General features: G+C 39.6%; 1 protein-coding gene across 1 annotated transcript; it reads right to left on the bottom strand.

Moving 5' to 3' along the window:
- Positions 1 to 37,908: 37,908 nt before the first annotated feature.
- FAM171B (family with sequence similarity 171 member B) lies at positions 37,909 to 70,894 on the bottom strand (the record flags this gene model as incomplete). The annotated part of the gene is made up of 8 exons (XM_084265098.1): positions 37,909 to 39,244; positions 39,507 to 39,630; positions 40,450 to 40,566; positions 43,834 to 44,001; positions 45,978 to 46,136; positions 46,419 to 46,511; positions 47,190 to 47,423; positions 70,717 to 70,894. The coding sequence occupies 8 exons, from the start codon at positions 70,892 to 70,894 to the stop codon at positions 37,909 to 37,911; spliced, it is 2,409 nt and encodes an 802-aa protein (XP_084121224.1).
- Between the last annotated feature and the right edge of the window lie 1,195 nt (positions 70,895 to 72,089).

Raw genomic sequence — 72,089 nt, 5'->3', positions numbered from 1 at the left:
TACCTTGCAAACATGCTACTGCAATTAACATTCACTAAAAATACCGCAGCACTCAGGTGCAAAATTATTGGGAGTGAAGAGAGATACCATAGAGTAGAGAAAACTGGGATAGAGATATAAAAAAAAATACACTGTTAATTTGAGTGGGATAATGGTAGCTATTTAAATATGTTTCTACAAAACAAATCAAAACTCCACAGCACTAAACAAGATAGACATGGGTTCTCTATAAAAGCATTAAGATTACCCACATTAACAGGAGATAAATGATGACACAGAGGAAACTGACATTATAATGTCAAAGGAAACATCACTCACCATACCCTTTGGTTAGCCACTCATTGTTCTTTTAGTGCACTATGCAGAAAATTCACAGGTAAAGCTGTGTTTCATTTACTTTCTGCCTCAGACTCTGAAGAAGGTGTTATTTCATCCCAGGCTTATATTTTACGTAGAGGCAAAACATTCATCTTTGTTTTCCAAAACTTCATAATGCAATATTAAGACTGTAGGATTGTGAACAGATCAATACAGCTCTGCTGGGACTGGTTACACAGTGTAAATATACAGAAATATACCAGAACCTCCTTGCACTTCAACATGCACAACTCTAGTGTAGACAGCTCTAATAAGGAAAGCAGCCCATCCAGATTGACACACTTCAGTGATTCTAAACCATGATTATTCTGTTGCACTATCATCGTATAAAGAAACTTTTTACAAAACTTTTGCAAGACAAAAAATACTTCTTGCCAGCAGGGAAACTGTAGAGTCAGAACTCCTCATTGCTTTTAGAAAGATGACAATTATGAATAACATGATGGGAACTTTCAGAACATACTGCCTCGATCGAGTTCTGCATGAGTAATTATAATAATGTTTTATAACATCATTAATTTTGTCTGCAGAACATGTCTCAGATTTCTGAAATACAAGATTTATTCCCCAGAGGACATTAGCCATCAGCATAAGTTCTTGTTAAATTACTATGACTCTGCTGAGAACATCTGAGTAGTAAAGAAACATTTGTTTTCTGGACTCGAAAGTTGAGGTCACAGAAGGTACTGCCTGCAAGCTGGCTATTTTCCTGCTGTGGCAATTGTTGTTTTGAAAGATTTTACAAATGTGTACAAGCTGTTAGGTGTAGGAAGGCTTACGTCAAGGAAGCATTAAAATTCTTTTTCCATCCAGTGGGAAGCCAGCTCACTTCTTTCTCTTTATTGCTACTTGAATGAGAATCTATCTATTTCTTATATCTCCAGATTTCAAGTTGATGGTTTTTTTAACGTAATTATCATAAAGGAAGGAATTAGCAATTTCTCTGCAGAAACCAACTGGTTGAGAATAGCTTTTCTGCTACAGAAAACAAGATTAGTCGTAAGAAAGGGCTACTTTCAAAGGGCAGAAGTAGGAAAAAATAGGCATAATTTGTTACAGATTTTGTTACAGTTTTTCTGATCTGTTTGTTACAGATCACGCAGACAGTAGATTCTGAAACCACCACAGAAGTTCATCTACGCAATGGCCCACCAAGCATTTAATAATAAAAGTGAGAATAAAAAGAAAATTTAAAAGGAAGGACAGATAAGCAGATAAGACTCATACAGGAAAACAGATGCAGAACCAAAGGAGATGATGAACTAATTACTTGAACTGACAATGGGGCATCCATGGGGAGTCACCAAAAATATGAGATTGTTGTCACTAACAATATAACCCTAAGATAGGTTTTAAGCAAGACAAATATATAAGGAAGCCCTCAGTTTTCTGAAACAAAGCTTCTTCTGTTTACTTTGTGTGGGTCTGTCTTTACCACACAAGAAGTGTGGTCAGGCTGACTAAAAGGCATTCAGAACACTTGTGAAATTAAACTGCTTTTTAATGTGGAGTCATGAAGTTTTTTGTAAATTGTACCATTTTCAGCTAAACCAGCTCTGAATGAATAATTTTACTGGAGTTAACAAACACCACATTATAAACCAAGAAACTTTTTCTTATTTTTCATAAGGCACTGATCCTGACTTGAGTGCAAAACAAGAAGATAGACAACGTGGAAAAACTTGTGACTTGCAGAAATAAAATACATCTATATTGTCTATCTGCTATAGACAATGTGCACAGATTTCACACATGTATTTGAACCACTGTATTGCCCAGCTTTCAGATCACAGTCTCTACAAGTATGCAATTTCTTTATAAAATAGTTGCCATACAACACAAACTGAAAGGCTACACCAAGAGACTCAAGTAATACTCATTGGATGTAGACCTAGCATTTTCCTTAAGATAACATAAGGCTGCAAACTCCCTTCCCAGATAATGTGAGCCCCAGCCTAATGGCTCAAGCTGAACAGGAGCCTCAGAATGTTTATTTCTCAGTATTAGCCCCCAGTCATAATTTCCTTCAAATAAAAGACATGGAAATATTTTTTTCAGTGTTCTTTTCTATTTTTCTCATTTGTTACCTAAATTTTGCTGGAAAAGTGCACATTAACTTTTTAACATTAAAAATTTTAAACAAAACCATCCTTTGCAGCAATTCCATTGATAATCTACACTTTTATAGATATTGTCCAGGCTGTATGACTCTCAGCAGAATAATTTAAGAAAAAATAACTGAGATTTTCAAAAAGAGTAAAACCTTATATGCTGCTCACCATTTAGCCTTGAAGACAGAGTCACTGAGACTTGTATGTAAAATTTGATCTTATTAAAAATAAGAGAGTGATATCTTTTCTGCTTATTATTTTTGGAAGCTTCATTTTTAGAAAATTAACTGAAGTTTTATCTGTAAGGCAGCTCAAAAAATCTCAGCAAGGACATCAAGAAACAATGAAAGAAAACAATCATAAGTTTAAGAGATTTAAATTTGTAAAATAAAAGTCAGCAGTGGATCAGGTATGCTGCCTCTGATACAAAGCAACCAGACATTATAACATTTCAAGCAACCCTGGAGTTTCTTAGATAAAATATTTTCCTGATTTCCATTGAGTTCACTGGAGTTACAGAAAAAAAAAAAAGCATCAACAGCCCTTTTGGTCAAGTATGACAAAGTTTTCATAAATCCAGATCAGTAGTCCACTAAGGCTGCATGACAATGAAGTGGCAGCCAGGAGGTACCATGGATAACATCAGTAACCTCAAAATCTATGAACTTTCAGGCAGCAAACCACACTCTATTCGAAGGAAAAAGATGTGAAGGTTGACCTCAAAGACTTGATCACTTCAACTCATAGTGTACTTTGCAATCCCATCTGGTTAGCCACTGACTAGGCTCTACAATGTAATAGTTGCTCCCCTCAGCACAGAATCATAGAGTACAAGGGATGCCTGGAAATCATCTGGTTCAACCTGCTGTTGAAAATTTAGGTTATTGAGGGCTTTGTGCTGCAAAGTATTACATGAGAGACTGTTCACCAGTTCTCTGGGGTAGCCTGTTCAGATGTACAGCTGTTCTCATGATAAGCAATGAAAAAAGAGTCTCTTTCACATCTATAAATACTTCCAGTATTCAAAATTCATTAGATTCTTCTAAGCATTCTCTTCTATACGTTGGACAAGCCAACTTCCTTCAAGCTTTCTTCCCTTTTCAAGTTCTAGAACCCTCTAATAAATCTTAGTAGCTCCCTGCTAGATCCTTCACAGTTTTCTAATACCTTTTCAAGGGGGAAACCAATTAAATAGAAAGGTGATCATAACCGGAATTTCTAGTAACCTCTTTGGCTAACCAATTGCTGGAAATCTAATGTCAGCCTAGCAACACAGAGAAATTGCTTCATATAGCACAGTTAAAAGCATGCATAAATGTGTCCTTGGAACATGTAATCCTTCCAATTTCAGTACATCCTGAAGCAGACGGAAGGTCTCCTGATGAGATTTTTCCTTCCTCTGCACTGGAGTCCCTCACATCAAAATAGAGATGCTTCTTTCCTGTCACTCATTGTTCCAATCCTGTAGGGTTAGGAGATCATTTTGCCTAACAGGGCACCACTTAAATATATCCTTTTAGGAGACAGGTCTACAGCATCTTCACAAGGGTTAGACTGGGTGGGGTTTGATCAGATACGGTCAATTTTAAAGAAACATTTCCCCTTCAGAACAGCACTATGGCATATAAAAGGAACATATTTCAAGATACTGCAGCTCTTGTAGGCATCTGATTATTAAAACTAAAACTTGTGGAAGTTTTATTTTGCTGATATTCACACAAACATTTACTACAAGGCATATACTTTGACGGGGAAGCCATGGCTTGCACATACATATGAATTTAAATAAACATAAAAACTGGAACTGTAAATCTAATAAAAACCCTATGCATAACAGAGACACCTTTTTAAGTACTTGTTCAGTCTTCAACTTGCATATTTGTGCTTAAACCTGCATTACACTATTTCATAACCATCTGCTTCCTATAAATAGATTTCCTTTTCAATTATTTAACATTAAATGGAAGGTAGATTCTATTAATTCATTGGTTTACATTTTTCTGAAGTGACTGCTTCAAAGAACAGTTGTCTTAGCTGAGAAACAGGTCAAACAGAGCTTAAACATCTACTGCAAGAGATTGATTTTTTTTTAATGACTTTACTGAAGCTGCTCTGAATAGTTGATCAAATTCATAACACTATTAAATCCCGTTTTTAAAAGTTTCTTTTTGCTGGAGTTTGATGCAGAATCGTGACTTATGGATTACTGAAAAGACTTCCCACATTCCAAGAAATCTACTATTTCTGTGGTGTTATGTTTTAATGTAGAAGTGGTTTGAAAGTGCTGAAGTCTTATATAAAAACTTCTCAGGACAAAAAGTCCCTTGAAGAAGAAATGTATTCTTGTCATGATACAATGCTTACCTGCCATCTAAGGAATCTGCACAGGATTTAATGTTTAAAATACTGACATCTAATTTTTGAAACCGTAAAATATACTGACAGCCACATTTGAGAAGCAGGATGCTATTATAGAAATCACAGGCATTATCAGAATGAGAAAAAAGTTTAAAATATTCCGATTCCCTTACCTGCTAGGCATAACCTTCAATGCAATACTAGAGAGAAGCCAGTGGAGAATTTACAGGTGTAAAAGCAAAATGCAGATGGCTGTGATTTAGGGCAAAAATAATTCTGATCTGCTTTCACAAGCAGTAGAAATTTATATAGCTAAACAATACTACACATTCATATGAGTGACATTTCAAATTGGCTGTTGAGAGTTAAATACATAACGCTGGTATCCTTGGTGATGGCTTTGCATGTCTACCTTGGATTTTAAAACACAAGGGTGCCTTCACAAAAGCAGCAGGGGGGAGATGGGGGGATACTACCTGGCATTAGTGCTACCAAAAGAAATAATTTCAATGCCCAACACAAATGCATTGAAATAATTATGGCCGTAGAGCAAGCAGAGAGCAGTACTTGAGCAAGACTGTAACCTTTTCTAGCTGTCATTATTTCACACACAGTTGCAAGTATTTTGTTTGGATCAGCTGAGAGTCAGTTCTCAGTGTATCGTTTCTGCCCCTCAGTCATTTCAGAAGTGCTCATAGTACTCCTGGGAGAGTCCATAAGGCCTATATCCTTCTCTCAGTCACAGTATTAAATCGTATAATGCCTTGGTGAAAATGAAAGTAAAATGACAGCCCCGCACTGTAATGAAAACATAGTCACAAAGAAACCAGCATTCTGGATACACGGCCAAAGAGGAGTAGAAGGAGAAAATACTGACAGAGGGACCCAGCTGAACCAGTCAGTCATGTAGGACCAGAGTCTTGAAACTATAAAGCATGGTATGTACCCAGCGGCTACCAAAGAATTCTGAAGACTCAGACAATTCAAAGAGTGGCATACACAGCTTGCTGAACTGCTCTCCAAATGCACCACTCCTTCCAGAATTCTCAAAAGAAAAAAAAAAAAAATTAAAAAATGGCCCCAGAATATCCCTCTATTGTGGCTCTAGCTTACTTTGCAAAATACATTTTACTGAACAATGGTTCTAAACAATGGAGGATCAACAGTGCCATTTCAACTGTAATTTAGAAAAAATGTATCCAAGAAACAGAATCCAAAGGTAAGCATGATGATCTGTAACGATGATTTTGCAAAATATTACTTGGTAAAAATGTCATAAGGTTGCTTAATAAACTGCAGGCCAAAAACCACCACAAAGATTTCCAGTATAAACATCAGTCACAATCTCTTAGCTTCAAATTTAAAAAAAATTTTTTTAAACACTCCAGATGTGCATATGTCTGCAGGGAAGAAAAGGGGGTGCAAACACAATCTATGCCCATTTTTTGATCCTGGAATATCACAATAAAAATGAACATTAAGAAAACAGTGCATGCGTCTGGATTATTTCAAACTGTAATTAACCAAGCTTGAATTTTATGGGGGTATATTTTCAAATCCCTTTGAAAAATAAGCCAAAGGCTTTAGTGGATACTGCTAAAAGCAACCAACAGCTAATGAGAACAAAATTTTTGTTCCATTCACAAAGCTCATCAATCTTATAAATTAGAATTGAGGAATAAATTATTCCTTATGTACTGATTTAGAGAAACTACAGTTGTTACTTACAGTAAACTTTACATGATAAGCATTATTTTAACTCAAATTATTATTAGCTTCCTGGAAATGTCACAAAGTTTACATTTTCACTGTGGTTTAAGAGAAGGTACACTAAGGAGGCTGAACACAAAATAGATACAATATTAAGTTAATTAACTGTTACAGTCTCCTTTAAGATATTAGAGATGTGGTTTTAATAGGACATATTAGGCAATTCAAGGCAAACTTTGGGATACTTAGTGATACTAATGTTTGTACTTTGTATTGGGAGAGAAAAATGGAAATAAATTAGTCAATACAATTATATAATTATTTCACAGAGCTGATCTAATTATTTACAGGTATGGCTCATTAATTGAAGGTCTTAAATATTAGTAGCTAGTATATATTGTCAGTAACAAAACCAAACCACCAGAAGCAATGCCTTATGAATAGAGCTCACAATGAGCTACATTCCCCAAACTCACATTGTACTATACTTATTTCAGGGGCAGAAAGTCTCCACTGGTGCTAGTAATACAACACACAAAACACTGGATAGACACTTTCCACACTTTCCCAAAGCAATTCTTTTCAGAAGGCAGCACTTTCTAACACCATTACTGCCTCCTGGCACACCTAGCTGTAGTTAAAAGCAAAAGGCAAGTGGCCTGAAGTATTTGTGCTCCAAGGGGCACAACGGGGAGTCCCACACAGTGCATGAACAATGAACTCAAGGTTCTGGATAGCCTTCAAGGTAAACCCTGAGTACAGTCCTAAACCAGCAACAGCAAGCAGCTTTGCAGGGAAAGGAACAGAGAGTCAACTTGGCCTGTGTATAGGTCACAGCACAAAACCATGTATAATCACCTTTCATCCCAAAATTCATTATGCAATCCAACACAAGTTGGTCTGCTGATGCTGTTGTTTCCTCCGTCTTACACACTCTTTTCTTGAAACACCATACTTTAGTAAGTTAGGTGGGTTGTGTTTTTTTCAATCCTTTTGAATTACCAGCCAAGACAAATCACTCATTACTTTCAAAGAGATGTTTGAGACTATGCAGGATGTGCATTGAAAAACTACCTTCAAGATTTCTACCTCAGTATGCCGAGGACCAACAGAAAACACACTAATTTAGGGAGAACACAAGAGAGGGCAAGTGTGGCATCAACAGATCTATGTTGTGACAGATACAAGTGGCTTTCCAGCAGCAGGACTTGTATCTGCTGAAGGTAACATGCTAGCTACAAAACCTAAGTGTGTGTGAAATATCATAGTCATTATATACAACAGCCTTCATGTATGGAAGCATATTCTTTACCCCATTGTTGCAGTTTTGCGAGGCTGTGCTACTGAGACGGTTTTGGTAAGTTACAGTTTTCTTCCAACCTGAGTGTAAACTTCGGACAATTCAAGGCCAAAGTCACGTCTGGAGATAATCAGCGCCTCTGAGAATCACATATAGAAGAAAACAACCTGGAAGCAGCTGCATTTTGCCACCAGAGAAGGGAGCGAGAAGATGTAATGAGCTGTGCAGACACCAAGGTCGGGAAAGGGCGGGGGAGGAAGCGGCCCAGGTGCCGGAGAGAAAGATGCCCCTGCAGCCTGTGGAGAAACCCATGGAAAAGGCCGAGACCCCACCTGCAGCCTGTGGAGGGGCTCCATGGCTGGATGGAGCAGGTGGAGACATAGAGAAGATGCTGTGACCCTACATTGGAACAAGCCCCTGCCAGCACTTGCAGCCATGAGGAGAATCAGAGATACAGAGATGAGAGAAAGATTTGCATTGTAACAGGTTTGCTGGGGGGAGGCTTGGAATCCCATGGAGGACTGGGACTGAGAGACATTGTGATAAAGAGATAAAGCCCTGTGGGAAAGGATTCACGTTGGAGAAGTTATTGGACTGTCTCCAGTGGGTGACACCCTAGGGTGCAGCAGGGGGACAGTGTGGAATGAATGCCCCCCTCCACCCCCAGCCGAGAAGGAAACCAACTTTCAAGGGACTGACCGAAGCCCCCATCTCCCAGTCCCTGCCCTCCTGTGCTGCGATCGGGAGGAAGAAGGGAGTGAAATCATGACTAGAGTGAAGTCTGCTAAGAAGGGAGCAGGGGGGGGAGGTTAGAGGTGTTTTTAAAATCTGGAAAAGGAAAACAGCTCATAAAGAAGTAACCAAGAACCCCATTTTTTTTCCCAGTCCCTGCCCCCCTGTACTGCGAGCAGGGGGAAGAAGGGAGCAAAATCATGGCTAAAGAGAAGTCTGCTTAGAATGGAGGGGTGGGGAAAAGGTGCTACCAACAACCCCATTTTCCCCAATACCTGCCCCCCCTGTGCTGCGAACAGGGGGGAAGAAGGGAGAAAAATTCTGACTAGAGTCTGCTAAGAAGGGACTGGTGGTGGGAAAGTGTCTTAAGATCTGGTTGTGTTTGCTTTAAGATCTGGTCATGCTTCCGACTCTGGTTTTCACTGTACTTTGTAGTGTAGTGTAATAAATTAGGTAGTTTTCTTTCCTTCACTCTGTGTTGAGTCTGTTTTTCCCATGTCATTCAATGACAGGATGATCTCTCACTGTCCTTATTTTGACTTCTGAGCCTCTTAATATATATTTTCTCCCCTGTCCAACTAAGAAGGGGAGTAATAGACTGACTTTGGTGGGCATCTGGCCTCCAGCCAGGGCTAAACCACCACACCCATTTAAAAAAATAAACTGAAAACCTTTGACTGCCTTGTAGAATTAGCTAGTTTTGGGTAAAATTCATGTGAGCCAGTGGAAAAGAATTCCATCATAGATATCACAAATCAACTAGCTGAACCACTGTTTAACTGATTGTGAGGCAGCTTTTAAACTGCTGTAGTAGCCCTTGAACAAGAATAACAAGTGGATGCTTGCATTTTCTTTTTTGTCTTACCACACGATGTTGGTGAGTTCTTAAGACACTTGCATTCCATTCTGTCGACTGCTCCTTCTGTTACTGTTCCAGTGAAAAAAACCATCAGAATGAAGAGTTGCTACAGATTCCTGTATCTAATATTATAATTCAAATGTGGTACTATGAAGAAAGGGCTTAATGAAAAAAATCTGTTTAGAACTTTATGCTCTGCAGTTCTGTCTAAAAATGAATTTTAGAAGATGCATGTGTAGAATTGATAAAAAAAATGGCAGTTCAGAAATTATGTTCACGTTGGCAATCAATAGTCTGTTCTTAAATAAACTTTAAAAGTTCCTTGAACCTCTTAGAAAGTATAATGCAATAACTTTACATGAAAAACATTCAGAATCACGTGGTCCAACTGGCTTCAATCAAGATTTCTGACTTTTCCCCAGGGAACATCAGGAACAGCTGCTTGAGCAATGAAAGCTCTTCCAAAAGTCAGAAGCCTCCTCTTGCATCTGCTATAGCCTAATGCAAACACTTGCTGCCAGCTGTAGCTGCTGGGGGACAGGACAGTCACTGTACTGGTGTGAGAGAGAGATGCCGAGTCCTCCTTCAGAAAAATATGTGCAAGGAAGTAAAACATGCCCTGGGGAGATGGAAGCAACACCTAGATTTGCCGTTCACTGTGTGAAATTCAAGCACCTTCATCAAAATAGTTACAAGGCTAGAACATATGAATGTTTAGTCTGAAAAAACTTCTGAAGCATCTCTCATGACTACATCCCAGATTCCAGTTTTGCATCATATATTGCGCCAGCCATCACAGTCTTCTTATAGAAAAGTGAACAATACTAGTGAGGGGAAAACCTTAAAAAAAAATTTCTAATACTCTTTATTCCATGCTTCCGTAAGAGAAATGAAATGGAATCTAATAATAATTAGTTCATGTGGGTCTCCTCTCATATATAATTAATTGAAAATGTACAGCAAGTTTTGTGTCTTAAGAGAAACTGTTCTTGATCTCTGCTTTAGTTTGCATTATAGGTAAAATAGAGACATAACACCCATAAATTGCAACTGTACTGACTAGAATATAGAATCATAGAATCATAAAATGGTCTGGGTTGGAAGGGACCCCAAGGGTCATAGAGTTCCAACCCCCTGCCACAGGCAGGGCCACCAACCACCAGGCCTGGATCTACACAAGGTTGCCCAGGGCCCCATCCAACCTGGCCTTGAATACCTCCAGGGATAGGGCATCCACCACCTCTCTGGGCAGCCTGTTCCAGCACCTCACCACTCTCTCTGTAAAAAAATTCCCCCTAATATCTAATTTAAAACTTCCCTCCTTTAGCTTTAATCTATCCCCCTTGTCCTGCCATTGTCTACCCTTTTAAAAAGTTGATTCCCCTCCTGTTTGTATGCTCCCTATAATATATATAATTAATATTAACTTACCTTGGACCCAAAAATCAGTATACTAAATTAGTGTAATTACGAACAGTATCTGAGGATTTTCTTATACTGTGATGGCATAAATGGATATAATGTACAAAAACTGTATACAAATATGTGATCCATGTCACAACGAAACAGCCAGAGAGCTGAATGAGTGCATGCAGAAAGCATTCAAGTAACCAAAGCTGTCAGACAATATAAGCAGAACAACCTCCTTGCAACCTAAGAAGGATGACCAGCAAAACCAAAACAAGAGAAGAACCACAGTGCCAGCCTTTTTGGGAGGAAGTGCACAATAGCATAAGAACATCACACATCAAGGAAAATCAGAGGAGCAATCACTTTGGACCATAGACTTTAGAATTACTCCTAACTATATAGCATCAGCTCTGTAGTATTGTATGCTCTATGCTAATGTGTTACAAACCAACAACTTTTATGATTAATAAAGCATAAAAATCAATCATTATCAAGAAGTGTGTTGCTGATTATTTTAGTAAGGTTAATCTTCTAAATACTAAGTACAGCAGTCTGTAATTCCCTGTTCCTCATCCACATATATTCACATGCAACAGCACTATAATAAAGATACATTAGGCAAGATTATAGAATACACTGACCCATCTTTGGTAAATCACTTAAGTTCACATCACGCTGTAAATAACATAAATAGTCCCACTAAATGTGACAGAATTACTTATTTTAACAGTTTAGGAGGTTCTGCTTATTGTGAGAAGTTTTGATGTCAGATTTTTAATTCTAACATTTTAATGTTTTTAATAATAATTTTTAAAAAAATCACTAAGACCACAGAAACACAACACTGACATAGTAAAATTCCACCATGGACCCACTCTTCCATCAGTAAAAATGAAGTAACTACCCAGCACAGAAAGCAGCTATAGGAACTATGAATTTTTTTATCCTGGATATCTCATGCTACCATGATCTTCGATGGCTCAGAAGTCTCAGAACTATAGAAGATTTATTCAAAATACCAAGATAAGTATTAAGGAACCAATTAAAAAAAGACTTAAGTAAGTTTCCACCCAATCCCTTAAGAACATTTTTTTTTCACTTTAGATTATCTCCTATGACTTAATTTTTCTAAGTGTCTTGTTCTAACCAGGGCCAGCATTATCATAGAATCATACAATCATCATAGAATCATAGGGGTTGGAAGGGACCTCGAGAGATCATCAGGTCCAACCCCCTGCCAAAGCAGCTCCCCAGCTCATATTGCACAGATAGGCGTCCATACGGGTCTGGAATGTCTCCTGAGAAGGAGACTCCACCACCTCCCTGAGCAGCCTATTCCAGTGCTCTGCCGCCCTCACTGTGAAAAAGTTCTTCCGCATGTTGGTGCGGAACTTCCTGTGCTCCAACTTGCAGCCATTGCCCCTTGTCCTGTCTCCACAGACCACTGAAAAGGGCCAGCCATTTCCCCCTGCATCCCATACTTAAGATATTTATAAACATTAATAAGGTCCCCCCTTAGTCTTCTTTTCTCCAGGCTGACCAGGCCCAGCTCACTCAGCCTTTCCTCATAGGGGAGATGCTCCAGGCCCTTAATCATCTTTGTAGCCCTTCTCTGGACTCTCTCCAGGAGATCCCTGTCTTTTTTATACCAGGGAGCCCAGAACTGGACACAATACTCCAGGTGGGGCCTGACCAGGGCATAGTAGAGGGGGAGGATCACCTCCTTCGACCTGCTGGCCACACTCCTCCGGATGCACTCCAGGATCCCATTGGCTCTCTTAGCCTACAGGGCACACTGCTGGCTCATGGCCAACCTGTCATCAACCAGGAACTCCAGGTCCTTCTCCACAGGGCTCTTCTCCAGCAGGTCATCCCCCAGGCTGTACTGATACTTCCCAGGTGCAAGACTACACTTGCTTTTCTTGAACCTCATCTGGTTTCTCCCTGCCCAGCTGTCCAGCCTGTCCAAGTCTCACTGGATGGCACCGCAGTGTTCCTGCGTGTCAGCCACTCCTCCCAGCTTGTATCATCGGCGTACTTGCTGAGGGTGGATGCTATTCCCTCATCAAGGTTGTCAATGAAGATATTAAACAGGACTGGACCCAACACCGAGCCCTGGGGAACACTGCTAGTAACAGGTCTCCAATCAGATTCTGCTCCACTGATCACCACTCTCTAAGCTTGCTCCGACAGCCAATTCTTAACCCATCTCACTGTCCACTCATCTATCCCGTGCTCTCTCAGCTTTGCTATCAGGATGTCATGGGAGACAGTATCCAGAGCCTTGCTGAAGTCAAGGTCAATGACATCCACTGCTCTCCCTCCATCTACCCAGCCGGTGATGAGATCATAGAAGGCTATGAGATTGGTCAAGCACAATCTCCCCTTGGTGAATCCATGCTGACTACTCCTCATGACCTTCTTCTCTTCCAATTGTTTGGAGATGGCATCCAGAACAAGCTGTTCCATCACCTTTCCAGAGACAGAAGTGAGGCTGACTGGCCTGTAGTTTCTGGGATCCTCCTTCCTGCCCTTTTTAAAGACTGGAGTGACATTGGCTATCCTGCAGTCTTCAAGCACTTCTGTTCTCCAAGACCTGTTGAAGATGATAGAGAGCGGCTCAGCAATCACTTCTGCCAGCTCTCTCAGGACACGTGGATGCATCCCATCCTGGCCCATGGATTTGTGTGCATTAATCCCTTTGAGACATTCCTGGACCACCCCCACCTCAACCAGAGGGAAGCTCTTCATTTCCCAAACTCTATTACTTTCTTCCAGTGTCTGTGGGTCCCGAGGGGCCTTGGAAGTGAAGACCAAAGCAAAGAAGGCATTCAGTATCTCCACCTTCTCATCATCCCCCGTTACCAGGACACCCGCCTCATTTAGCAAGGGACCCACATTATCCCTGGTCATCCTCTCACTATTCACATATCTAAATACCCCCTTTTCATTATCCTTTATGTCCCTTGCCAGTTTCAATTCCAAGTGGGCTTTAGACTTCCTAGTCGCATCCCTACATGTCCTGACAACATTCTTATATTCTTCCCAGGTGCTCAGACCCTTTTTCCACAATTCATAGACCTTCTGCTTCCCTTTGAGTTCGCTCATTAGCTTCCTGCTCATTCACACAAGTCTTTTGCCTCTCTTTCCCGATTTCTTTCTCAAAGGGATGCACCAGTCCTGGGCTTGGAAGAAGTGCTGTTTAAACGCTACCCAGCTCTCACAGGCTCCCTTACCTTCCAACAGTGTAGCCCACGGGACAGCTCCTATTAGGTTGTGGAAGAGATCAAAGTTTGCTCTTCTTAAATTCAGGGTAGCTATCCTACTTTTTGGCTTGCTTCTTCCACTCAGGTTCTTGAACTCTACCATGGTCACTTTGTCCCAAGCTCTCCCCGACCTTCACTTTCCCAACAAGTCACTATGAACTGATTTGACAACCAAGTAGGCCATAAGCTGGCAAGAGGAGAAGTTATGGTAGTACCAGAGAGCAAAACACCAAGCCTTACCCAATCCAGTCTTCACAGGTCACAGTCCTCTGTAGAATTAGGAAGTTATGTAAGGAGACTGGAGACTACAGCCAGCTGCATGTATTTTTTTTCTCAGTTGGGAGGCCAGCTCCCTAGGTAAGCTTGAATAGCAGCAGTATCAGAAAGAGCTGGGGGACAGGAGCTGAACAATGCAGCCTGAAACATTTCTCAGTCTACAGTAACTGCAAAATATCAAAATGATAATAGTGTGATTTTTTGCAAGGAAGTCAAAACAGTAGTTGTGTTCTAAGAATTCAGGGCAGAGAAAATTGAAGATGTTATTTTGATTTCTATTTCTCTCTGCTTTGCTTTTTTTGGAAATTCTCCCAGGACATTTCGGGTTGGTCTCTTTACACTTCCTCAATTGGTCTATGGGGATTTCTACAATCCAAGCTACAAATGAAGACGTGTATTTTGTGATCACAACTAACACAGGGCACTATTAATAAAGGAAAATCTGATGTGCTTATATTAGTCAGAATCACATATTACAGAGGCAGGCATAATTCGAGGGGGTTGAAAAACTGTATTCAATGTAGACAGTACATAGACTAAAACAACATTTCTCACATCCTTTTGTAGTATAAGGCAAAGGTCTAACTTCATGATTTGAAGACTAAGCAGCAAACTCAATAAAACTCTGCTCATTCCTTCATGTTCCACTCACACTGTAGTTAAACAGAGAAAACTAAACTGGTAAAAAAACCAGATTAGGTCATCTATCTGGCTGGCCTTGAGAAACCTTTTAAGTGACTAGACTTTAAAGTAAGTTGTTTCACCAAAATGCTGAAACTTAACAGTCTTCTGTTTTCTGTACCTGGGAAAATGGATAAAAGGCACTCTAGGGCTCAAGAGCATGTTTCTTTATAGGTATTTCTACAGCTTTGTAATCTGTCATCTTGACCATTTAATTCATTTCTCATCTATCTGTATCTGTCTGCTGTCTCCTCTCTTCCATGTAGATTGCAAACTTTCTAACACACGTAGTGTATGCTCCTCTGCATGGCACAATGAATGAGGGGCACAAGAACCAAGTTCCTCAACACTGCAATAATATCATGAATTACCATCAGGTAAACTGTATCTCATTGAGGGACACACTATATCAGTTTATCTTATAATGAATGACAGATGACAGTCAAATATAAGATTACAGCCTACCCTCAATGTAGCACTTTGAGCCTTATTTAAAAGCTGTGTTGGGTTTTAGCAATTCAATGAAGCAAAGCAACTAGATACAAGTTTTAGCAGCTTTGCTCTTACTGGCAATCTATTTACAATCTGAGTAGCCATATTGTAATTTCCCACCAAGAAAAGCATCTTTCAGCAGCTTCCTTAGTTGGAATTACAGACTAGTTTCCAATATCCTACAGTTGGAGGAGTAGAGAGGAAGAAGAAAGCCCTTTCCTTTCTCTGTCTGGTAATTAAAGTGTAAAGCCTTTTGAGCCAGCCCAGCCTTTTCAATATGCATTTGGACAGTGCCCACCCAGCACAATGAACCCCGAAGTCCCCAATTAAAATGTCTATGCTCCACAACAACAGGAATTAATAGGTATTGAATATATTCAATAGACATTAATTCATCAGTTAGCTTAGAGTGAATTTTATTTTTCCTAAAGAAGAAGGAAGGTTTGAAAGGAAGTCGCTCGGGTTGTGAACAGAAGTTTATCATGTTCTACTGCCTTCTGAATTGTGCAATGTTTTTTCTTTTTAGCACTATCTGATTTATGGCACCATACAAAGCTCAGCCCCTAACTAAAAGTAAATCTCAGCAGCACCAGAGGCTCCTGTCCTAGACTTTAACTTCAAACTCACCATGCCCCACAGCATCCATATGGTACATGTTTGCAGAAATCAAACTGGTCTATTGATCAAACAAAGATAATCAGAGCACTCAAGTCTGAATTCAGGAGAAAGATTGCTTCCCACATTCCGAGGGTGTGCCTCTGCAATGAAACAGGAACAAACTACAGAAGCAGCACTTCTAATCCCTTTCTCACTCAAATTCTATGGTAGGAAGGAAGATACGGCTTATGCCAGTGTATCTAACATCTGAACTTTAAATTGACACTGACATTAAGGCACCTCTAGCCTGATCATCTGTATTTTTGTCAGATAATAAGAACAGATGGTGATATTTGATACAATATAATCAGCTAACTTAGCAAAGAGTTGGCTATACGTTTTCATAACAAGGCATCTGATGAGGCTGATAAATGAAATTTCCCATGGGAACTGAATACTGGAAATAACACCCGCATAGTAGAAAAACCTAACTAATTCAAAAAAGAGCAAGTGAAAGCACACTTAATTATAGAAACCACAGCGCTTACAACTTTTGTGCTACTGGAATTACCCTTGCAAAATATAACTGCAAAAAGGTGACTTTTCTACAGCTAATAAATGCCAACAAACTGCTCTTGAATGTCCTGTTCTTTATCTAGAGAATCATTTTGCAGTAATACAGGTATTATAAAATAATTGGAACTAAAGCTGATCAGTAATTTTTATCAAGTGCCCTTCTTCAGAAACTATTAATTTTTATTACCATTAATACTGAATATTTGGCAGAGAAAGCTCGATTAATTTCTTCCCCGTCCTCAAATTTTCCTGAAGTGCCCAATTACAATTACTATGACAGTTTTCACAGGGAAAATTAACTTCCTTTTTCATTATTTATTTCAGAAATGTTGTAAGATAAAAAGCTTTAGGCTGACAATAGTGAGCTTTGCTTGATGATTTTTATTAATTTTTGAACTAAAATATATTACAGATATTATTTTCACTCATCCTCCTGAATGTGTTTTTACTTAGGAAAAGTATTATAGCCATTATGATACCGTCTCAGCTGTGCTGAAAATGAGGAGATAAGTTTATTTAACAGAACAGGATACAATAAAACTTGCTTTGTTTTGTCTAATGTCTCGTGCATGAGGAAAAAAGCCATTACTGACAACGGGTCAACAATGAGTATAGCTATAAATTGATTTAGCTGCTAGCACTGCACATCTCAGAAAACTAAGCCTTTCTGCAGTCTTTAAAAGCACAGTATAGTTTGTGCTGTGGATCTTATATGTGCTATTCATGTTATGTACCAAAAGAGTTTGGATTGTTCTTACCATGGGATATTCAAAATCATGGAATAACATCGTTCTGGTGTCAATATATGTTTACTCGAGTTTGTTATTCTCGAACTGAACATATCATTGTGCCACTATCATTCTATTTGATTCATTGCTCACTTCATACACAAATTTCACATGAGTTTAACAGGATTCCCTGATGCAAGAAGAGCTCTGTTTGTACGCAGACCACAAAAAGGCAACATGAAAATAGTAACATAATAGAAATGACAACTGATGGGCCCCCCTGGTTTTTCATCAGGATTACCTGTCTAAAATAAACTGATTGCTCATACCACAGAGTAACTATAATAATGAAGTAATTCAGGCTGGAAGGAAGTTACATTTGTTGTGTAGGCCAACCTCCTGCTACAAGTAGGGTCAACAGAGCAATATTATATTGGTTAAATATACTTGTCTTAAAAGATATACAAATAACTTTTAAACAGTAAGTTTGCCTGTTACCTTTCACCCTTGTAACTTCTTTAAAATGTAATAGCTTTAATATTAAAGACAATAAGCGAAACTAAGTGTCAGTAGAAAGGTCTTCCAAATAAAATGCTATTGTACTTGGTAGTGTACTACGACACCTGCTTCTTTGGGATTATATACTAATTTCTCAGCAGGAAGACAAGCAGCAGAGGTATATTTATTTGAACAGCTGAAGAACAGCACAAAGTTTATGATGGGAAGACTGTGACCTACAGGAACCTACTCTATTACCAGATGTTTTTAAAACCTGTGTAAAACTTTAAACTCAATCACATACAACAAAGAACTAAGGATCTCTTACTTGGTAAAATAAAAGACACAAAGTCTCTACCTGATGGTTCAAACAGAACTTTAGTATTTTTTTCCCCTGCTTATGTCTCTATGCATCTCATTCCTAAAGATAATAATCACCGTCAAAATAATAAAGTTTTGTTAGTCTTCTTTACATCTGTCAGCTGGGGACCAAAGTCAGAAAAAATAATATGCGAGGAGGCAAATAGGGTGCAGTCTACAATTCATGGTGGGCCAGCAATACCAACCCTCATGTTTTGAATTTCCGGACAAAAGAAAATGTGCATGTTCAAGCTGCATTCCAAAGAAAAAACACTTGTGTTGGGGAGGAAAAAAGGGAAAAAAAATTGAATAATTGTTCAGTGGAGAGTCCATATTAAGGAAAAGTATTTCTGCCTTGAAAAGAAAAGGAGAAAAGAGAGAAAATCCTCACTTCACTGACAGAAACAGGGCAGAACTAATGCGAGTATCTCATAAATACTGAAGTAATGCATCTGCATCATGTTTGGGTTCAAAAATGTGTGTCACATTTTAAATACAAGTCACTGTCATGACCATAGGCAAGCACTATATATTCATTCAAGTGTGGGAAAATGCAAACGGGAAGGTAAGCAAACTTGTGGTGATCTCTGTTAAAAGTTCCCGGGAGTAAATACAAAGCAAATTGTAGCTTGCTGATGGCAAGTTCTTATGATGCCCTGTATCTGATTTGTGAACTCTATTGTACTCAATAACAACAGCAGAAAAGAGTGATATAACCTTTTTTTAATTCTTCAGTAATTCTAAGACAAAACTCACTTAAAGTGTAAGCTAGACCCAAGATTTTTTTCTTCCCCCACTTTTCCTTTTGGTTGGAATTCACAACAGAGCAACAAAACAAATCTGAAAGAAAAAAGCCATGTTCCTTTTCTGGAACAAAAAATGGATCTCCATAATGCTATTCCTCACAAAGGATGCATAGTCTTCTGACCAGGTGTTAACAATGTTTAAAAATTATTTTTCCTGATTTTGCATTATTCACATAGTGTTTCTCAAAACATATGTGCTGTAACCTTGAACCTCCTAAAAATACTGCATTTTTTGTATTCTGTTAATTCTAGGAAAACTCACATAATGAATATTCTCAGAGACTGGAAATTCAAAGGCAAAATTGAAAAAGCCACAGCCCTGCAAAACCACTCAGATGTGTATAGAGATCTTCCAGGACTATTGCTGATGTTCTGAAAGCCTTGAATTGCTGCCAGAGGTGCAAGATATGAAATCAGTTTATTGCTGGATGGTGAGATTTTTCTAGAGAAAGGTCCAGCCCTCGTGATGCTCACAGGCAGTTAACATAGACCATACACCACAATAGAAATACAGAACATAGATATGAGCAAAATTTTTTTCTAAGAATTAAGGCATATAAACAAATGCTTCAAAGAGAAATTACTAAATTCTTCCCAGAATTAGAAAGAACAAGGAGGTTTAGATTTCCCCACAGACAAGAAACAGGATTTCTGCATTCTCTCTCTTGCATCATAATCATTCACTACAAATTGAAACAAAGTCTTCGCAATCATTTACCATGTGAGACATCTCTTTTCTTCTCAGAGAAGAAATCTTTCCAAACCTTTTCTTCACCAAAAATGAAAGACAATCTCCTCAGTCACATCCTCCCATTCCATTATGAAAAGTAGAAGCTTAGCCATTTTCATCATACCATCTATGCTTTTTCCCAAGCATTTTGGAAGAATGCACTCCCCCTCCTGGATCTACATGCTTAGAAGCAAATGAAGAAACCAGGGATGCATAGCATCCCTAACCTGTCAGATTCTTCAAAGATGATCTAGGAAAAAAAAAAAAAAAAGAAAAAAAAAAGAAAAAAAAGACCCACAGTTCTATTATTACTTTTTCCAAAACCTGTTCACAGTGAGGACTCTGACATAGGGCATTGTCACTCTACCACAAGTGACAAGAGAGACTTTACACAGCATGCTGGCATCCTACAAACACCAACAAGCATCAACAGGGATAGTGTCCCAGGTGGACAATGCACCATTATTTCATTGCTTTAGCCTGGTTAGCTGATGATTTGGATCCACCTTGTGATGCTTCCCTGAAGAAATGAAGTTTCTCACAGAGACTTGTATGCGACTCCCAACTTGTATGCGATGTATTTCACTGCTTAGCAGTATGACCATGCCCAGAAATGCTTTTTACATCATAATTTTTATAACTGCATATTTGTCGAAGTACAAAATAAAAAATAGGACAGAACAACTGTGTTTTTACTTACTGCAAATTTTATTGACTTAAGATTTTCAACAATTTTATATTCTATTATTTAAAAACAGTACAATCCAACAATAAGCCCATACTGAGAGGGGCATTTATCATCCTGAAAAAAAAAAAAAAAAACCAAAAAAAACCAAAAAAAACCCCAATTAGACCACCCCCTCTTAGTTACCTAAGAACCTTAGCTTTTATAAATTGCAAAGAACTACAACTCCCTCTTGTGACAAACAATCAGAGAACAAGCTCAGTTTCACAAAATTATACTGCAGTTTGAAGCAGCTTCCATCCAAACGAATTCCCTCACAAATATAGACTGGAATGAGATAACTTAGACTGAATATTTTTTGCTGATTTCTACCCAACATCAGAACAGATATCACATGAAAAAAGGTGTCACAGTACAGTGACAGTATTTTGTTCATGCTTGCTCTCTGCATAATCGTTACTTGGCTTCCCTTTAGTCATGATTTTTTGTTTTAACATAGCTAGAAAGGTACCCATCAGATAAAATTGCACAAGAATAAGAATTCTCTACGAGTCCATATGAATTCTTTCCACCTCTGCCACTTAAGGACATTTTGTGTGCCTACTATACATCAAGGAGAGGATAAAAAAAAGTTCGACTGGCCTTACGGCATCTAGGAATTTTTGCATACCATGGAAATCCTCAGGTATAATCCAAACCACTCATGGATATAAAAGGTAATTTTGGTATAACTTCTTGTTCTGGTTGTGCACAATAAACAAAGCTTTCAGGATCAGGATGATATCAGCACCTTCTCTTTAGTCAGAGCACTTTTAGTATAAATTCTTCATGAACATGACTTGCAGAAGAGCAAGAGACTAAAAATGGAGGAACGTATGTGCATAGTCCCCATTAAAATTTGACCTGGCCTGACACATCTCTGTATCTAGATACATGTACAAAACAACTCACAAGCTTTGTATCTCTTTGTACATATCTCTGAATGTACAATGATCAACTGACCAACTCAGACGCTATCTAAGCCAAATTACTGGATTTCAGCAGTTCAAAATTAGTTCATTATCTATCTTTGCTCAAAACACTAAGCACTCAAAAAAATTCAAAGCTTGCAGTACAAAAATAATACCAGTCATAATCCTGTAGAACTCCTTCAAGTATCTCTTCTTTGAGTGGGATATCTGCTCTGAATGAGCAGTTTAAATGCCAATTGAAGAATACAGCTCCCTCAGCCTCATCCATTCTTTCTCTAGTTTCACCGTATGTCCAATTGGACATTCCCTCCCTGACACTTTTTATCTTTTAATCTACCAGTTAACATAGGTATTTCTGGTATTTGGATTTTAGCTAACAAGGAGAGATCCCAAGTATGACTTACAGATTGCTGGAGTGATGAGTATCTCAGTTTGAAACCACAGAAAGGTTTCTAGACAAGCCTAAAGCAGACCTATAATTATATGGCTATATTCTTGACTAAAACTATAACTCTCATTTCATTTTTCATTCAATATCCTATCTTCAATTCTGTTCCCTGCTCTTGTTCCTACCTTTGGCCATGCTTATCACTACTACAAGCACATATCTACTCATTCTGTCTATGCAGGCATGAGCTCTGTTACATCATGTGGTCACACATATCTTTTCCAGCTGCTACATAACATTTTATTGTTTATAGTCCACTTCCTCTCCCTCGTCTACCAACCCAGCAAAATACTGACAAACTTTTCTGAGGTACTGTAAAACCAGACATTTACACATGTACAAACGAAGCTTGCAGTAATGATACAGACATAAAATAAAATAATGTGAAATTGTTTAAGCTCTTTCAGTCACAAGTGAAACAGAAGAAACTGACAGGATCACAGCAGGATGGTGAGTAAAGGCCAGTTGTTTATAATGGAACAGCAAGTTACTTGCTACAATGGGACTATATCTCACATGTCATGATTGAAAGCTGAAGCATTATGGCTACCCTTATTCTCCACCTCAGGACAGTGGCCTAAAGTAGTACTTAATGCCAGTAATCTTTGGGGACAACCTCTTACCCTAGCTGGTGCCATCCCTTGGTTTAAATTAAAAGCTTTACCATTATCTCTGAGCTTCAGTTGTTGTGAATGTACCACCTCTTGCTCTTGGCGTCCGCTGCTAGACATAGATGTTTGGGCTTGAGTTGTGACATGGGCCTATTTACTCATCTATCATACTTGTTCACAAGACTTTCATACCTGCTCACTTCCTCCATCCACACAGCACTCCAAAGTCCAGGACATTGGCACTAAATGCTACATCTAAACTTCTGGACAAATAAAGATCAAGTGCTGGTTTCACATTTAAAGTAATCTAGTGATCTACTGATCTCAAAAGAGGAAGCATGCCATTTTAAGGCCTTTCTGAAAGCACATTAAGCTCTTGGCGTAGCAGCTGTGCAGTAACACAGTTCGCTGATGCAGTGCTGCACTCACTGGCACTGGTACTAGAACAAAGACCCCCCATTCCTCACTTCCCTGAAGGCATGGGCAAGTAATGACCTTAACTCTTCTGCAGTCATCCACTGCCAGATATCTGTATGTGTTATTTATGGTGTAGCCTAGAACTTCCAGGTACTACCAGTACATTGGAGTAGAGCTTCAGCTAGTCCTTAGGGATAGGAGTTGGAACTCAGTGTGCCTGACCTGATTTGTTCTGTGCTGAGCAAACACAAGAGGATAGGAGCTAGTATAATGTATTGGGAAGACTTTCCTGAAGCAGTAAACAATGTACCGGAAGCAGAAGACAAGCTGCAAATAGATCTAAATTTAGTACTAATGAACATGCTTCCAAAACATTGGCTAGCAGTGCTGAAAATATAAAGCTCCTGTTAAGCCAATTTCACATTCCAAAACTACAGAGAAGTGGAAAACACACTTTTATGAACACTAAGATGTCACGACTGCCAGCATTTCATTATATGAAATATAATGCTTGATAGTATACTGTACATAATTTTAATCTTGATATACAACATATGGTATGTTCAAACGAGGGTATCCAGAAAAAATTTAAGGCAACTCACATCCTGTTAATTAGCAGGCACTGTGAAATCGTATCTGTTCAGATGAACTTCAAGTTCAATTGACTATCATTTAATTCCACTGCAGCTTCGCTCTTTACTGAGTAAGTAATTATTCTTTTAACATTATAAAGCCCCACCTCAGTTGATGACGCCGCCTGTAAAAGGGTTTAAATGGGTACCTATACTTAGGATACAATAATATTAAATAAGCAATAGAAAACCACCCTTCCCTGATATTGAAACATAAACACACAGCGTATAGAACAGTATTATCAGGTTGTAGTATTATTAGCTATACGCTATCTTAGCAGAGCTCCATCAGCTTTTAACTAACCTGACGCTCTTCCTGTATTTGTACTTTGTTGAACACAAGCAGACTCACAGCTTCCTGTGTGATGGTGATAACATATGTCTGACTTTGTTGTTGGCAGCTGGAGTGAAGGGGAAGACAATGCCCTTTGACCTGTGAAAAGCAGTATAAAGCTTATCAGATCCTCTCCAGATATCACTGAAGGAAATGGGCTGGAAGAGTTAGCCGCACATAGGAAATATATATAAAAAACTGTCAGTACTAATCTTTTCGTAATGTCATTAAAAATGTACTTTGCAAACCTAAGTCCCTGCTAGACAATGTCATTTGTACAGCTGAACTGAAGTAGAAGTGGAGAGGAATAATTATATACTGCACATAAAGCTTATGCTGCTATCATGTGAAGTGCCTTGGTAGCCAGTAGTATCACCACTGCGTCATTTTATGGTGCCAAAATAAATTTTTCTTAGTGATTATTTCTCTGTTCCACTTCTGAGCAGACCTTTAAAGGTCATGTATTGTATAAAACATTGCTCACAACTTTTCCCACTAAACAGTTCATTCAGAGGTTTTGTTTATCTGCAAGGACTTCCAGACTAACTGCAGCAAAGTAAGATGATGGACTGACTCCCACAAAAAACTCTGTGTTTAATGAAAAACATATATGCAAGTTAGTGTTAGGATAACATCCTTACTGCTCTGCCAGATATTGTAGACAGCATTAGTACATTAAGCTTTTAACAAGAATTGTGCTGGTTTAAAAGACTGGTAAAATACCATCTGATTTACTGTGCACTATATAGTTACAAAACCAGTTAAAGAGCATCAACACAAAAGCTTTAAAAAATCTCAAACAACACTCAAGACTTTTAATATGATAAAAACCCCCAACAAACAAAACAGCAGCAACAAACAGAAGGTTGAAAAGATTATGAGCAGAGATCCAGAAAAACAAATTCTTCCTTTTCATGGGCTCGCATTGTGGATATGACAACACCAGTTTAAAAGTATTTTTTCAGTATCTCCACTGACATAACAGAGAACACTTGTAGTAACTTTAACTGGAGATGGATGCAAGGAAAAGAAATATTTGTATTAGTTAACTGAAAGAAAAAAAACCAAATTTGAAGTTGTCAGGTGAGGCATCAGCAACTGTAGCACTTTCCATGGAAAAGATTTTGTTGCCTTTATGCCAGCAATAAAAATGCAGTAGTACAAAGTTTTGTTCTACATTCCGAACCCTAGTCCTCAAACAACAGTATTTTACCAGCAGTTAAATAATTTAAGAGCAGGAAATCACATTAGAGATCATGCTGATGGTGTCAATATAAGAATGTAAGCAAATCTTATTCTCACATTATTTAAAAATGTATTTTAATAGTTATTGGCAAGACTGATCATGCAATGTTCCACTGCAGATCTGCCTTAATTTATTAATGCTGTGCTCTGTTCCAGGTATCCGTCAGAACCCAAGCTTCATACTTCTGGTGAAGAGGGAGAGGGGAAGTAGCTTTTTCTGATCTGGGGTCTTTGTTGTTTTTTCTTATATTTATAGCTTCTGAAATGATGTGGAACGAATGCAGCTAGATGATGTCTGCCAGAGGTTGGTACCTGTGTGGCTTTAATCAGAAACGACTGTTCGGTTCCAGGAGCCCACATAAGTCAGCATTCCACTGAACAAATTCAAATCCCTTAGGATCAGTTCTTAATGATTATTAGTAAGGCAAAACCAAACTAATCAGGACTCTACCATGTCATTGTCAACATATACTGAGAACTCACTCAATATATACTGGGAGCCTTGAACTCCCCTTCCCATAAGAAGGGGTATCAAACAGACAAGGCAGAAAAGAGGAGAGAGGAAAAGTTATTGTTAGAAAATTGAGGGACTGAGTAATTTTGCTCAAGGTCACTCAGGGAGTCTATAAAAGAACTCAGATGATTAGATCTTTCTTTGTCCTGGTCTCCCATTAAGCCACAAGGGGGTTTATCATTAAATTAGTATCTCTGGTGGGATATACAACTTCTATTTATTGATTTGCAAGAGATTACAGAAAAATAGCAACTTCTATTCCCAAAATATCTGACTGTTGCTTCGTTGGTTTTTTTTAGCTAAGGACCTCCTTTGGAATAAAATTTCTTACTGTCCTCGGAAGTAGATATAATTAGTTCTCAACCAAGGCAGGGGACCTCTGCCAGACTTAACTACACAGAAAAAGAAATATTTCTTTTGTGAATCTTTGGGTTTAAGCACAATATAGGTATGTATGCATACAAGACCCAGGCATATAAAAGGGAATACTTAACCACAAGTTGGGCACAGACATCTCTCCAGAAATGAGAAGGTAAGTACTTCACAGTGAGTTTCAGAGGGATGAAGAAGGAAAGACAATAGAGGCAGAGGTATTATCCACCCTCTGTATTCAACACCTGCCAGCACATGGAAAGGATGACAAAATCTGCCTTGAGAACATCATGAATAAAGCATAAAATTTATAACTAGGGATGCTTACCTCAAAGAGAATATTTAATACTACATATCTGTCTTATAGTTGCTAGTATTTTGTTCAATCACATTTAATACAGAGTGATTCTCCAAAAAGCATATGCACAGATCTATATATAAACTAGCAAGCTAAAAAGTTATATTCCTACTCTCTGGCCCAATAAATCTTGACTTACAAGAGTATAATTTCAATGAGAGAGGAGCAGAGTTCTCTATCCTGTATGATTGCACATAGCTTAAATTCTGGAAATCTGAGGCTTCCCAAGTAGACAGAAAATCGAACTTTGACCTTCCAGAGAGGTAGGAATTGAAATTACCTTTCCACTTCAAAATTAAATTCAGAACTGGGCTCCAGCTGTATTGAAAACTGCATCCTGTAAGGTCAAAATAACCCATCGCTGTCTGGACATTTCCTGGTAACATTTTAGAGATGAAGACAAATGGATGATGCCACCTATCTGTGCCTCTCATGAAGTCAACAAATCTGAGGAGTTCAAGAAGCTTTCTTGCACTGACACAAAAGATGAAGCCTCCATTGCCTTAAAATACAATAAAACAAATGAAGAAACACAAATCAAGAATGTCAGAACATTAGAAAAACACATTATTGCACAACAGTTATTTCTAAAGACAATTAATACAGCTGGATCCTGCCATGTAGCCTGAAGGTTCTCACACTAGCGATACACTATTCAAGCTGCCGGGTACACTAGCAAAGATCTGTGGTGGTTGATCAGCATTGAAGGTGAAGAAAACTGTTGGTTTATATTCTTTAGCATTTCAAGATGATGAGAATTAAGAATTCTTGTAGTCTGAGGCTAGTAAGTCAGAGGAAACGAAAGGAATAAACACAATACCAGCTCTACAACAGGAATAATTCAAAAGGCAATCATCAATTTGTAAGAGCAAAACGACAAGTGTTGTGTCATGTGATGGAACAGTGTATCTGCAAATGGGAATGGTCTGTCATATGTTCTGCTATAATAACTAAACATGACAATGACTTTCCATTTGCACACTAGCATGGTTCCTTATAGCGTGGCTTGGGAAACTGATTCCTTGTACTGTGCATCCAAAACCTGCACAACATAGCTCTTAATCTGTAACATTTACTGCAACTGTTTTTTTTTCTGAAGCTGTTCTCTGAAGCAACTGAACAAAATCTGAAATTTAAGCCTTCATATATGTTTGTAATCTTACCCTTCAAAAGCTCAAACCTAGCACTGAGTATTGCATAAATCAGAAGACCATGGATTGGTTTTAGCTATTCTTAAAATTACTCTTCCCTCAGAACAGACACCATACATTCCCCTATGACTGTTAACTATGACATTCTGTATATACAGTGAGGAAAAAAAGTGGGGGGAATATAATTTTCAATTTCTTAAAGCACCATTCAGGAAAGATGACACAGTGGTGAAGGAGAAGGACCCCAGGACATTTTACAGGAAGTCTGTGACACCTAGCTAAGAATTGCACCAAGGGACTTTTTCTGATGATACTCTCCATCTTCCTTGGCCTGCTGACAGAATTGGTTGAAAGAATAAACTTTGAGGATTATTTGATACACCATTTAGTTAAAAAGGAAAGCAGCCACTTTAATCCTTCCAGTTTGATTTGTCTGCCTGACTCAAGTCTCGCTTGTGGCCAACTTGCCCGAGTTGCTGTATCATGTCACTCTATCAAGTCCCTATGTGGGCAGTGCATTTCACACTACTCAGCAAATCGTTCTGTCCCAAGCATGAGGGTCCCTAGCTGCTTTTTTGATGAACTTAACATTAAAAAATGCCTTTTCTGTCTAGCCTTGTTCTCACCTCTGCACTGATCAGGGTCCCTCAGCAACCTCAGCTTTTCCTCATATACACTTCTCCTCCACAATCTAGGATGGGGGGATGGTGTGCGTGTGAAGTGGATCCATTCTCATGTGGTGCAGTGCCAGATCTCCACACCTGCTGCCTTCCCACTACCTCGTCTCAACTCCTCTGGCACCCTTGGGGGCCCCTCCGCTGACTCTTCCTGCCTTTCTGGGAGCTCTGCCCCATTTCTGTCACTTCCCAGCAGGACTTACTCACTTCTGAAACGAAAAGGCATTTCACAGAAGTCCAGCACAGGACAAAGAAACTTTCTGACACCTTTAAAAAACAAACGGATGTTAGACTCCCGTTACTGCATTGTACCTGTTTATATTCCAGTAAAACGTACACAATCACCCTGCTATTATCGAAAGACTCATGACTACTAATTGTTTAAAGAACCGAGACAAATGTTCAATGTAAAGTAAAACTAAATAATTTTTTAACGACTATAGGGAGTGCAACAGTTCCCCCTAGCGACTGCGACCCAAACCCACCCGCTTTTCTGGTAAATGCGTTCGGAACTGTTCTGCCTCGTATGCAGCACGCAATAAAACAGGTGGATTTCCAGTGCGTTTAAAAAAAACCGCGGACTGCCGAGGGGAGAACAAAACCGGGTGAGGAAGGTCCCTTCATTTTCTAAGAAAGATCCTATCGATAACGGACAGCAAAAATACCAGCCGTACACAGGACCAACGCCGCGACACGCTGCAGACAGGCAGCCGGCGGGAACAACCGCGAGGCCCGCAGGAGCCCGGGCCGCGCACAGCGACCTCAGTAAAGACCGTTGGGAAGGGATCGTGCTCTCCCGCTGTTGGGGTGCAGTCAGCCGCCCGCCAGCAGGGGCTCTGAGGCGCGCAAGAATCTACGTTCCCTGAGGGGTCGTCTGGTAATGGCGACTGAACCGCTGCGATGGGGACAGACCCGTGAGGCGGTTACGGCCCTTGGGCGCGCGCAGCCAGGCGGCGGGAGCGCGGAACCGAGGCGCGACCACGCGCGAGCTGAGGCTCCCCGCCTTCCTGGCGCGGGGACACGGCCCGCGGCAGCTCCGCAGCAGGTGCCGCTGCTGGGAGGGGCCAGGCCCGGCCAGGCCGCTCTATCCTGTGGCGCTGAGAGCGGGGGGCGCAGCCGCGGCTTGGCGCTGCGGAACCTGCGCCGACTGCGGCCGGGTAGAAGGAGAAAGCGACAACTTCACACGCAGGCCCCACAAGGGCTGCTTGTATAATACAGATAGATAGATATATATATATGCATATATATGCATGACAGAGTGAGGTGAGAGGTAACAAAGCTGGAGTTTGAATGTGTTAGAGAGTGGTTGCAGAATAAAACACTTCATCGTGTGCCACCGTTTTGGAAAATTATTGAAAAATTCATGCTTTAGAAACATTTTAAACCCATTTCTGCCTTGCAGGTAAGAACATGCATATGCAACCTTGGCTACAGTTTCTGTGCGAGTTGGATCTCCAGCGTTCCGAAAGGCACTGTGTGTATTTGACAGAGGACCTGCCCAGGGGGAGAACTACCACAAGGGAAGTAAGCACAGAGCTCTACCAAAACACGTGTTGTTTTCGCATTTACTGTTACTAGATCCTTTTAAATTGGATCTTCTGGCATGAAACCACAATCTCTGTAGCACACCATCAAAGACAAAGGCAAAATCCAGAGGAAACTCTTCTCACAACCATCACAGCAGGAGGAGAAGGAGGAGAGAAACATTGATCAGAAAGAAACAGAGGAAAAGGATGATAGTTCAATTTGGCAGAAGATAAAGAAAAGGGTTCCCTGTCACTTCACCTGCAGTATAGAATTTTTTCTTTGTCTTGCTACATTTCTAATTATAGATTAAATGTTACAAGAACTGTTCAGAGGTAGCTTCAGTTCACAAGGGAAAATACCCCACAATAGTCACAGGCCTTGTCCAATTTGAAAATTTTACAATTCTACAAGTTAAAATGTGTGGAATTAAAGGAGGAATGGACAAGGTAAGACTACTCAGCTTTGCTGTATTATTCTTCCTATATGCTTGTCAAGAGATTACAGAAATCTATTTCCATTTTCTGTAGGTACAGCGGTGTGAATCTGAGCTGACCACCAAGATGAACTGGAGAATGACACTGTAGTGAAGTGTCCATGCGGAAGAGAAACATGCAGCTCTCAGGCTTGCTTTAGAATTTAGAAACTCCAAACTACTTGGGACTGCAACAGAGAAAACAAGACTGGAGTGGCTCTGTGGAACCCCTTGGAATAGCTGCAGAGTTGTAGGAAAGTGGTACAAGCAAGGGTTTTTAAGCCAATATTTCGACAGTGCTCTGTCTTTAAGGGTATCTTCAAGCTTGTTGATATTTCTCTGCCTTTATTTTAAGTAACTGATTTCACCTACAGAGCAGAAACCACATGATTTGTAAACAAACTTTCATGGCAAACAAGGCAAAAGTTCTACATTTAGACCTGTCTTTAGTGCAGTATATCTCAAAAAAAATCTGTGGTATTTATTTGTGATTTCACCATTCACCAACTGTGAGCATAAGAGGAAAACTAGTGGTTTACTATAAGACTGTAGCTTCTCTAAGCATTAAAGGGGTGATCATAGAATACATGCAAGTATCCCCCATGGTAGGAAAATCTTTGCAGTGTGCCTGCCTACAGTCTGGTCGGGTTTCTGAACAATGGTGATAATACTGAAATGTGACTTTGGTGAAGATTAGAAAAGAAAAAGGCTTGAGAAATACTAGTGTTAGATCAAATCAAGAGCAGTACACCCTGAAGTTTAGCTTAAGCTCTTCTATGTCACAAAACCATCTTGATCTTCTACCTGGATACAAGTACTTTGACCTTATTCATAGCTGGAATTGATGCCTCTGTCTTATGCATTGTGCGGACATACAGAAATCATCTTTTTATTTGGTCCAGGACAACAGAAAATCTCTGAATAAAAGAACGGAAAAGGGAGGTTAGACATCAGAACAAACCCTGAAATAATATTCTCCTCTGGGTAGCCCCTTCCAATTGCAACACAATTTACACAAGAAATAATCTTAGCTGCCTTAACCAAGAAACAGGGATCAGATTCAATGTGAATAGTGAAGACTTGCTTCAGTAGAAATGCAACAGAGAATATGACTGCATTAGAACTGGCAAAATTAAGGACAGTAATTGGAGTTACAGTGACCACAAATACACATTTTTAACGATATTTAGGAAAAGAGTGTTCAGTAAGACAGGCCTTGTCCAATTTGGAAAATTTTACAGTTCTACAAGTTAAAATGTGTGGAATTGAAGGAGGAATGGACAAGGTAAGACTACTCAGCTTTGCTGTATTATTCTTCCTATATGCTTGTCAAGAGATTACAGACAATTTTTTTTTCCTGTTTTTGTTCCTAAACCATATGACTTCAGACACTGAAATAAAAGTTAAGGCCCCAAAGACTTTTAAAACTTTTATTATATTGCATAAGCTGTAACATTTTACAAATCTCAGTTACATGGTCAGTAACAGATACACTGATACCATAGTAAATATAGAGATGAGGAGACACCTCTCAAAATATAAAAAGGTTGAAATACTCAAAACCAAGAAGCTCAATATCAAGAATGTTTTACATGAACAATATCCATACTGGTGTGTTTTTGAAAATGATTGCCAAGGGAATGAAGTGTTGAATATACAGCTCCAATGGGTGTGGTGGTAAGCACAGTCAGTGCCATCATTCACTCATGTTTCAGCATCTCAGAGCCAGGCTTTTTTATGAAAACCATACTCTTAACGAGCACTAAAAAGAACCTTTCTACACAAGAACAAGATGTCATGGAAATGTTAGTTATAGCATGGACTGAAGTGCAATATGTGCTTCAAAGGAACTGAATCAGTTAACTGGGGAATAAAGTACATTTGAGTGAGGGGGGATAAAGGAATGTTAAATAAATCTTAAACTGCCTGAATTAAATATTGGTAAAATAATATTCAAGCTGAGAGTGCTAATACTAAAAATGACAACACAGTTTTCCCCTGCCAGTATTAAAAAAAATCTAAAGCCATTTCTTCTGGTAATCAGAAGACTCTGGATATTACTTTTAAAAAACAACAAAGCTCATATTAAAGTACTTTTCATATAAATTTAACACAAAAGTAACTGCCTACTGTTAGAAATGTGGTACAAATTGGTGCAGACTACCATAAAAGATTGCTCATTTTCAACTCTTTAATTCCACTGAATTAAATTTAAAAAAAAAAATCAACAGAAGCTTGGGTTATATAAATGATACATTTAGGCTCCAAATGGAGATAAAAATTGTTTCTAGAAAATAAGACTGAAGCACCTATCTTGATACACTTTCTGCTTGTACTGGCAAGGAAGATTAGCAGCTGGAAAAAGGATTCTTATTATAATAGTTTTTATATATAAACATATATTAATTTCATTTAAGTTAAAATCCCAGTCAGTTTCATACCTGTAAATCCAGTGACTTCAAGATGCTTACTCTTGACTTACGATGCTCAATCAGATCCCCATGTGGCTTTTTAAAAGATACTACTGTTCAGATTGCTAAAGATTTATATTTTTTTAATTTCTTTTCAAACAAAATACAAAAAAACAGGGTTTACAACAATTACCATTATCATCAACATGCAGAAGTCAGTATTCCAACATAAAAACACTAGGTATGCCTTGTAAAATATTACAAAACCTACATAAATCTAAGTATGAATTGAGGTTGGTTTTCTTTTGGCTAACAGAAAAACCCCACCATAATGTGCTTTTCAGATGTTCAGGTGTCCCACTGATAAAATAAGTCTGATGAAAGAAAGGCACTTCAGCAGGCTCATTTACCTTCAGATTTTCCTAATGTGCAATGTTTCATCTGCAGTACTGGACAACGGATGTACTGTACTGCCTCTTAATCTGCACAGTGATAGACCAGTAATACTGTTAACCTGTTCCACTTTTTAACTAAAGAGAAAGTTTAGACTGGTGCCCATTCATTTCATCCTCTTTGGTAAAAGGTACTGCATAAGAACAAAGCAGACAACTAAACATTTTCATTCCTACATTCTAGATTATTTTTGTGCGTCATCTCCAGCTCTACATTGGTAAATAATGTCCCTAATCAACACACAGTTGTGCTTTCATCTTTGTAAAACAGCAGAGTTCTTTTACTTTCCAACAGTAGTATAAATTTTTTTCCTGTTAGTCAAAGGGAATCTTTAAGCAATTCCCCTTCCCCCTTCTTTAAATTTCTATACTAGGTAGCATTTGATAGCAATCTGAAAATTACTGGCAATTAGCTTATTCCAGGTAACATACCCAGACTGATGTGCCTGAGCATTTCCCTTAGTTTACCATACAGAGTACTGATCTAAGCCACATGAATTAATCCGCAGGAACAAGCTCTGGCTAACACCTTCAGCCACCTCATCAAAACCAGCCAAGTCCTGAAACTGCTATACTCTTCTGCAGGAACAATCTCAACTTCACATATTGCAACCATGGTGGGGAATTGTGTGGGGAATAAGTTTATTAACAGCCCCTTTCACTTGAAATATACAACAGAATTCCATCTTCAGAGTTCTGTGTCTACCTAACACCCTTCACTTCAAACTGTGCGTACCTGTATGAAAGCTGTTTCCCCCCCATCTTGTGAAGCAAGACACTATTCTTGGAGACATTTGTGTTCTTCAAAGCCAATCAATTCAACTGAGGCAGAACCAGCTATCAGTTCACAAAGAAGCATCAGAAGCAAGCTATATCCTTTCCAATTCCCTCTCATTCCCCTCTCCTTAGAGTGGTTTACTTTAACAGTGCTTCAGGCACAGCCCATTACTACTTTAAGTCACTCAACCTCCAAACTTGAAGTCGTGAAAACCTCTGACTGTTTCCCAAGCCTTTCCAAGAGCAGTGCATCATGCAGCCTTGCTACATTTTGTATAGACCTAATTTTAGCACTAGCATTTTAGCACTCTTAGTGCTGCAAGACTAAGCTAACAGAAAAAAACCCGTGAAAAACAAGTTCATCAATTCACTATCTTGAAATCATCATAGAAATATAGAAAAGCATTTTATCTTTTCCACAAACATTATGTATCATGTTGGTCATCTGTGGAATTAAATTTTTTAAGAATGGTGAAGTCAAACTCCTTTTTTTACTGATCTAAGCCCAAAAACATTTCTAGTAATTAATTCCAACATACAGCTGGAACATGCAGACTCCCAAAATATATGGTCTAACTGCCAAATGTAAATATGAAGTTTAAGTCTAATAATTTTAGAGGTACATAGACTTTAGAAGTCCAATATTGAATACTCATGACAGTGCCAAGCATGAATTCCATGCCCTTGTGTGCTTGGGGGCATTCATCTTCGCAGACACAACTGCAACAATTATGTCTTTCCACAGAATAGTTCTCATTCCAAGACGGAAAACAAGTTATGTATTTATTTTTAATACAAGCATCAACTTCAGAAAAGCCTTTTGAAGTGTTACCAGCAGCATAAGACATTATGTGATAAATGCTACCAAGTGACACACGGGAAAGTTGGCATATAGGATCTAAAAAGCAGGTGGAGATAGACGATGCTTGCCTGGCACAGAAGGACACAACAGCTAAAGACAGCCTTGGAAATGGTATTACTAGAGCTGCAGAAAAGAACTTAAATATTCCACTGAAAGAAATGCCCACACCCTCATTGGGCAAAGGAGGAGCTACTGTCGAGTAGAGATACCCATCCTATATATGAGGAGATGCCTATTTTTCAGAAAAACATTCTTTCTACTACTGAGAAAACCAACAACAAGAAACTCTTGAAAGAACATCTGTTCCGCTTTGCCTTGCTTTGTTGGCTAAAAGCTGAAGCCTGTCACTGATGCACACCTTTGAAGGGGACTTCGCACTACGATATTTGCAAGGTAGAACTGGCTGAATCCAGAGGGTCAAAATCTCCTTCAAAATGATAGTACAGATCCAAAATCTGCTCTTTGCTCTTGATCAACTAGAAGAGCAAATGACAATCTGCACTGTGTCAATACAGCTGATTTTAGCACCGTTACTCTGAAGCCCCAGAGTCATAACTGATGTTTTCAACATTTCAAATACTTTTTCTTTGGTGACCAGATACCTACTCTGACACAAAACAAGAACACTAGAGTGCAAAACTTCATTCCTTAGAACTCACCTGAATAAAGCCATTTACAGTGACCTGGATTTTTTAAATGATACAAGAATGTTTGAGGAATTGGGACTTTTTGGTGTATACAATGAAACAATGCATTTGAGAAAAAAAATGCAATATATAAGTTACTGCAGGTGAACTAAGTTACAAGTAGAGGTATATGAATTCAATATTAGTATCTCAAAAGAATCCCCCTGTCAGGGATTTTCCATGATGTTCAACAGAATATATGATCCTCTCTTTTTTGAAAAGGGAGCCATCAGAATTGATACAACTTTAAGAGCAGGGCAATATTAAACCTCAAAAATCAAAGCAGGTTTCAGAAGAAATGTACATCTTCACAAAATATATATTGGTTCCTATTAATGTGTATAACAAAGGATGAACATACTTGTACTTGAGACTAAAGAGTTAGTCATACACGAAATCGAGTGGAACTGCATACAGAAAAAAGCATCGTAATAGGAAAATTGAATTGCAGTTACCTAAAAAAGTACCAAAGGCATGCTAATATGACATGCCATTTTCACCTCTCAAGTAGATGAATTGTATAATTAAACCAGATTCTTTTGGTCAATTTAATTATAGACTTATTTATCCACTTATCTCAAAATTATTTTTGTGCTTTCCTACTCGTGAATTCAACAGCAACATCCCATTTTCTTCACGAAGCAACTGCACACCAGAAGTTGGATTGATGTACTGCAAGTACCATTCTGGTTACCTAGAAACAAGACCAGACAACTGACAATCCCAACGTAACAGACATATTTCACAGTAACATTTCCTGAGTAAGTATTCCCAGAAGCCCAGCTGCATAGGATATTTCCCAATCCTTGAGTGTACTACAGGGCAGACAACTGAGTGCACCTCACCCCACAATTCACATCTAGGCATTGTATGTTTGGGTCTTGGCATAGCCCCTTAACCAAGCTCTAAGGGAAATATTTATAAAGCTTTTTTAGGATGATTTATAATCAAACTGCCAAAGCCAAAATGCTGGAGCTTATTTCATCAGGGAAACAGCTTCAATGCCACAGAAAGACATTCTATATACTGTAAGCAGCACATTAAGGGATGCATCTATTTTTCTGTTAGCCAAAGTTGAAACAATTACTTTGACAAGATGAACAGTAAAAATAAAGAATATTCTTCTGATGGCCTTTTCCTTCCTCTATACATATCTTAGTTACATTTCATGCATTCATGACTTTTGGTAAATTTAACTCTAAGATGAGTCATAAGTAGTATTTATATTGCATTATAGACCAATTTTTTCTATCTGTGCTCTCATGCTCATAAACCCCCCCCAAACTTTTAAAGCCTGTTTAACCCCTCTGTAATGCACAACCTAGACAAAAGCAGCTTAGGTTGGCAAAATATAGGCACATAAACCTCCAATGATCTTAACTTTAAAAAAAAAAACAAAACAAAATAAATGCAACAGTGCCAAACATTCCTGCTAAAGAAAACGATCTCAAGGGCATAATTCGTCTGAACTTGCATGCTTTTTCATTACGGGCTGTCCTGGTTTTGGTCAGGATGGAGTTAATTTCATTTGTAACAGCAGGACACGGGCCAAACTCTAGCTTAAAAACCTGCAAAGAATCAAGATCACATTGTGGAACACAACTGGCCCAACAGCATGCAGAAAAGATTTTAACTGACAATAAAGCCAAAACAAGACCCTGGGATCAGTAGTATCAGCAGTTTTGAATGCTATCAGCACCAGTCCTTTCCTGCTGAATGTGGATGCTTCATAACATGCCAGTCTTCAATCTCCACAGTTCATAAGCAGATGAAAACAAAGCAGTTGGGCAACATCTTAAGACAGTGGGGACCATGAACTACAGTGGCCACAGAACTTCTACACTTCCCCTTTCTGCCACTGCTACATGGAATGGCAATCTTTTGCATGTAGATGGGCACAGAAGGAGGGCAGCAATTCTTTAGAGGTCTGCTGACAAATCCAGAGCTGGTGTCGTGGGACCAAGTGATGAAACATTTTACATTATACAAAGTAGTAGTAACAGATCCCTAGAAAAGTTCACATATAAAATACTGTACAGATGGTCACATTGATTAGGAACAAGGTTGAGGAACAGCTTCAACCACTCTACCAAAGCATTAGCAACAAGTAAAAAAATTTTAACAATTAAAACATGTGCCTACATATCTCACCATGCATTCCCAGAGGTGTATCCAAGAATGACAGGCTAATTAAAATGTGGGCCTTCCCTACACTGCCAGAAAAATGAGGAACTGGAAAATTTTCATAGTAGCATTCACATTGAATATCAATTGCCCAGCTAAAGTTTAGTAACTGAATTAGTATATTTTAAAAAAGGTAACTTTTCTTGATACTAGAAAGCAACATTTCCCTTGTAAACCCAACACTGCAGAATTACACAAGCAGCCAAGAGGTCAATAACCAGCAGTGAGAGCAACAACACAAAGCACGTTGTGTTTTAGTTGATAGGAATAAGCGGCCTCTCCTCTCTCTTCTTCCAGATATTGGTTTTGCTATCTCTTTTTGTGAGAGATGGCCTATCCCTTTTTTTAGCAGAAGGGATACCAGATTCATGACTTCCTGATGCAGTTTTTCTTCTTAGACCATCTTCATCTTGCTGTTCTGTGACAGGCCCATTCCCTCCATCCAGAATATGCCTCACAGCCTGGTCCTCTGGAGTGCAAACAGTGGTCCCACTTTCACTGCTACTCAGATCCAGATCTTCCAAGTAAAGGATCTTGGAATGTGGCATATTTTTAATGAAAGTTTTCTCTCTCTCCAGTTTCCTACTAGGATGATGCTCATTCATGTCCACACCAGAATCCAGGCTGGTATCATTACTCTCTGTTTTTCTGCCCTTTTTAAGATCTATGAAAGAATGCCTCACTTGAGCAATTGGTTTTCCATCCAAGGACACAAACCACGCTCGAGGGTGTGGAGATGGTTTTCCTTTAGAGAGTTCCAGTAACGTTTGTTCAGAAATACCTTGAAGTTCAGATGAAAATGGAGTCATTACAACAGCTTCATTCAATGTCCCAGGAACAGAGACAGACTCCAGTAAGCTGTTAGTGTACCGGCCCCAGTTTGATGTTTGAGAAGGTAAACCCTCTTCATTATCTAACGTACTGTTTTCATCTCTGCAGGCAGAGGGCTGTGGGTGAGCATGCACAGGCATTTTTGGTAACGTTTGCATGTAAGTGCCACGATTCAGGGGTTCCATCATGGGGCTGTAGACTAACTGCCCTTTTCTTGGCAAAGTTGCTGATTTAGCAGGATGCAATTGTTCTGGGGAGTGGAAAAGGTCAGATGTTTGGAGGATAGCAATAGGTTGATTGTAAATATGCATGAGATGTTCTGGGATATGAGAAAGCCCATACATCTCCTCCTTCAGGGAAAGGTATCTGTTTTGGTCTTGAATGTCCCTAGGAGCCTGGGAAATAGTACTGTTGCTATGCTTTGGCTGTTGCAAGTGCCTGATTGCAGCATTAGGCTCCAGTGAATGGGCTGAATTTCTTGACTGACCAGTCTGACAGGATGACGGATACGAAGCATCCTCTGTGTAGATTTTAAAATTGTCTCGTGACTTTCCATCTTCCATGTCTATGGACATCTTTCTTTGAGGGCTGTATGAAGATATCTTCGGGGTATATAGCTGCGACTTATCCTCCAACTTTAAAGATCCTTTGACAGCACTGATGTGATTTATGTGAGTTGTTGATGTTGTCTGGTCTTTTTTTATGACCTCCAGCTTAGTTGTATTTTTCTCCTTCTTTTGTGTCCGACCACATTTATCCCTATGCAAAAGAGATGCAAGGTGACTGTAGAGCATACTAGGAATTACTAGTGATGACTAAGACTGATTATTACCAAAGCTGAGAAGTTATAGTGTAACATCACAAACTTAAAATGAAATTCAGTAATAATTGTCTTTTTTGACGAAATATCAGGCTATGCATTATTGTTTAGCTAAGGAACCGAGTCTCAACTTCAAAAGACTACTTCATCAACCTACAAATCCATTAATGCTTAACTCCTGGAGCCTCTCTTTTTGCTTACCTGCAGTAACAAAGAAGAACAGCAAAAAATCCAATGACAATGACAACAGTACCTCCCAGTATAGCCGTAAGGAACACTGTGTGATAGGCTGTTATGTCCTTGGAAACTGCGCTAATAATGGATTCTAGGTTGTCAAACAAAACCAGACAAGAATTAGTTCCCAAAACCAAATAATAACAATAATAATTCTGCTTGATATACAGAGCTGTATGTTGCTAATAAATTAAACTGTACGTTTTTGGTGACTTTGTGTTCCAATTGCACTATGCTCATCCTTCCCTTTTCAATTTGCTAATTCAGCAAACAAAGAAAAATATACAAATGGTGCTTACAAAATAATAGATCTTCTAAGGTTCACCTCAAGTACGGAAGCCTTACCATGGCATTTACTCAACTGCACTTGTATTAGTTGTAGGCTATGTTTTTAAGTGAGTTTGTGTATTTTCTATTTAGTGCTACTGTCAGAAAGTGCTGTCTGTTTTTAATTTTGACAGTGTATTTCTCCAATAAGAACCCCCTCACGTGACTTTGCAAAGCATGCAACAAGTCTACATAACCCAAAATCCACTGGGAGTGTTTTACCCAAGACTAATTTTCTTGTTCTACTTCTTCATGCCATACATGACCCTCAAAATTAAGGGACACAACCTTGCTGATTTTTAGATCTCCATAGTCACAGTTCTCATGCTGTCTTCTTCCAAAAGATGGCGACAGTATAAACACAACAGTTCACCTACAGTCTGGACTTGTTCTCCTATAGCAACTGAAGTTCTAGGAAATGGTACACACAAAAGCACACTACCAGGATTCAGAGTTACCCAACTCCTGAAATCCCATGTTGTTTTTCCGTTCGTGTTGCTAACTAGTACAACCCAACTGACAACCTTATGATATGTTGTTACTGGGGTTATTCAGTAATTTCCATTCTGGTTGTTTGTCATACCTTTTGTTCCAGGCAGTGGAGCTGCTATCCAGTAGCCTAAGTGTTGAGCAGTATATGTCCACAGTAACTGGCCATCTGCTTCCTTGACCATTCCTAACCCACGGCTTACCCAAGCACCTGTAAAGGACAAAACATTTCACATACCATGAAGGATTCTTCTATGCCTCAAGCCATTAGCAATTAAGGTGTCAAAGATACATAAGGTCACAAGAAAACCTGAAACTTCTGTCCTATATGTAATTTATTAAACACCTTTACCTGAAGATCCACACTTTCTCTCTCGTCAGTGTCATTGCAAATACCTCTGTGTGGGCACCTCCTTTGAAACAAGTCACCAACAGTCCTTACTGGAATTAATATAAACTTAATTACCTTAAATTAACAAGTGTCCTTCACAGATATGCACACATTTGAAAAATCCTATTATGTGATCTTAAACATATATGAAGGTTAAGCCTAAAATAAAAATAATCAAGAAGCAGATAATTTAAGCATATGAATATCAGTTTTAAATTAGTTAGCAGCACTTAGAGGTAAAGCATTTTAATCTAAAACTACAACAAGCTAAACAGTGTGTGTCTTGAATGTTGCTCTCCTCCTCTCCAAGGCAGTAACAGTTCAGTTTGCCCAAGGAAGGTCTATGGTTAGGACACAGATTCCACACCATCTGTTTGGCAATACAAAGGACAGGTATCATGGTAGGGCACCTTCTACAGTGAATGAAGCATGCAGTACAAGAGACAGAATTATACTTAACCCACTTCAACACATTCATTGTGTGCCATCTGTGAAATTTCAAGGACAGAAAACAACCTCATGTAAACCTTACACTTTCAAACTGCAAATACTGAGGAGGGGTGAGAACCACCTGGGTTGCTTTTTTTATAAACAGCAATAATCAAAGCATGCCAGTGTAACCCATGTATACCCCATAATTTCCATTTCTCTGGCAGAGGGGAATAGCAGCAGCAGCCACCTAGAGCCCTGAAAGAAATGCTTCCTCAGTTACCTGGAACACCTTTTGTTGCAACACCAGCCAGAAAATTGTTCCATCCCTAACTCTTACATGGAGAGAATAAAAACAGATCCTCAAATTCTGTGTCCTGTGAACTCTAAGGTAAGATATCACTGTACTGAAAAACTTTTGTTTTACTTATAGGCAGGTAAAACACAGCAGGGGGATATCTATCCTTCTCAATTAAATGCTGCAATTCAAGCCTTTTATTTTTTATTCTGTTAATATCCACAAAATGCTTTTAGTAGTAATAAGGCAAAATATTTAGTAAGAAAGAAGCCACATTCAGTACACATCAACAAATTCTGCATTTACAACAGCTGTCATATAATTACAAAAACTTAGTACAGAAACTGTTTCTGGGAAATGTTACAGTTTGAGCAACCCCAGGGAACACTGCACAAGCAGACACCTGAAAGCAGTTTCTACCTTTTTTCTGCTGCATACTGATCAGATTACACAACACCAAAACCAAACCTTTTCCCTCACCACTATTAATACTGACATGGAAGCTCTGATTACTATTGTGACATACTATCCAATGACTTCAGATCATGTAAGTGTGTGTCCACACCTTGCCACAGGCATCCAACAGCTGGGATACCATAGCCTCATTATTCACTGTAGCAGTAGCTCTCCAATCAGCTCAAATGGGGGCCTACTGCTACTTACAGACACTAAAATGCTTGCTGGAGAGCTGAAGTGTTCAGCTGTCCTCTACAACCAGAGTTTTCTTTAAGGAATGCCTTTTTATTACTCATCAAAAAAAAAAGTAATTTTCCACATCAGATCAAAGGTAAAAATCCCGAACAGCAAATACAGTTGCAAATATTGACTGTAGAGACGAGATAAGAAAGTGGATGAAAGAGTGGGAGTTATGACCACAAAGTGTTGCAGCGTACAGTCCTCCTTGTCCTCTCAGCAAGCAGCAGTGAAGAAGGCTCCATGCAAACACTACACCTCAGTGAGCACCCTTCACAAACAAATTTACCTTTATGGAACCTCTATCAGAGTACACATCCCATCTGAGAAGAAAACATACAACTGCTTTAATTGGTTTTTATTTGCTCAACATGCCACGTACCTGCTCTACTGCCAAGGCCAACATATCTAAGGAGGCATGAGGAGCTGCCCCCTCAACACCTACATGCACACCTTACACTGATGTATACTCTAACCTGACCCTGTGCCAAGCTGCTCTAGCTCTTCCAATATTTTAATAACATTACTGGCCTAGTTTTCTGTTGAGTGAGTTAAACTCATTATATGTGCCTGTGAGCACAGTAGCTGACAGAATTGCCTCTGACAACAAGAAATTAAAACCCCTAGTGCTATTTTACTACATCAAACTAAAACCATTTCTTTGAGGAAGAATGCTATCTCTTCTTACCAGTTCCCCTCTGACATCTAGGCATATAGACAAAGTATATCTTCTATGATAAAACTTACTCTATTTACTCTCTTTTCCCCAAGAGACAGACTAGTCAATGTTTTATCAGCATGCTCTTTATTCAAATTAATGTTCTTTGGTTGTTCTTCGTTAAGATGATCAATTTCTTTCTTGAATATGTGAACAACACTCAGGTACAGGAGTGGATGCCACCTCTAGCAAACTGCTGAATCACATCTTTTTGTCTTTAAGGAATAAGACACTTCACTCTTCACTCACTTGCCTGTTCCATGATGAAGCATGATGGAATGTGTAAGGCACAGTGTAAAACAATCAGTACGCTAATGCGCCCACACCTAATAAACTTGCCCTATTTAGATATCCTCTATGTAGCTCATTACTCACTCTTGACTAAAATTAGACAGGAAGGGATGACAAAAGGTTTAGAATGTCTAATCCCTAGCCTCCTCTTCCCATGGATGCTCTAAGTAGTATGTTGTTCCAACTGAGAAGTCTTACTTCCCCTTCATTTCACTTCCTGAATTGCTTTCATTAACCAAAGTAGCATCTATTCCATTTTTAGTGTCAAAGAATCTTTAGGGGTATAGTCTAATAAACAAAGCATCCAAATGTGTTTTCTTTTAAGAATGCATTTGATAAAGTACCAGGCTTTTATCACCACTCAAAAATCCACATTCCCTGAATCCTTAGCTTCCCATGAAAAGAAAAATTCCTTACCTTAAAAATTTGTTCAGTAGGAATGCTAATGAATTTGACCAAACCTTTATGAACTAATGAAAGCTGGGAAATTCCTTTGAACAATTAACTCTAGCTGGTCAAAAGCCAACAAAATTCCTGGTAAAATTTATGAGTAGTTACTACACTCCCCGGTGTATTAGCTGTTCCACAACAGCATCATGTGCCCAAAACTACATAAATGCACTAACAGGTAGAATAACCACTAATAGAGCCCACTTACCACTTTTCATATCGAATGTCCATGCAGGTATAGCATCTCCTGACTTGACAGTACTTGAGGGAAGAGGAAGTGTAATCTGAATGGGACCATTTACTTTCAGTTCTTTCCCAGCCAAAAGAACATTTACACATATTGCAGCAAGAGGAGTCAATTCCATGCTCTTGAAACCTGTGTATGAGAAATACCTTGTCTGTAACTCTCCATTCACTGTGCACTTTTAAAGAAATACTTGAAATTGGGAGTCTATCCTCATTATATCTAATGGCAAGTCCTTGTTCACAGCAAATAACAAGCCACGTTTATTTATTTGACAGTGTTGGTGACAACAACCACTATCTCTTCTGGGCTTTTAAAAAGTATCTTGTAGTCAAGATAAACCCCAGTCATTTGTCAATTAGATCTGTAAAAGAGAAACAGACTTTTGACAGATTCAATGCTGACTGTAAAACCAATGATTAGGCAAAACTTGGCTTGGGGTGTGGGAAGAAAGGTTTTTACCCTCAGGTAATTTGACTTCTAGATAGCTAACCTATGTGAAATTTAGATAATATTTTTGTATAATTGCAATATGCATACCATTGAATCAAACTGAAGGCATAAGCATGTGACTGCTGCATTTCTCCTTAGTCAAGCAGTCTTCCTAATACACTTAACCAAGAATTAACTTCCTAATTTGGCAGTTATAATTAACTGAATGGTTAATCAGGAGGCTTGTCAAAGCCCTAGAAAGGAAACTTTGCATATGCAAAGCTTTACAATACATCCTGAAAGTTTGTTTCCTTTGTCTTCCTTACACTAATTTACAAAGACTTCAGAATCCACAATATGACAGGAAAACCGAAACAGAATTAGTAAGTACCAGGAGAATGTCAAATCTATGCAAGCTGTTAGAAGCTGGCTGTGAGAAAACTCCTGGTGCATCAAATATCAATTAGCTTCCACCTGCCCAAAAGGAAGCATATTCCTTTAGGAGTGTATGAATAATTTAGAACCCATGCCAGACAGGTTGAAAGGAAAACTCAAAGGGGAGCAACATGGCTTATTCTTTCACGCTTTAAATTTAAAGAGATACAATACAGATAAGACAGGTTTTAAAGTATGTTAAGTTGAGATAGCAATATATATGATGATTTTAATTAAATTATAATTAAAGAAGAAAGCACGACAAGTTCAAATAAGCCATGTAGTAACCTCCTCATGGACTACAGGGAATTGAAAAGCCTCATGTGGCTTAAGGCTCGCTGGGTATCAACAGAAAGGAACAAAAGAGATAGCTGCATATTGTACAATCTACCAGAGATCACTGTACTTATGCAAATAAAAATAGATAGAATGACAAATACTAAAAGATCCAGCTGCTTATGAGCAGATTTATGATGACTCATAGAAACCGCTTCATGTTTCTCCAGTAAAACAGATGCACAGAAAATGCTATTTCACCTGCACTCTGTATATATAGTGACTACTCAGTTTCAAACAAGACTTAAGCAGATTAACTACCCATGAGCCTAACTAAACCTTCCACACATGGTTTATGCTAGATATAAATCTCTTAGAGCTAGTGAAAATGCAGGCAAGTGCAGCTGAAGTCAACCGCTGCAGTTTTAGTGATTTCTTTGGGATCAGCTAGTTTAGATTCTGGTCATAACCATATTTTATAAGGTGTTTACTGAACTAATTGTACATCCTAATGAAATCCTGAGCATGATCCAATGAAAGGAGTTTAAGTGCTCAGTTATTGTGTATTAGAATTCCACGACTGTACTTCAGTGCTTTGTAGAGCTAGATAAATATGTATATATACTTATATGTACAAAAATCTCCTATATGTATATATGTTTACATAGATATGCACATTCATATATACATACACAGACATTAAAGTAAAATTATTTTTAAAGCAGACTGAAGGTTTATTTTAGTGTAGTAAAACATCAAGTCTTTATACCACATGGGACAAGATATAGAGTGAAATCAACTACTTCCCTGATGTGCTTACAGCTTACTCCTGCGGAACAAAGCTTTGTGACTTAATGCAACAGAAGCAGGCCCTTTTAATTTAAGCATATGTTTTCCTGAAACACCATATACTCAGATGCATTACAATATGAGGATTTTTCTTTAAAATCTTTGAACACACTTACCTGATTTATTTAAAAGAATTCCTGTTGTATAGAGAAAACTGTCCACTTTCAAAAATTGCTCTGGCACTGTCAGATAGGCCGTGACATTTGTAATATGCTGATTTGTTGGAAGCTTGATCAAAAATTTTGGAAACTGAACACTTGGTTGAGATTTGGCATCTGTAAAAGTAATATTTTGTCTTAGCAAGGGTAAACACTGTTTATGTTATTGCTTAGAAATTTGTTTAGCACAACAACCTGTTTTAACCCATTTTCTCTGCAGTGTGTGTATTTCTAGTCCAGCACTTGTCATAGACATACAGAGAGTTACACAATTAACTGAAAATCTGTCTTTGAGTAGACAGGTATTATATGAGAATGTGAACCCATTTAGGGTATTTTGTAGGTATACAGGTAGTTTTCACGAAGTGTTTAGATTATGTCTGCAATCACTGAACTTACCAGACAGTTTTCCAGTAATTAAGACAGTCTCTTCAAACAGCCATATATTAGCTTGATTTTGTGGGAATAATGAAAGTGTCACAGACGAGTATACTGTGGAAAATAACAACATGTTACACTGTGCAACTGAAAACAATCCTGCAAGATCTCCAATTCTGAAGGAATAGTGAAATGATAAAAGAGAAAAAAGAGAGTATACAAAGACTAAATAAAATACCTCTGTTTACCAGGGCACAAATTTTAATGATTAGGCAGGAAGACGTCTATTGTACATTTGCTAATGTTGGATGAATTCTATGGATAAACAAGTAGCTAGAATTCTTAAGAGTCCACCATTTTGTTGAGGGTTTTTTTATTAAATCAGCACAACTTTAAGAGCATGCGACAGTTGAACAGGAAACCTTGCAAGGAAGCTGTAACACCAGGTCATACCTGTTATACATGACTCAAAGCTTTGGCACTCCAGGAATCACTAAAGGTAACATGATTTTTGTCCAAACACATAGCCAAGTCTAGGAAAATTATTTCTCAGAATACACTTGCAGTATCACAATATAACCTAGAGCGAAAAAGGGCTATTTTCTGATTACTAGAGTAAGAAGTTTCACAGGTCTAATAGATCATTCACCCTTAATCTGCCTTGACAAGCACCATCTCCCTTCACTAACTTCACTCATTTTCAGTTGACAGTAACTACCTAGACCTCTGAAGATAGAAATTTAATTACCGACAGATACAGTTTAATAATAGGACTGTAAGAGGCTTACGTACTTGGCATTCTCCCAATCTTCCAAGGCAAAGGTGTTAACAAGTAGCCATCCTTGTATGATACGATAGTTAAGCTTAATCCTAATTTGTAGGGAACTTTTATTAATACTGCTCCATTGTTTCCAGTAAAAGTAGAATTTGTCTTCGTGTAGTTAACAAACACTTCTACAACCGCTTGTTGCAGGTACTGATGGCTGATGATGTCATTTACTTGAACTTTTAGCGTAAAAACAGATCCTATTAACAGAAAAAAACCCAAAGTTGTAATACATGACAACTAAGGAGCATAACTTAAATTTGTATAGAAGCTTTAGAGTTTCCACCTTAGCTATTCATCCACCGTACCGTGAGTGCCCACCTCAACAGAAGGTAGGCTATGGACACTGGGAGGAGTAATCATGCAATTATATACCACAGAAAAGAAAGAAGCAAAAAACCTTGAGATGAAGCATAGTAAGAAGCAATTTTTGGCATTTAACTCAGAAAATACCTAACCAGTTAAAAAAAAACAAACAGAACCAAAATGACAAAGCAATTCCTCCCTTTTTTCCCCTTTCTTTTTTAATCTTGACCAACTTGTCTGTGATAATGTGAGATTCAATGTGCCTTGCAAGTATTCAACAATACCACAGCAATATTACAGCTGGTCTTGTTACCCAAGTGTTACCCTTGTCTTGGGCCACACATTTAACAATGCATATTGAGCTTCTAACAACAGAGACCCTAATGTTTATAGGTGGCAGGATAACAAATTTATTTGTACAAGGGCAAAAATTTTATAAAATAATCAACTGCATTCAGACACCCTGACAGTTTTAATCCAATCATCTCCTCCTTTATACTTCTGATCTAGTCTGCCATTCTCTGTATTGCAACTTCTAAATAGTATTTGTCTACTGTTGACCTGACATTCCTTTATGATACCTAATCATAAAACGGAGGTCACAACTATGGTGACTGAGCACAATGTTGAAAACAGTACGCCTGCTTGAACATGATGCTCTGAATTACCTTCAATTTGCCTCTCAAATTGATTGTAAATAAACTATTTCGGCATCGTCTCCTAGACAGCAAGTACATGAACACGGTCAGAACTGCAAGTTATATCCAGTGTGAAATTAAGTTGTATCATAAATTATCTATGGACCACTCCTTAAAATGTTTCTAATAACTTAATTTTTACAGTATTTTGGTTACTGACATACTACTATTTAACACCACTGCACTACTTTACACCCAAATATTTTCCAATACATTAATTATGAATATGCATTTTTATTTAGGTCAAATGTCAGGCTAAGTTTGGTTGAAATTTCTCTACATAAAACCATAGTTCAATTTCATTATGTCATCCCCTCTATAATTGAGATTGACATGGCACCAAGAGATTACCACCACTGACCTTGATTTAAACAAAAAGGCCCTGAGAAGCTGAGTGCAATCCATCAAAAATAACAGTATATAGTGAAGACATCCAAGCGAGGCCTCTCTGCAGGAAGTATATCTTTAGATCTATTATATGCAGGGAGCATACCATATATTCAACCAAAAAAATGATCTGCCCACAAACAACAAAACTATATTTGCCACAATTTATTGCAGTTTATTGTACACAGCCATGCCAGTTTGATTCTCTATAGTATTACATCTCCTAGTGCAAATTAATATATGCATTCAAAAAAGAAAAAAAGATCTTAATTAAACAGAAAACACACAATCTCAGGACACTGTCATCTTTCTTATGTGTGGTATTTGGAAGATAAAATTGCTGTTGCTAGACAGATTTTGAAGGACATAATGATTTTTTTAGAAATGTCATGCAAGCAACTGACAGCTATTAAACTGAACTTCAAGGGGGTGATCCAGTTACACATATGCTAGCATAATTCTAGTGGTTTCCAAAACTTGGAAGACACATTATTTGCCCTTCGACAATGACTATTTAAAAGGCTATTACACTGGGAAATCAGACTGTGCAATATTCTGATCGCATAATCATTTGGAAGCCAGAAGTATATTTTTAAATACCACTTCACAAGATAAGAAATTCAAACTCATGCCAGCAGTAACCAATACCACAAATGCCTGAGAAACTAGTATTTTAAGAGCTGGAATCAAATCAGGAAAAAGGAAGCCTCATATTAAAAGCTGAAATAAGTGTTAAGAAATACAACCGTAGCATGTACTTAGAAAGATACTTTCCTTCAATCATTTCACACTATTGATCTGTATTTTTCCATTTCCTTCTAACAGAAAGCCTAATGAAAACACACAGGTGTGGGAATCACTACATTCTTCCAGCTTTTCATAAATTCAAATATTTTGTGCAAAAATATTTCTTCCTCTCATCTTCAGTTACAGTCATATTGAAATCCACCTTTTTTTTTTTTTAAAGCTTTTGGTTGGGGGAAAAAGACTACATAGAAAACTATGCTATTTTGAGTCTCTTCTAGGGAGCTGACAAATACCACTGGCTGCTTTTAGCTATGCTCAACTTCAATTATTACTTTGTCCTACGGAAGAAATTGCCCCAGCATTATTCAGAACTGATCCACTGGCTGCAATGGTGTTGAAAAGGTGGAGAAGCCCCACTGTAAATGCAGTCTGAAACCCCGGGGAGTTACTGAGACACAGTGCTCCATGTGAAAACAGACACAGTCTTAAGCAAGGCAAGCTCAGAAGGCGTAATTACCCTCATATTACTGTCATGTGTAAGAAGCAGTTAACTCAAGTGAAAAATGGTCACTTCGCGCCCGCTAATATTAAGACAAAGAAGACTTGATCCCTAGCTCTCATGGCTTTTGGCCTTATCTTTTGTGCTAACCAAAAATCTTCCTGACAAGAGAAAGTATGCAAATCAGCTGGGAATCTTCCCCTTCCTGCAAGTAATTCATACAGGCAAACCGTTTGGATTTTCTACCACCAACCAAAATATACTCTGCCAACAAGTCACTTACAGATTGTGTGCCATGACTTTGGAAGGCCATTAAAAAAAACCAAAACCCTTCCTATTGCTTATTATACCTCTGAACTCAAATGCTAGTGAAGTGACAATTTGTAAAAAATCCCAGCTAAGAGAGCTGGAATTCCAAGTGAAACAGCCTTCTCCCCCACTCCTTCCTCCTGTGGTGGCTCAACATCTATAACTGATGTGTATCTTGCCAAACTTGATAGCCCTTGACCAACTCCCTCCCCAAACCAACCACCCTCCTCACATGCTTTTGCCATGCAAATTTGTTACTGTATTTAATGGTACTGAGTTATTAACAATGTTAGATTAACACATGACATCTAATTTGCAATAAAAATCTTGGGTTTGTTATTTCTTTAGATAGAAGATCTTAGTGCACAAGTCCACAAGAACACTTTTAAGTATCAAATATGGAGACTGTAGGAGGAATTTCTAATCGCAATAAAAAGTATTATAAAGCATCCCAGACACAAAATTGAACTGTTGGCTAACTGTTTAATAAAACCAAAATTGAGAAATTAAACAGAAGAAACTTGGGCTTTTTTCTGGTCACTAACACTTGCCAAACAGAAGTGGGTCAGCTATATCTCACTATTAAACAGATTTGACAGAACTCCCACAATTAGAAGAAAGAACTCAGTCTTAGCTAATTTGATTTGTGCTGCTTCAGAGAAAGAGAGATCTGTCTGTTGGCGTGTCCACTGGAAATGCCAGCTTCCATGACATTTAAACATTTGCTGATAAATGTTCATACAAACAGCGGTTATCTAGACAAAGGGAGACAAGGCCTTCTACCACATTTAGCTACTGGACAAGTGTCACAGCCACCTCATTTCTTCAGGCAACATCATTTAATGCTGGGAATTTGGCTCTGCATCACTGTCCCAATTCAGAAAAATCACAAAATTCATCCAAAAAACTGAAATTTCAAGCTGGGTACAAAAAATAACAGCTCAAAAACACTTCTCTTTATATTACCTCTATGTAATTTGTTCTTAATTCTTCATCTGCTGCTAAGCAAGTCATCTAGTTACCACATTGATGTGAGTTTTAACGAATATGGTCAATGCCAGACACTTTCCAGGCACAAATATATTGCAAACTACACACGTCATTAACGACAAGATGTAGCAGTCAATGCACACGGTGCGGGCCACTGCCTGGAAGTACTCCTACACATTGTGCAACCCTTTTCCTATTTATCACCAAGGCCCTATAGCAAGACAGGTTCTACACCTCAAAGGAGGCAGTTTCTCTTCTCAAACACAGACAACTACCTATTAAGCAATTATCTTAGAGTGGAGGGAGCAATAGCTACAATTAAATTATTCATTAATTTCTTCCTTTGGAGGAGACTTTTCTTAACCTTGCGTAGAGATGTTTACATCCATGCCAGAAGAGACACATGCTTACATGTTATATGGGAACTACCTAGACTGTATTACCATGCTCCCAGCTAACCAGACAGATAAAATGTGCTGTGTGATTTGCTTGGTCTTACCTGACTGAGCAACCATTTTTTCCATCTTTTACAATCATAGAACACCATATATTTTGGCTTAATATAATTAGGGACATGAAAGGTGCACTGGTCTGTAAAGAAGAAATCACACCTTCTAAGAATCTCCAGTATACCTACACATGCAGTTTTCCAATGGATATCACCACTGGGGGGGAAAAAATAAATTAAATATATGATCTACACAGCCAGTGGATATGAGGCTTTAGTAAGAAATGGTCACATAAAAGCAATCCTCCTGCCAACAAAAAATACCCAATCATTACTTCTTAAATTTTCCTTAAAATTATAGTAATGCCAGTGACAAACTACAACAGCATATCTATAAAAAGTAAAAGCATATTATACATTTAAAGTTCATTAAAAATCCACGTACATGATGGTGAGTTGTGGCAGGTACTGACACTGGAATGATTTTATGCTGAAGCAAGACCGCCTCACCGCAGCACACCATTAGTCTGCAGTTCCCTTTTGTTCTTTATTAATGTAGAATGCATTGACACAGTACCAACTCTTCTGCCTTATATAGTGCATTAAAATGACATAATAGGTGACCCCTAAACTCTCATTACTATTCCATGGCTATATTCTGACAATTGTCATCACATACCAGGATAAGATCTCTGACCAGTTTTCAATTATGTCTCCTGTAGCTATCAAATACCCTGCAAATCTCATTTATAACCACTATATCCTAACGTTGTCTTCACGTGCTAGCTATCAGTCTTTTATGCTGTCTCATTCCACACACTCATTTAGAGACCATACATACAGATGGGTATGTACATATAAAGAGACATTTCTAGCTCTACACAAATAATTGTATATATTCCAAATTGGTAACAGACTATTAAAAAATATAGTTATGTGATTCTTCATAAAGATGTTTATATGCTATTCATATACTGCTCCTCTGATTTAACACAGCATAAAATAAATGCAGAAAATTATTTTTCCCTCCCTAAAATGACACAAGAAAACTACAAACACTGCAAGTGTTTTGCCCTGTGCAATTTTAATGTTGTCTATATGAATTAGTTGCAGGTACAGTCTACATGTTTTATTTTCAATGCATTGTAACTGAACTGAGAAGCAAAGAACATCACACAGCTCCCCAAAGGTCTGAGGTAATTCAGCAAATATGTAACAGGCTGTAAAAATTGACTTTTCTGGAAAAAAAAGAACATTAGATTTACATAACAGCAAAACAGAATTTAGGATAACAATTATAATCACTCTACCTGGCTGAAAAGAGAGTAGACTTTTAAGCTGACAACTAGGTGACACAGTTTCATTCTTGCACTTAGCACAAGGTTGTAAGTTGTGTCATTCCTCTTCAGAATCACCCTGACAGTTAAAACTTTTCATGTAATTAGCAGGGAGTCACGTAGCTAACTATAACCATCAAGTGATGGGTAAGGAACATGGCTACATAAAGACAGACCCAGACTGAAGCAACAGCTAAAACTCGCCCTTGTTTAGGTTGATCTTTAAGCAAAAACAGCAGGATGATTACTCTGATGACTCAATTTTTGAAGCAAGTAGGGACTGCACCTCAAAATGCCCTTTGGAAAAATGAGAGGCTGGTATCTTACTGCCATATGTCAGGAGTGCCATTTTAATAATGTTCAACTACAGAAACTGACAGAGAATTGCTTTTAGGCAATGTAGAAATGCTTTAAAAAAATTAATATTTAAATCGGAGCCCTGAGTTAATCAATATTCACTCTATTTGTATATAAGCAGCCAAGCCGGTGGAGGTAATACCACCAGATAATCTATGCAGTACGGCTCTGTAGTTTAGTACTCCCTTACAATTTTTAATACAAAATTGAACATTAAAAGGTCTACTTAAAAGAACAAAATCAGCAAAAATTCCTGCAGTGGCACAGAATACATTACCGACTTCCAGGGACAAAGAAGCAAAACAAGGTCTGGGAAAGTAGGACATCACAGTATTCATATTGCCCTATTTCTGGTCAACCAATTTCCATAGAAGCCATCAACGAAATGCCAATTATGAAGGAGCTAAGCCTATATCCTACAGGGGAGAAGCAGTGCCTTTTACACAGAGAAATGCTGCTACATTCAATTTACAGTTTAACCCAATGTAGTCAAATCCAGCTGCAAAGTGTCATTGAAATCTAGCTGCTTTTCACATGCAAAAGAAATTGGAACTGGCTGGAAGCTAGAAAAAAAAAAAAGTGAGCACACTAACCCAAGAGAGGATTTTGTCACCCTTCAGGCTACTCTGGTGAGCTTTTTCAGGGAATTAGCAAAAAAATATTTTAACTCAAGAATTTTTCAAACATTTGCTTTTACATTTGCTTCAAACAAAGCATTAGTACAGATGCAGAGAAATGCATCTTACTTCAGTAGCATATGCTGTGGGAGGCACATTGCAGGCCACAGAGTCCTGAAGTATCTGTACTATGGTAAGAAATAAAGTGGGAATTATTTACTACCAGCTCATTTATTCCAGCACACAGGAAAGGCTTCAGGCAGCCCTTCCTCCCACCTTACTGTGACTAAACAAAAACAGCACCTCAGCAAACATTTCACATCCTATGCTGGATACCCCAAATCAAAACCAGACTGCATCTCTTGAAACAACTAGATATGTTTGTATTTAAGCGCTCAAAGTAGCAATGTAGCAAAGACAGAAAACAAACAATCTACTGCCCTCTCAAATGAAAACCCCTCATCCTTGCTATCATCTCTTTCTTCTCATTCATCACTTTCTGAAGGAACCTCCTAGTTACTATGTCTCCTCCACACCATCTCTTCTCAGCACGCCTCATCTCCATCCTCCCAGCCTTCATTCCATCCTGGAGTTATTTCTGTGATGACAAGGCCATGGAATATTTTTCTAAAAGATGAGGGTTTTGGGTAAGTTTCATGAACTTAAGACATTATGTAAGATGAAGCACATTTAATCAAATCCATCAGGATGTGCACTGGTGGCTACAAATTCAGCAGCTTGAAAAACTACATTGGGCATCCATGGCAAGTTAGCACATCATCCAGAGCAAATGTCAAGATTCTAAGTAAATTAGTGGGTCAAAGACTAATTACTCATTCATTTCAAAACAGACCCAATGGCCAGTTTCACATTATAATAAAACCCTATCACACACTATGATACACAGCTACTGCAATACTGGAAAAAATGCTTTATATTTTACAGATAAGAACAAGGCCTCTTTTCCTTCTAAAAGATTTCTGTAGCAAAGAGAAGAAAAGTAAAAAAGAAAGATCACACTACTATAGAAATAGACTCTTTTTCTCAGTCATACAGTCTAGGTTTTTTTTTTTCCCCCAGCAAAAATATTTATAGACTTAGCACTATTTCTTGTCATAGAATTAACACTGAATTTTTTTACTGATGCTTTTAGAAAAAATGTTGTTCACTGAATTTATTTACTGACAACAACTTTTGTTTAATACAAACATTTGTATGGCTTTATATTTGTATGTAAAAGTGTGCAAATATGTAAAGAGAAATCTTAAGCAAATAAGCAGAGTAAAAGGAGATTTGTGTTTTTTTAAAAAAGAGGGAAGTTAAATAAAATTTCATAGCTTTAAGAGAAATCTTGCCCTCAAATAGTAGTTTATATGTATGCGCCATTATTAGTTAGACATTCAAATAATTTCAAAGTAATAAATAGTTACTAGGTCAGCATAAATCAATAAACTGATTTCCCCACAACTTTTGGAATTGGTTTCTCCAAATTGAGAAAGATGTTGAAAGAAAGATTAAATTTAATCACAACTTGATAAAGCCAACATTCAAGACTGGCACACTGCAGCTATCACATTTTGACAGCAGATGTACTTGCCTAGCATGAGCTAATCCTTCAGAGAAGTGAGAGTGTTTAGAAATTCCTAGTATTTTTCAAACAGCCATTACAAAGCATTCCAGCTATCTACTTCCATGACACACTTGTTCACATACAGACTGCAGCTTGAGTTACTATTTTAAAAAAATTTTAAAATTGCCACAATTTACAAATACGCTAACTTTTGATGCTTATAATTATTTTATGCTATGGATAGCATTGGATTTCAAAGTCCATACTACTGCACAAGTAACTTCAGCTTTTCCAATTTTAAGATTCATTGTATATAAGAGAGGATTGATTTAATGAGTTTTATTTAAATAGAAGTAACAAACCAACCCCCTTATAAAACCTGCAACTGAGTAACACCATTTTAAGTGGCTACACTTTCAACCATGATCTCAGACCAGACGCATGAAGAAACCAAGTAAACATGACATCCATTCCACAAATGTTGACATGGATCAAATACTGATGAAATTAAGGTCCTACAAAATCAATAAAACAAAACAAATCATTATATGCTGTATCTTTCATGATTACTACTACATAATCAATAAGCACATTCCTGGAATGATTATGCTCATAAGAACTACACAGAAGTGTCATCAGGCTAATCCATAATGCTGCTAACAACTCACCTATCCAGTGGGAATACACTCCCAAACACTTTCAAGTGCATACAGCAAAATATATAAAATACAATATAAAGAAAACAAGCATTCCCCTTTCAGTATTTTGATAGGCAACTTGAGCAAGAGCTATGAAATTTAGACACAAAAGAACCTATGAAATGTAGACAAGAATTTTTTCCTGTACTTGTTTAATACTACGAGGTCATAAAAAAAAAATCCAGCTGAATACTCCCAAATGCATCTCGTACTGCTGCAAGGTACTCATTTGGTAAGTAGCTGCATGATGTTTACTCACAGTTAAATGCCTTCTTCATTCAACTTACTACTAAAATCAGTATGCTTCACCATCCAAGACACAGGAAACTCACAGGACAAAATAAACCAGACTTTTCACTACAGAATTTCATTTCACATCTTTTATTGTGCCAGTATATTGGCATAAATATTAGAAATTTAAAGAGAACTCAAAACTGACACCTACTAGTGAAGCTATGACAATTAATATTACCATAGCAACTTAGCATTTTTATTTGCTGCTGTTTTGTATCAGCCAGCCTGCTTCTCAGAATTTTGGTTACTATGGAAGCTGGAAGCTAAGAAATTCACCTTCCTGGGCCAACAGAGGTATGCAGCAGACGAAATGTTGCTGTCTGCACAGCTTCACTCATTTAGGACTCATTTATTTTAAATATCATCTTCTGCAATCTTAGATAAATTATTAATACTACAGGATCAAAAATCTTAAATAAAACTTACATATCAAATTAAGATAAATCGGCAAGTGGAAGTGATTTATACAGGAAATTAAACACCAGTAATGGAACTCCTGAAGCTTACAAAATATAACACCTTTGCCCAGGCATTTAAGATTTCTTTTTTCAACTCCGTTTACTCACTGGCTAATATTAAACCTGCAATGCTTTTTGTTCATTTTTAAAAATGACTGCCTGTATCAGTCTATCATGCATGAGAGCCAAAGTATCTAAAGAAAATTGTGTATTGAAAATCTGTACTGCAGCAACAAAACAAGAACATCCAACAAGCTACTATCTCTTTCATATATTAGTTTGAGTTTCACAAAGGGGAATATCAGAAGTCACAAAACAATAAATACTACTAAATTTAACTAAAATTCCACAGAGTTTTAAGAGAAAAAAAAACTGTCAAATCAGGTCACAGGATAAAGCAAAACAATAGAATCAAGACTGACCTCACAAATGCATAACTCTTCTGTACACATAGATGCTGTCAAGGTAAATGGCAATACTGAATATATTCATGATTCAGTCATCACTACTTTGAATCACCATTTCACTCTAGAGGTCAGCACAGGTTAAAGTGCTCTAGAATCCAGCTAAAAGACAGTCGTTAGAGACAAACATGCAATTAACTACCCCCAACTGTGTCCCCAGCACAAACACACAAGTTCGCTCTTCACAGCAAGTGGCCAAATTCCTATAGGGAATAATTGGAAAACAATTCAGCACCATGGAAACCTTTCTAGGATGATGGAAATTGACACAAAGACTCAAAATGGGACAGTAAACACTGTTTCTTCCCCCTAAATATTCAGATTCATTCTGACATTGTGTCAAGTGGACTAGGGGAAAACAAATCCACTTGAGTATTTCTGAGACAATCTGTTCTGTGAAGCATAGAGGAAACCAGGACAAGAATTGTGAAGGCATGGGTTTTCCAGGCTATGCTTAGAATCATAGAATGGCATAGGTTGGAAGGGATCCCAAGGATCATAGAGCTACAAACCCCCTGCCACAGGCAGGGACACCAACCTCCAGCCTGGATCTACACAAAGTTGCCCAAGGCCCCATCCAACCCGGCCTTGAACACCCGTGTTTCTGATTCTCCTCATGGCTTCAAGTGCTGGCAGGGGCTTGTTCCATTGTAGGGTCACCGCATCTTCTCTATGTCTCCACCTGCTCCATCCAGTGTGGAGCCCCTCTATGGGCTGCAGGTAGGGTCTCGGTCTTTTCCATGGGTTTCTCCATGGGCTGCAGGGGCATCTTTCTCTCTGGCACCTGGGGCGCCTCCTCCCCTGCCCTTTCCCAACCTTGGTGTCTGCACAGCTCATTACATCTTCTCATTCCCTTCTCTGGCGAGAAAACGCAGCTGCTTCTGGGTTGTTTTCTCCTATATGTGATTCTCAGAGACACTATGAGTCCATCTCTGATTGGCTCAAACCCGGTCAGAGCGACTTTGGCCTTGAATTGCCTGTTGTTTACATTTTTGGGGCCCGGCAGAGCATTCCAGCAGCCATTTTCTGCAGCCCCCAGTCTCTCTCTCAGCACCCAGCTACACAAAACTGTGACACAGTTGCAGCCAATTCTCCATTCTCATTTAACAAAGCAGGTGCGTTCTCTTTGGCCTGTCTCTTCTGGCCAATGTACCTGTAAAATCCCTTCCTGTTGTTTTTATTGTTCCTCACCAAGTTCAGTTCCATCTGCACCTTGGCTTTCCTGATCCCATCCCTGCAAGTCCAAACAGCATCCATGTATTCTTTCCAGCCAACATATCCTTGTTTCCAGAGCCTCTATTTGCCTTTCTTTTCCCTCAGTTGAGCCAGCAGGTCCCTGCTTAGCCATGCTGGTCTCCTACTCCTCCTGCCCACTTTCTTATTCAGAGGGACAGAGAGCCCTTGAGCTCTCAGAAAGGCATCCTTAAAGAGTAGCCAACTTCGCTCAATATTTCTGTCTCTAAGAACCACCTCCCAGGAGATCTTGGCCAACAAGTCCTTAAACAGCCTAAAGTTTGCTCTCCTGAAGTTCAGGGTGCCAATCCTACTCTTTTCCAGGCCCACATTCCTTGAGATTGCAAGCTCAGCTAGGATCACTGCCACCCAAGCTGTCTCCAACCTTAACACCTTTAATGATCTCCCGCACATTGGTGAGCACCAGGTCCAGCAATGCATCGCCTCTGGTTGGTCTGTCCAAAACCTGAACCAGAAAGTTGTCATCTATAGACTCCAGGAGTCTCCTGTATCTCTTGCAGCTTGCTGTGTGGTATTCCCAGCAGATATCCAGGTGGTTAAAGTCCCCCATCAGGATGAGTGCCTGTGACCAGGATACCTCCTGCAGCTGAAGGAGGAAAGCCTCATCAGTCATCTCTCTTTGATCAGGTGGTCTGTAGTAGACCCCTATCACCAGCTGTCCTTTATTAGCCCCATCCCTAATTCTGACCCACAGGCTTTCAACCTGCTCCTGACCACTTCTCAGAGAGAGCTCCTCACAGTCTATCCACTTTTTAACATAGAGGGCAACTCCCCCACCCTTCCTACCTAGCCTATCCCTTCTAAAAAGGTGATACCCTTCTACAGGGGTATTCCAGCTATGGGAAACATCCTGCCATGTTTCCATGATTGCAACTAGATCATAATTTTCCAGTGACATCACTGTTTCCAATTCCTCCTGCTTATTACCCATGCTGCGTGCGTTTGTGTAGACACTTCAGCTGGGCTTTCTGACTCAATACCTTTTCTGAGGAGCCCTTCCTCAAACCTCTGGGAGGAATCTGAAGTTTTCCCCCACTGCCTCCTAGAGGGACATTAGAAGGTTCCAGAAGGGGGTCAGCAATACTCGTCTGAGGAGTCCCCTGAAGTTCCGATGGGACACTTTAGAGGTATTTCCCTACAATCTTGTAGAATTTCAACATCCCAAGCCATTCTCTATCTCATTGAATTTCACCCCTTCATCCTTCGAATCTAGTATAAAGCTAGAGGCTCTAGTATAAAGGCTTAGGAGAGGAAAGAAAAAATAAAAAAACCCCAACAAAAAACAGAGGGCAGAGGGGAAAGGAAAAGGAACCTGAGGACTAATTAAGAGTCAAACAGCCGTGACAGATTCTTTTGCCCAGCCCTGCACCAAAACTATGCAGTATCTCACAAGTGTTTTACTGGGTCTCTATTCCAGTCAGCTTCAATTAGAGGATTTTCTCAGCATCAGTGGTCCATAATCCAAAGAAAATCTCTCTTTCAGACCAGAAAATTCCCTCTTGCTCTCACAAACAATGAAATAAACTTGTGATATCCATCACAAGGCATAATCCATGTTATTAACAGCTTCTGCTGTTCCAAACACATGCTCCATTGATGTCCTCCACTTATCTAACATCAAACTACTCATTTCTCCTGTTCAGTCACTTAATGAAAGGCTTCAGACTGGAGGAAAAATATTTTCCATGGTGACCTGAAAAAGCTTATAATTCTATTAGTGTCTGTTACACTCAGAGGGGGAAAACACATCTTTACTCATTCCAGCAAAGTGTCCTATATTTTCAAATACCTTGACATCACTGGCCTTTTGTCTACTTTAGCTTATATTAGCAGAGAAATTATCAACCAGATTTGCTACCTTACATAAAATAACTTACACAAGAATGTTCCAATCAGTTTCATTTGGGAGCCTTGCCTGTATAGAGTCCTTAGCAGTAAATAAATTTGGTGTCTTGTCAGATTTCATACCAGAAGGCCCATGCTACAAACTAGTGTCTATTTGAGAATAAGCTCACTGTACATATTGTATTTGTAAACCAGCACCAAGTTGACAGCAGAGGACACAATTCCACTTTCTTCTACTGCATGGGCATTAGAGAAAATTATCTACCCAAAATGAAATGCACAAGTTCCAAGAGAAATATTGGCAGATGAAACACCCCATAGTCACATACAAGTCCAAGTCAGTGATTTGAGGAGGGTACAAAACGTACCCTCAAAATCTACAGGTGGTAATGAGTGAAGTTGCAGTCAATATGCTCCAAGGGACCTTGACCAACAACTGCACAGAATTCTGCAGGGACAAATAGGAAGTGATGCATCTCACCTCTTCCAACAGTACCCATGAGAGACATCAGGGAGTCCTGGTGACAAATATGCTAAACATGTCAGGATGTACTCTGGAAGCAATGAAGGCCAACAGCATACCACACTGCATCAACAGAAGTAAACAGAGCAAGAGAAGTAATTGATCCCTTTAATTTAGCACTTGCTAGGCTGCATCTGGAAAATGCATTCAGTTTTGGGCCCACAGAAAAAAAAGCATGCCTGGTTTAACCTTTCAAAACAAAGACCTTAACTACAGCCTTCCAATACAGAATCACAGAATTACAAGGTTGGAAGAGACCTTTGAAGATCATTAAGTCCAACCATTCCCATCCTATGCTAAACCATATCCCTAAGTACCTCATCTACCCTTTTTTTGAACACATCCAGGGAAGGTGAGTCAACCACCTCCCTGGGCAGCCTGTTCCAGGCCCTGACAACTCTTTCAGTAAAAATTTTTTTCTAATATCAAATCTAAACCTGCCCTGGCACAGCTTCATGCCATTTCCCCTTGTTCTATCTCCTGTCATCTGGCTGAAGAGACCATCGCCCACCTCTCTACAACCTCCCTTCAGGTAGTTGTAGGTGGTGATAAAGTCTCCCCTCAGCCTCCTCTTCTCCAGGCTAAACAGCCCCAGCTCCCTCAGCTGCTCCTCATAGGATTTTCCCTCCAGCCCCTTCCCCAGCCTGGTTGCCCTTCTCTGCACTTGCTCAAGGACCTCAATGTCCTTTTTATGGTGGGGAGTCCAGAACTGCACACAGTCCTCAAGGTGTGGCCTTACCAACACCAAGGACAGAGGCACAATTACCTCCCTAGACCTACTGGCCACACTGTTTTTGATACAAGCCAAGATGCCATTGGCCTTCTTGGCTGCCCGGGCACACTGCTGGCTCATGTTCAGCCTGCAGCCAACCAACACCCACAGGTCCTTCTCTTCCTGACAGCTCTCCAGCCAGTCTCCCCCAGGCCTGTAGCGCTGCATGGGGTTGTTATGTCCCATGTGCAGCACTCTACACTTGGCCATGTTAAACTTCATCCTGTTGGTCTCAGCCCATCGGTCCAGTTTGTTCAGATCCCTCTGAAGAGCCTCCCTACCCTCAGGCAGATCACCACTTCCTCCTAGTTTAGTGTCATCTGCAAACTTACTGAGGGAGCATTCAATCCCTTCATCAAGGTCACTGATAAAGATGTTGAATAAGACTGGACCCAGGACTGAGCCCTGGGGGACGCCACTTGTGACCGGCCTCCAGCTGGATTTGGTTCCATTCACCACCACCCTTTGGACCTGTCCATCCAGCCAGTTTGTAACCAGCTGAGGGTCCACCTGTCAGGCCAGTGGCAGCCAGTTTCTCAGTCAGAATGCTGTGAGAAACCGTGTCAAAGACTTTACTGAAGTCCAGGTAGACCACATCCACAGCTTTCCCCTTGTCCATTAAGCAGGTCACCTTGTCATAGAAGGTGACCAGGTTAGTTTGACAGGATCTACCTTTTGTAAACCCATGTTGACTAGGCCTGATCCCCTGGCCATCACGCATGTGCTGCATGATAGCTCCCAAGATGACCCTCTCAATGATCTTCCCCGCGACTGAGGTCAGGCTGACAGGCCTGTAGTTCCCTGGATCCTCCTTCCGGCTGTTCATATATATGGGGGTAAAACCACATGATTTCACAAGAAGACAAAGCCAAGTTATCTGCCAAGATGAATGGGTGTGTAACAAAAGGCAACTGTCATATATTGCAGGGAAGGATCTGACTGGACATGAAGAAAATTTGCTTTTCCTCTGTGGATAAGCAATGATTGGAATAGGCTGTCCAGAGAAGTTCTTCATTCCTTGAGTTTTTCAAGGTCTGACAAGAAAGAGCTCCCACGTGTGAATTCCCTCTCAACCCTACTTTAAGCATATCCAACTAGAGCGCTCCTGATACCCACTTCAGTGTGAATATCTCCACAATTCCAGATCCTCATAGTTACATTTCCATCACAGAACACATTGAAAGTAAACCCTATGAATAACAACCTACCTCATTAGTTAGTTGTGGTTAATTTTGGCTGCTCATTTTGATACACTTGGCAAATCTGGATGTATATTTTCATACGAGTACAACATCCCACAATAATTTGGGGCTCACAACCTGATACAAATTCTACGCTTTATTAAGTAAATGGGATGAAAAGATGTACTTCATCTTACCTTGTCATATTTGATAACACTTGCAGGCAACAAAAATACGAAAGTTGATGATTTTAAAAGTGAAATCAGTTTGACTAATTAAAATGCTACTGAGAGTTGCAACTAAATATCCAATACGACACCTGAACGCTACACATACACTCCAAGGCAAAAACTCTGATGATGAATACAGGTAAAAGACTGATAATAAAGAAAGAAATAAAGATATGTCAACCAGAGGAAATCATTTCAGAAGCAGCAAATGAACTATTAATGGCCATCAAGAAATTAAGAAAACCCCCAACCAACCTAGATTCAAATACTTCCTCCAAAATGAAATGTATAACATGTCAGTGCTCCTGTTTATTTGGCTGTAACTGCACTGTGTTGAGTAAAAGCACTCAAGCAGACACTGAGCCATACAGGCTAAAGCACTCATTAATCGAACAACACTCTACAGACCTTAGAGCACTTTTGGGGTGCAGTGGTCACATCAATAATGCATTTCAACAACAGTATGCTGGGGACATGTTGAAGCGTTTCTGAGATACTCTGTGTTTTGCTGCTTCATGACCTTGCAATGCACATTGCTGACCACATGCCTCGCACTCATACCCTGTAGCCACGGCATCATGTTTAACACAAAAAACCCCCTCCCCACAACAGCTCTTTGGCAATCATTTGCACCTTAGCCTGCTGCCAGCAGTTCAAGTAAGAGCCACACCAAAACTATCATTTTTTTCAAAATGGAACAAGGGAAAACAGAAGGCAGAGAGACAAAAATTTGTCTGGTCTCTAACCCACCAAGAGTCACAATTTATTTCCACATGATCTCAAAGAGAGGCCACCTCTTGTCTCTTTTCTTGCAAAGACTGCTCTACCCTAGGTACCCAGTACCATCAACAGCAACCACAGGATGCTGAAGTGAGAAGGGTCATGTGGAAAACTAGCAGGGGATCTGACTCTTTAACCCATCTCCTTCACCTGTCTCATTTTCACATTGAAAAAGGTAACCGTGAAGTCTGACTTATGTCTTTCAGTTGGGAGTGACTCTCTTTGAGCCCACATGATAAAGCATAATCACAGCCCCAGGGAAGAGAAAGAAGGACAAGAAATTGAGGGGGAAGGACTAAGGATAGCATGGGGGCCAGACAGGATTCATGCCTGCACATGGTGAGCCTTAGGGGGCTTATGCATGTACAGACTGGAAGGAACATAACCCTGTCAGTCCCAGCAGGTCACACAGGATGGCTCCCAGGAGCTACATCAGACAAGAACAGACATCATCAGGGTCATGCCATGCATGTACCATTAACTGCAGACCTGTCAGTATTTTGTTATACAAGAATGTATAATATGCTTACAGTCAGAGGGCAAGCAGAATTACCTAAAAAGTTATGGCAGCTGGTCCAAATTATTCTCTTGATCTTTCTAATCTTAAATTCCCTAGTACGGGTTGTTTCAGCAAATGCACTTTCATACTGCTGCTAACTGTAAGGCTGTGCACACTCATACCCTCCCCTCAAGCGTGTGTGAGCATGGAAATTGCTTTCAAACCTCATGTTTTCTCTACAACTAGTGCCAGAAAAGCAAAGCAAAAAATGCAATGGTGGCTTTGCAGCCTGTTGAAGGCAGCTTCTTGTGTGCAAGACAGCAGTTTGGGAGCACACCACAGGTGTGCTGGAACACCTCTGGCAAGCTAGGATTAGGTAGCAGGAGATAGATCTGCTAGTTTCAGCTATGCAGAACACAAGTGTTATTCAAGAGTATGATTACCCCTATGGTGTACGGGAAATTCCTGATCAAGGGATCTGGGTGCTGTTACAGCACATCAGATAGTTAGGTCTAAGAGTTGGGAATCAAGCACATTATCAGGAGTAATTCAGAGGACTCATCTGCTCTGCCACATTGCCATCTCAAACCCCCATTCATTATAGAAAGATACAGCAAACAAAAATATGCAACTTACAAGACAACAAAGTAACCTGCACTATTTCTCTAAGTCTGACATGCTGAAAGTTGAATTTATTCTGAATAAGCTTTCCTCTCAGATCTTTGCCTCTGCCTTCAAAGACTTCATCTACTGAGCTAGTTCACAGAAAGCATGCTGTAGATCCCCAGTGACCCAGATAGCAATTGCATTCCAAATTCTGAAGCTGCCTTTTTCTCAGCCTGACAGCAAACCTCTTGAATGCTTTTACATTTCAATTGGCCTTTGATGACATATGGTCTGCCAACAGATTGACAAGAAGAAATGACACATCACAAAACAAGTAAGAACTGCAAAAACTACCACCTTGCAATAGGTAGCTTCCTGCTGTCATTGAAGTGGCTTCCTGCCACTTGTCCTTACCCTGTAACTGCAGGTCCCATGTCTGCTAAGGCTAAACCACATTCATGCCCTCGTCTCTCTGCACATTATGCTGAAACAACATCATCAATACAAGTTCCTCAAAATCAAGTTTACTGGAGCAGAGTGCAAGATGCTACAAGATATACTTACTACAAGCTTCAATAAAAGCAAACTTTCAACCTGGGGGAACTGGCTGCCTCCTCAGACCCCCTCAGTACCTTTTTGTTTGTATTGCTTCTCTTGCCAGAAGTTAAGAGTGTGGATTTTGGTCATTTGTGCTGTACCATGGAAAAACCCAAACTTCTCTTTTTCTTGTGTTTGCAACAATGAAATCTAAATCATTAAAGACATGAACACATAAACGAAATCACCTGGGAATATTTCTTTTCTGTTACTCATTTCTGTCTCAGACTGGGAGTGTCTGAATGCCCTTCCTGATATTTTGTTGCACTACTAAGCTTTATATCTGCACAGGAAGCTAAGTAACTTAAGAACATCATCTCCAATAAAGCAGGACAAGTCTAAGCCTTTCTTTCTCTTCTTGCCCACCTGGCTGATAAACCATTACTGCAAATACCAAAGGCTGAGAATGCAAAGTAAACTGACCAGCAATTCAAAGGAGGTGTTCTGAGGTAATTTCCATAGGTGGAGTTAGTTGCTCATATGAAACCATTTTGCTCAGTCGTGCATGCAATAGATTTAAAATCCTATTTCCTAATGAAAGATCTATTTTTCACCAGATTAAAAAACATTTCCAAAGGCTCACTAATGTTCTTCATATAAAAAAATCACACATTTCCAACAGCTACATCTGATATCTTTTAGAAAAAGATAAAAATCATAAGTCTTAAAGACGGCAAACCATTTCCTCCATGTCCAAATAGAACACAATTACTACAATTTAACCCATAAGCTTTGACAATTTACAGTACCTACTGGATAAGAAGGTTGTGTTGCTGGTTGTATAAAACAGTTAACCCAGAGCTGTTCAGAAGTCACTCATTAGTCAGCCCTGACTTTTTGAGCAGGAACTGTATCCTACATAATCAGTCAGTCATGAAAACTACTCAATTTCCTTCTTTGTAGGAATGCCACACAATCTCCTATGCAGCTTTTCACAGAATCGTTAGCAGTTGGAAGGGACCTTTCAAGATCATCTAGTCCAACCCCCCTGCCAGAGCAGAGTCACCTAGACTAAATCACACAGCTTTTAACTCCTCACTCATCTTCTTGGGGGTCTGTGGCTGCAAGAGAAGCTCTGAAACAGAACTGGATTTATTGCTGCCATACTAATGCCCTATCCAGTGACTTTAGAGACAGTGAACCATACAGGTTGTTCTATCAAGCAACAAACATGTCAGTCTCAACAGAACTAGCTGCATAAATACATACAGCAATTCCAGATCTCTCCTTGGTTCCAAATCACTATTAGCAGCTACCGCCTTTTAATTCCACCCTACAAAAATCATGCTCATCTTCCCATCATATGAAGACCCACCTGCCTAAAAAAAACCAAACAAGCAAAATAAATTTCTTTTTGCCTGAATTCTGGAATGCAAGGTCAATGGGTATTGCTCTGTAACAAACATCATGGCAAATCTTCTCTTAGGCTGAGATTACAAAAGGTACAGAGACTACACACAGCATAGAATATGCAGTTATGACAAACTAGAAGAAATAACATCTGTTTTAGAACATACTTCAGGTCAAATGTAAGTTCTCAAAATGAAAAAAATTCCAAGATGGCGTACATCACCTTATGTACTGCCTATATGAAATTCTGACAGCTTCATTTCCATTCAGTACATGTCAGTTCTGCCATGGAACTGATGCAAGTATCACTTATTCAACTAATGGTCTCTGCTCTGTTTATTGCATGGTATCTGTATTATGAAGAAAGTAACAATGCACCGCAAACAGAATGTCCCAAATATCATGAGCATTAAAAAACCCACAACCAGTACCTCCTGTAAAGAATGCATCTCAATAAGCACAATCAAAAAGGAACAAGGAAAACAAAAACATATTTGCCTGGATCAAATCCAGGACTACAGTTTACTGAATTCCATGCTCGAGTCCCCTGACCTTAATGATGAGTATTCAAAGCTCCCAGAGACTCCTCTCCAATTGCCTCTGTACATCAGAGTCCAGATTTCTGAACTACTACACAAAAGATGGAAACAATCTCGCTATGAATAACAAGGGACCAAGAACAGTTAACATGGTGACTGATGAAGCGGAGAACCTGAGAGGTCCATTCCCAAATATTAATTCTTTCCCCCACTAAAATTTGGAATAACTACATCCATTAGGTAACATGAGTCAGAACAACTCTGTGAACATCATTCCCTCTAGTACATACGTATCTTGTCTGACTTGTCTTTAGAATTTACTTGTTGCTTTTGGCAGTGGAAGGTCTGTTGCTGTTTTTATAGGGGTGGGTGGAGGGAAAGAGTAGCTGAACAAAAAAACCTTAGTCCCGACATACAACCACATTCTCACTGCTAAATTTCAGTGTCAGCAGTAGAGTCTGGACCCCAAACCTTTGTACACAGCTGTGCTGACTTTAGCATCTCTTCTTAGACAGCATAATAATTACACTAGCAGAAGTCTGTTAATCCAGGAGGGAATTGATCTGTAAAACTGTGTAATTAGCTTGGACAGAACAGGGACATCGATACAGGAACATCAAACAAGAAAAGGTTGTGAACTCCATCCTGAGCTCTGGACCTTTCTCATTTTAGGAAGACAAGGCTCCTTGATTCTAGCTTCACTGGGGTCACAAACACATAGGAAAAATCCAAATTCAGCCAGCTGCTGCCTCACTTTCAGAAGCCACTGCAGTTCTCAGCATAGGACCTGCAGCTGCTGCAGGAGTGGCCTCTTCAGGGTATTCCCCTTCGGGATTACTCAGCTGCCAGTCTTCTGCTGGAAAGACAACAGCCATTTATCCTGCCTACCTTTTTCATGTAAGACATCAAAAGACCGTTTCACAGAAAAAGACATTAGCATGTGATAAATACGTACGTGGAATCAGGCTCTTCTTTTTTTAAAAAATGTGCAAAACAGTGATATAACAAAAATTTCTTGCATGCTTTACTGAATGGAAATATCACAAAAAACAAAGATGCTTAGCACTTTAAGAAAGCAGAATGATGAGAGTTTCAAAGCAGTGTTAGTTTATCTTTTAAATAAACTAATTGCAATTGACACCTTTTTTTTAATGAAAGAAAAAAAGGTCAGGATAGCTTAGAAAGCCAGGTAGCGGGTGAAAAAACTGTATGTAAACATAACAAAGAGATGCTGACGATCAGCTCAAATTATAAATTTTTAACAGTGATAATCTGGGATTGATCATGAAAGCTGTACACTGTAAAACACCTTCAGGACTCTCATATTTCAGAGCCTATGAAGCAAAATAAGCAAATAAGAAGCAACAGCAACTAGGCACGTGGGTCAGCAACAGCAACAACAGCAAATCGGTAGCAAATTGGTGCCAAAGATTTTGGCCAGGGTTGAAGGCAATAAGGTAATAGAGCTTTTGGGGAAAAAAAAAAAAAAATCAATACTTGAAACCAAAGAGGATCATTGAATTACAAAAACTATCCTTTTTTTCCCCCCACTAAATTTTTAATGAGCGAAACAACGTTCACTGCACAAGTTACAAATGCTGCCAATGCCTTTTAAGTGGGGTTTGCTGGTGATTAATGGCATATTCTTCCAACAGCTTATTAAGAAACAAAATGATGAAAAAACATCAGCTCAAAGGGAAAAACAAGAACAAAGCTGTTTATCAAATACCCTTCTCTAAGGCCCTATAGTTTAAACCTTTAGAAGTAACAAGAAATAAACACAAACCCACACAGGAAAGAAACCAATAAGTAAATCAAGGCTTTTAAGAGCATATCAGGAAAATTTAAAAGCATGTTCATAGTCTACCAAATCTAGTTTCTTGCTGTACATCTTCAAGTTAAAAGTAAAGACTATAATGCATGACCTCTGCTTTTATTTCCTAATTAACACACATGCTTCGACAGCTTTGCAAATTGGCTTCAATTCAGTAAAATATTAACCATATGCCTAAACCAAGGCACATTTTATACCTTCCTGAAGTCCACTGGAAATAGAAACATGCATATACATTGAAAACGTAACATATGGTCTAAAGATATGCCCAAATGGAGCCTTGGTGCAAAAAGGTCTTAAATAATTCATGTTTGAAACCATTTTCAAATTCTTTAGTGAAAGGCAGTATGTCAAGAAAAATACTAGGCTCCTCGTTAATTTAAGCCACTAAAGCTTCAGAATATACACATTAAAAGGGAAAAAAAAAAAACCCAAACAAAAAACCAAACAAGAAACCAAACCTAAATGATATATTAACACTTCATCACTTTCCCCAGTTCCACAAAGGGGTAACCACACGTCTGACTGCAACAAACACCAAGGCCTAATGCTGATAGAAGCACTTTTGCCCCTTCTCACACACACAAACACTCTCTCAGCTGGTGGATACATGACATATTTCCTCACTCAGCAGAGGCCCGCACTCATTCGACAAGCTTAAAATACCTGAAACACGGCATCAGCCTGGTTTTATTTATTTTCACATAGGTATAAACAGATATAAAAAAACCCCAACACAACCCCCTACGTATATATTTAAGACATATAGATGCGAACACCCATAGAGTGACTCTGGCGAGCGCTGCCAGCAAATATAAATCCGGAGAGCCACGGTCCCCCCGCGACCATTTGCCTGGCACCTGGCGGGAGCTTCTCCAAGCTCGGTCAGAAACAAGCTACGCGGTTTCGGGGTGATATTTTCCACCACGCCAGCGAGGCGGTGCAACTGCTGCACGCAGATCCTGCTATATTAAAGATGGATCCCGCTTGCTTCTTCGCGGCCCCGCTACCTGCTTCGGTAGAAAGGCAGCGGCTGGGCTTTGGCTTCGGGATTGTCGCCCTCCCCCCGCACGGCAGCCCAACACCTCGGTTCCGCGGAATAGCAGCGACAACGCAGCAGCGGCTTTCAGCCAGGGCCCGCACAGGGACAATGAGGGACACGGCTGGGCTGAGGAGACCCCGACGGCGCGGCCCCGGGGAGACCCTGACGACGCGGCCCCGGGGAAGAGTAAGAGAAAAATCTCCACACAGAAAGCGGGAAATGGGGAAAGATGCACCCGGCGGCGGGAGAGGAGGATCGGTACCTGAGGCCGCCGCCGCCGCGGCAGAGGGGGCCCCCGGCAGCGCCGCCCGCTGCTGCTGCGGGCGGGTGGCGGTGGCTGCGGCATCGGCGGGGGGCGGCCGCCCCATCAGCAGCAGCAGCAGCATCGCGGCCGCCAGCCCCAGGCGCAGGGAGGAGAGGCGCCCGCAGGTCCCCAGCATGGCGAGCAGCCCGAGGGCAACGGAGGCATATTGTGGGCGAAGACGCGGGCGAGAAGCCGGGACCTGCGGCTCCGGCGACAGCAGGACTGCAGCAGCAAGCGGCCGCCTCCACGCGCGGCCGCAGCCAGCCTTGGAGACGAACGCCCGCCCCTGTCCGCCTCCCTGCACGTGACGGGGCGGGGCCAGAGGGCCGGGCCCGCCCACAAGGGCGTGGCGCTGCCTCTCTGAGGCGCAGGCGGGACGGCCGGTAAATAGGACGGTGATCGGGTGGACCGTTCTCCGCAGCAAAAGGCAGTCACACCGGCTGGGGGTTCCCTCTGCTCGCGGTCCGGCCTAGAGGGTGGGGAGGCGTGGTCTAGCGGCTTTCTTGAGGAGCCCCGCCGTTGAGGTCTGGCGGTTGAGGTGTGCCGGCTGCCTGGCAGGGTGCGGAAGCGCCCAGGGCGGCGGGCTAACGCCGTGGTAGCGGCATACCCTGTTCACCGATCCGCCGGCACCTTAAAACAGGTTTAGCATTTGTTGCTGAAAAGTCTTAAAGCGCACTTGGCGTCCCCTGTGCGGCATGCCCTGTGCTACAGGACAAGCGTGTAAGGTTGTCTTGGGTCAGCATGAAGCAGCCTTCACTCAGGCACTGGTAAGTGGCAGTCAGCGTGGTAACCTCCACCACTGTCGTAGCGGCATCTCCTAAGGCTTTCCTTACACACACGGATGTAACTTTGCCATACTTACGTGTTTATGCACTTTTTTTTTTTAATTGAGGGTGCACATTAACATAGTTAACATCGGAGTCCGTGCCTAGACACAACCTAGGCTGGGATGACATAAAAATTACTGAAGCTGCCCACAGCAGGTTAGACTGCTGCACCCGAGCAAAGGCCGCACAGCTCGTGTGAGCAAATCAAAGCGGCCCAACAGCACACAGCCCTTGGCACGGGGCTGAGAGCTAAAGGCACCTTGGGACTGCCTTGCTGTGAATTTCACACCAATGAGTGTGCCCGAAGTGTGATCTCAATGAGGCAAACATCTCATTCTCTGTTCAGGCCTTTCAGAACTAGGAGGGTACTACATGGTACTACATTTTCAATTTGTTTGAGTAGCGAAAGTAAATTTAAAAATAAAAAACCTGCTTTACTTGCCCTTGAATAAAGGGTACCTAAATAACTTAGTTTAGATTTAATGACATGTTAGGCCAAATTTT

The sequence above is a fragment of the Gallinula chloropus genome (genome assembly GCF_964237585.1).
Source record: "Gallinula chloropus genome assembly, chromosome: 5".
NCBI lineage: Eukaryota > Metazoa > Chordata > Aves > Gruiformes > Rallidae > Gallinula > Gallinula chloropus.
The sequence above is the reverse complement of the archived record's forward strand: the minus strand, read 5'-3'. Positions and strand labels throughout refer to the sequence as shown.